This window comes from Cebidichthys violaceus, unplaced genomic scaffold (assembly GCF_023349555.1).
Source record: "Cebidichthys violaceus isolate CVI_PGR_0920_01 unplaced genomic scaffold, fCebVio1.0.p SCAF_25, whole genome shotgun sequence".
NCBI classification, from domain to species: domain Eukaryota; kingdom Metazoa; phylum Chordata; class Actinopteri; order Perciformes; family Stichaeidae; genus Cebidichthys; species Cebidichthys violaceus.
The window spans coordinates 5,319,132-5,389,365 of record NW_027176428.1 but is presented as its reverse complement, the minus strand read 5'-3'; the positions used below and the strand labels follow the sequence as shown (position 1 = coordinate 5,389,365).

The 70,234-nt window shown below is 41.3% G+C and overlaps 6 protein-coding genes and 1 long non-coding RNA gene across 9 annotated transcripts in view; 1 reads left to right on the top strand and 6 right to left on the bottom strand.

The window, feature by feature from the left end:
- The window catches only part of mdm4 (MDM4 regulator of p53), a 7,937-nt gene extending 3,004 nt beyond the window's left edge, over positions 1 to 4,933 (bottom strand). For both annotated transcript variants that reach the window (XM_068720151.1, XM_068720152.1), the window contains exons 1-8: positions 4,758 to 4,933; positions 2,868 to 2,955; positions 2,685 to 2,759; positions 2,390 to 2,523; positions 2,227 to 2,276; positions 1,741 to 1,805; positions 327 to 423; positions 92 to 252 (exon numbers count right to left, since the gene is read on the bottom strand). In XM_068720151.1, the coding sequence (XP_068576252.1) occupies positions 92 to 252; positions 327 to 423; positions 1,741 to 1,805; positions 2,227 to 2,276; positions 2,390 to 2,523; positions 2,685 to 2,759; positions 2,868 to 2,939 (654 nt within the window). In that variant the 5' untranslated portion in view covers positions 2,940 to 2,955; positions 4,758 to 4,933. The remainder of the gene's footprint in view (positions 1 to 91; positions 253 to 326; positions 424 to 1,740; positions 1,806 to 2,226; positions 2,277 to 2,389; positions 2,524 to 2,684; positions 2,760 to 2,867; positions 2,956 to 4,757) is intronic.
- A 623-nt stretch (positions 4,934 to 5,556) lies between these two features.
- LOC137879558 (sortilin-like) lies at positions 5,557 to 22,450 on the bottom strand. Of its 2 annotated transcripts, XM_068720362.1 has the most exons (20): positions 22,147 to 22,450; positions 17,399 to 17,461; positions 17,238 to 17,311; positions 17,042 to 17,144; positions 16,670 to 16,831; positions 16,397 to 16,470; positions 14,240 to 14,289; positions 14,035 to 14,162; positions 12,821 to 12,965; positions 12,374 to 12,529; positions 11,143 to 11,255; positions 10,927 to 11,029; positions 10,681 to 10,849; positions 10,373 to 10,557; positions 10,105 to 10,294; positions 9,826 to 9,942; positions 9,132 to 9,240; positions 8,502 to 8,614; positions 8,266 to 8,392; positions 5,557 to 8,179 (listed from the first exon to the last, which is right to left on the bottom strand). In XM_068720362.1, exons 1-20 carry the CDS (start codon positions 22,381 to 22,383, stop codon positions 8,165 to 8,167), a joined length of 2,433 nt encoding a protein of 810 aa, XP_068576463.1. In that variant the 5' UTR covers positions 22,384 to 22,450; the 3' UTR covers positions 5,557 to 8,164. The 2 variants fall into 2 exon arrangements, with proteins under 2 accessions (XP_068576463.1, XP_068576464.1); XM_068720363.1 differs by lacking the exons at positions 17,399 to 17,461; positions 22,147 to 22,450 and having other exon boundaries at positions 17,042 to 17,139.
- A 193-nt stretch (positions 22,451 to 22,643) lies between these two features.
- On the bottom strand, positions 22,644 to 26,277 carry psma5 (proteasome 20S subunit alpha 5). The gene is made up of 10 exons (XM_068720532.1): positions 26,202 to 26,277; positions 25,854 to 25,904; positions 25,315 to 25,381; positions 25,057 to 25,183; positions 24,497 to 24,564; positions 24,302 to 24,409; positions 24,111 to 24,169; positions 23,905 to 24,007; positions 23,626 to 23,712; positions 22,644 to 23,411 (listed from the first exon to the last, which is right to left on the bottom strand). The coding sequence occupies exons 2-10, from the start codon at positions 25,880 to 25,882 to the stop codon at positions 23,334 to 23,336; spliced, it is 726 nt and encodes a 241-aa protein (XP_068576633.1). The 5' UTR covers positions 25,883 to 25,904; positions 26,202 to 26,277; the 3' UTR covers positions 22,644 to 23,333.
- A 1,335-nt stretch (positions 26,278 to 27,612) lies between these two features.
- Positions 27,613 to 36,987, top strand: LOC137879686 (matrix remodeling-associated protein 8-like). Its single transcript, XM_068720590.1, has 12 exons — positions 27,613 to 27,859; positions 28,473 to 28,499; positions 28,583 to 28,888; positions 29,529 to 29,630; positions 29,713 to 29,846; positions 29,982 to 30,161; positions 31,248 to 31,389; positions 34,748 to 34,906; positions 34,992 to 35,016; positions 35,163 to 35,248; positions 35,324 to 35,395; positions 35,477 to 36,987. The coding sequence occupies exons 1-12, from the start codon at positions 27,808 to 27,810 to the stop codon at positions 35,497 to 35,499; spliced, it is 1,308 nt and encodes a 435-aa protein (XP_068576691.1). The 5' UTR covers positions 27,613 to 27,807; the 3' UTR covers positions 35,500 to 36,987.
- per3 (period circadian clock 3) lies at positions 36,968 to 51,254 on the bottom strand. The gene is made up of 22 exons (XM_068720589.1): positions 51,107 to 51,254; positions 48,012 to 48,425; positions 46,534 to 46,694; positions 46,276 to 46,394; positions 45,968 to 46,166; positions 45,457 to 45,508; positions 44,920 to 45,068; positions 44,688 to 44,766; positions 44,483 to 44,589; positions 44,114 to 44,270; positions 43,789 to 43,897; positions 42,078 to 42,206; positions 41,874 to 41,982; positions 41,663 to 41,774; positions 41,414 to 41,556; positions 41,131 to 41,292; positions 40,771 to 41,022; positions 39,789 to 40,648; positions 39,493 to 39,679; positions 39,085 to 39,271; positions 38,395 to 38,545; positions 36,968 to 38,303 (listed from the first exon to the last, which is right to left on the bottom strand). The coding sequence occupies exons 2-22, from the start codon at positions 48,287 to 48,289 to the stop codon at positions 38,181 to 38,183; spliced, it is 3,825 nt and encodes a 1,274-aa protein (XP_068576690.1). The 5' UTR covers positions 48,290 to 48,425; positions 51,107 to 51,254; the 3' UTR covers positions 36,968 to 38,180.
- Positions 51,255 to 52,181: 927 nt separating this feature from the next.
- Positions 52,182 to 61,676, bottom strand: vamp3 (vesicle-associated membrane protein 3 (cellubrevin)). Its single transcript, XM_068720184.1, has 5 exons — positions 61,580 to 61,676; positions 56,124 to 56,202; positions 55,052 to 55,210; positions 54,858 to 54,909; positions 52,182 to 54,624 (listed from the first exon to the last, which is right to left on the bottom strand). Coding segments are annotated over exons 1-5 (309 nt in total). The 5' UTR covers positions 61,582 to 61,676; the 3' UTR covers positions 52,182 to 54,607.
- A 985-nt stretch (positions 61,677 to 62,661) lies between these two features.
- LOC137879679 (uncharacterized) lies at positions 62,662 to 69,972 on the bottom strand. Its single transcript, XR_011103751.1, has 4 exons — positions 69,848 to 69,972; positions 69,260 to 69,363; positions 66,769 to 67,371; positions 62,662 to 66,406 (listed from the first exon to the last, which is right to left on the bottom strand). It is a non-coding gene; the product is annotated as an uncharacterized lncRNA (long non-coding RNA).
- Positions 69,973 to 70,234: the final 262 nt, after the last annotated feature.

Genomic DNA, 70,234 nt, shown 5'->3' with positions numbered 1-70,234 from the left:
GCAATTTGACAACAAGCAATTACATCTGTTTTTAAGCTTGAAATCTCACAACTTAACCCTGAACAAATGTGATTAGATTAACTTTTCTTACTTGGTTTGTGTGGATGTCGGTGGAGCCATTGCTCCTGCGGCTGTAATTACTACGGAGATTACCCAGAAACCACCAGGGCAGGCCAGAGAGGTCCCACTCGTCCAAAGAAACATCCAGTTTGGGCCGTTTGCAGGCTGACCGTGGCAGGCCTTCAAGGGAGTCTGGAGAGGCGTTGAACCGTTAAATTCATTTTGAGCGAGTCTCGTCCTGGGCACATTTGGAACCGTTTGCTTACCGTCGTCTGGCTCCCGAGGACGTCGCTGGGAGGGGGTCTGCAGGAGAGGCCCATCACTGACGGCCTCCAGTCCTGCTTTGACCACACCTCCACACATCTAGGGGGGAAAACGTGAAGGACAAAAATTAGAACACAGAGCCATAACTAGCTTCTTGGAGGACTCACAGCTCCTTTTCAAGATGGCCTCTCGGTATGTGATCGAGGGAAAAGGGGGCTGGGCAGTTAGGGTACGGACCAGTGGGGAGGGAGGTCATAACAAATTTAGGATAGAATTATTAGGGCACCAAAACCGTGTGGAGGGTAAAAAAAAAAAGATGGATAGAGAAAGATGAGATGGGGAAGCCAGTGTACTAATTAACACAGTGATGAACTAGTGAGTCAAAAATTTTAAAAATCCAGTTCCAGTCCAGTAAAAACTGTTCTAATATGTAGTCTGTGCAAACTAAATCAAAGGATTTTAGTAATTACTTATTTTAAGAGATCCATAGATTCTGTACAAAATACATGGTCTTGTACAGTGTGTGTATGTAATATATATATATATATATATATATATATATATATATATATATATATATATATACACACACATACATACATACATACATACATACATACAGAAAAGAAATTAAGAGGTTTTCAGATTAGAAAGAAAACAAGAAAATTATTAAGATGCATCTCATGTCTAACATTAATAACTATTAATCACAGCTGAGAGGAAATATAGACTTTTGAAAAACATATTGAAGTATGATCAGATCTTAAATCTGAACCTTGAAGTGGATTTAACATGAGATTTAATTAAAAAATATAGTAACTCATTTGATTCATAAAGCCACTGACGAAGGACCAAAATTGGACTGAAGCTCAACAGGGTTAGACAAAGTCTTACACATCAAGGTGGATTTAGGAGGGGTGAAGAAAGGTGAAGGAACATTGGGGGGGGGGGGGGGGGTTATTGCTAGGCCTGCGGCTGGATCAGGAGCTGTGATCCTCCAGTTTCGGAGCAGAGAAGAGAACTCTGAGACAGACAGAGAGGGTGACTCTGCCCCCCACCCACTGGGTGGTGCTGGTGGAGTACCACCAGACCAAACCAAGGATGGGGCTGTACAGAGACGGTGCCACTCTGTACAAATGCACACCAACGAAGACAGCAGTCCTTACCCTCCCTCCTCATTACACACAAGCACACGGCAGTTCGCTTTATAGTCTTAGTGACTAAGCTAAACCAAGGCCTACTGGTCTCAATCCAGCACTGTGGTCAGTGCATGTTATGACAAAAATATATTATTTATTAACAGCTTTGCACTTAGCCTGCCAGCCATGTCCCTTTGTATTCACAAGAGTTGTGTGTAGTGAGGTGAGAAAGGTTGGGGGGGCTCTGTTTCTCCTTAGCACCATGCTTCGGTTTTACCTGACCACGATCCTCCACTCCGCCCTCTACACATTCACGGCCCACAGAAAGATTCTCTGCAGCGTCTGCATTTCAGATGAGACACAGTAACAGAAAAAGGACATCCCCACCCTTTAATTATAGCACAATACACTCTCACACTTAATGCCTTCTTCTGGGGCTTTTGCAGGACAAGCTGCAAAATGGCGTAGTTCTGGTCCCCGCATCCCCCAAGAGATGCAAAAACTATCACAAGCACTCACAAAGTATGCAAAAAGAAAGTTGGATGTAGAATGTATGTATAGGTAACCACCGTATACCCAGGGATATTCACTTCAAAACATGTTAAAGAAGCAAATAACAGATAGAATCCAATCACAAAGTTAAGAGGAAGAAGACACAATTGAATTACAAGTATTCACACATGTACTGAACTACAAAAATTCCCCCTGACAGAATCATTATTTCAAATAAATATATGAAGCAGAAAATCAATGTGTCACTTACCAGAAGAACCAAGCACAACCAAGTATTTCTTGAGCATTTCATACACCGGGCTGTGAAATGAGAATATGAGAATTTAGAATGGCCCTCTGTATTTTAAACGTATATGTTTAGATGTATAGTCGAGCATTACTGAGTGTTGACCATTGTTGACGTGGGTGACTACCTTGGGTTTTTGACGGAGAAGCTCTCCACCTCCAGCAGTTCTCCCAGAGGGTCGTCCTGGCAGTGGACTATGTGCTGCCTCTGTTTGTCGTACAGTTGCTTCCCCATGATGTACTGACCCAAGTAGTGCATGACCTACAAAAAAAAAAAAAAAGAATACTGAATATCAGAAACCACAAGGCACATTTTTACCTATAGTTACCCAGTATAAAAGACTACTGAAACCTGGACTGACCACTTTAGTAAAACAGGCTGCATACTAACAAACATACTTTACATTTCACTGAACAGCTCACCTCTTTGAGCGTGAAGACTTCTTCCTGGGCTCCAGCAACACGAAGAATCTGCAGGAGAGGGGCTTTTGGTTGTACCTGGGGGGTAAGGAAGAGTACCACCGTTAAGGATTTGATAAGAACTAGAAGTGCAATGTTGGATAATTGATAGGCAAAGCAGAAGACATGGTTTATTTCTAAGTGTACCTGATTTCCATCTCCAGGTAGTGTCCTGCATGATATGCTTGATGCCGGAAGCTGGGCTGATAGGGAGCTCATAGTAAACGAACAAAGTCTGAAATACAGAATCACACCATGTCAGATAAATCAATTCCCAATCATCATCATCATCATCATCATCATCATCATCATCAATATTACCACCATCACAAAACACTGGTGTCTTCTCTTAGACTTAACACGTAATACCAATGCCCACGTGGGCAAATTGACCCAACATTGACAAATAACTGTAAGCTTGAAATATTTAACAACGTTACATTTAATGGCAACACCTAAGCAGAGATGGGCAAAAATACATCAAAATGTATTTTGATACAAAATACAAAATACCCGTCAAATAAATGTATTCAAATAAAATACAAAATACTGGTGCCAGAAAATGTAACAAAATACAATACATGTAAAAATTGTGTAAAATATAGGAAATACTTTTTTCTGGATTTTCTGTTTTCTCACAATTTGGTATAGCAGAGCATTCAGGTTTGGGATACAGAATGTCAATGTAACTAAGCAAAGCTATTAAAAGACAACTTGATTGATTATGTATATATATTTGTTTATTAATGAGACTTAACAGCCCATAAACTTTGGCTTTGTATCAACAAGAAAATATTCATCACATATGAATAGCATCACACATTATGCCTATGTATACTATAAAAGCAAAAATATAGAATTAAAATCATAAATGACTGTACTGAGACATGTTGTACACCTGGTCAACTGTAGAATGTATGAAATAATAAAACTAAGAATACTTTCATAATATGCCTTTTAAATAAAATAAATTGGATATTTAATGTTGTTTTTTTTTAAACAAATGGTCATCTACTGTCACAGCCTGGTTAACTGTGAACTATATTATCTGCCAGTAATTGATATGGCATTATGACATTCACATTGAGAAGATACAGCATAACTTGTAATACAGTGCAAGATGAGATGGTCAGACGTCTCTTGATAAGGTTATCATGAACATACAAGCTCCCAATCTCCCTCTTCCTATAGCTAGCTACTCCACTGATAAGTTGACTTGCTAAACACTGGCTATGCACTAGCCTAGACAGTATGCTAGCGTCATTAGCATGTTAGCATCGATCGCTAGCTTGATATTATAACCATCACCATGTATATACAATAGGCTATGTAGCCAGACCCAGACATACATTATACATCAAGCTAGTTGACATCTGTCACACTCAGATCAAATATTTACATTGACAGACAATCCGTTGAACTTGAAGATCTGAAGACTGAACTCGTGAACTGTTTTTTGATTCGTGGAGAAAGTATTTTGAGACAAATTACGTTAGATTTTTTATCGGCCCTATCAAATACAAATTACAAAATACTCAAAAGTAATTGAAATACGTATTTCAAATACAAGTAATAGAAATACTGCCCATTTCTACACCTAAGAGACCAAAACATTTTTAGCAACGTTAAATGCCGTTGGTCTAGTTAATGTGACTGCACCAAAATCCGCTAGCTTGACAGGCAGGATGGTTGAGTTACACCACTCGACCATTACTTTTTCTTTTGCGACAGTTAACCACTGTCTTCAAATTACAAGGCCAAACTTCCCCAAAAACCGAGCTAGCGTAACGTTGAAACAACTGTTGCAATGTTTGCAAAAAAATAAATAAATTGCACACAATTGCAACTATTACAAGCTATTGCCCAGCGGTTACACTGGAACATCTGTGTAACGTTAACGTTGGCAGGTGACAAACCTGCTTTCGTTACTAGCAAACGTGTTAGCTAGCTAATGCTAACGTAACGACAGGGCTGCCGTTAGCTAAGTTAGCTGGCGAGCTAGTTCCTGAACAATACGTTCGTTGAAGATGAACTTACCGTGACGAATTGACATTACTTTACATTGTTCCACACGCACCGCGACCTTAACAACCAGCCGACATCTTGTACGTATACATATAGCTAATAAATCTTGAGGTTTTCAACTTTAGCTCTCTCTAACAAAAAGCAGACAGTTAGCATAGCTTAACTACAGATTCAAAACGATGAATATGGCTAGAACTTCCGGCTGGACAATTACGTAGGCCAGGAGTGTGGCGCCCCCTAGTGTTTGAAAAACGCTACGGCGGCATCATGGGTTTACAAGCATGAACAACTTTTTTAAAAATCAGATTTGATGCTCTTTTAGAATTTAATAGTGACAGTAATCAATGTCAGTGGCACCTCTTTAAAATATTATTAAATTGCAACTAATGGCTTTATGTTTGGTTAATAAATCAATGTTCGAAATATTAGTTATAAGTCAATAATGAGAAACATATTTTGGCTACCAGTTTGTGAAAAATCTAGCTAGTGTTTATTTATATTTGGTAATAATGCAGTTATATATATTTTTACTCCATTTATAAAAGCTAAATAAGTTGTTAAATAGATATCGGTGGTCATATGGTCAAATAAATGAAAACCTATAAAACATAGTAAATGATTATGAACTATAAACAAAACTAGTAGTTACAACTTATATAAACCCTTTATAAACAGTGCCTTATTTTAAGTGGCACCAAAACTTAATCTTAATTATTTGTTAACACTATTAAGTTGAGTTAGCAATAACTCAATATATCTTCAGTTAGCAACTAATGCAAATATTAAAAAATTGCCCATTCTTAATTCATGATTGTTTTATCATTGTTTATTACCTCGGTGTAGCTTCATAGTGTTGTGACTGTAGGAAGGAGTTTCCTCCTCCACCTTCAAGGTTACAATAACACCAGCAGTATATTGAGCAGAAAAGACAATTAAGCTACATCTTCTCAGAGATTGTGTTATTTCATTCAATAAATGCAAACATTGTTATAAAAAATGTGTGCTACAGAATAGTTTAATTCAGAGACACTCATCTCTGATATTCTAGCAAAGTCAAGAACAAGAAAACAAAATGGAATGAAGATCACAACTCATGGCCTGAACACTTTACAAACATTTGATGTACAAGGAAGCACAAATGCAACTTTTCACAGATCTGTAGATACAGTGCAAAAATAAATCGTTAAATCCAGTATGTAGCTGGGTTTGTTCTTACTGACATTTGTGTAATAAAGAAGCATCAAGCATATTAATTTGCTTTGATATCTGACAAAGTCCAGCCAACAGTCCTTGAAAATATACCTCTATATCAGGCCAGCTTATTACAATAGCTTATTCGCTGGGATATTACTCACTCTGCTGGCAAATACAAGCATTGGCCATAAGACCTGCACGTGTCAAAAGTTACAGTTCTTACACTGCAGATAATAGAAATGGTAGCGAGCCAACATCTCAACAGTTCATATAAAACAGTGAAGAGTCTCGTGTCAAAAATATGTAACTCAATTAACTTAATAAAGTTAATGCTCGTTATGGCCACCAGACACGTTAATCTGATGAATTAGTTCTCTTATTGTGGATGTTTTGTAACATCTGTGGGATTATTATATTGGGATGCACCAATATATAAAAGACTAATAGTACCTTTAAAAAAGCAGTTTCAGTATAATCCTGAAAATGTTCATACTGCTAATAATACAGCCGACTGTTTTTCTGCTGTCATATTAGTAACAGGAACAGGTCAGCATGGTCTCTGAAAACACTTGATTATCTTGATGATTACGCCTGAACCTGCATTGAGATTGTTAGACAAATGCATATTGGTATCGATTGATATCGGGAAAATATCAGCCAAATAAAAAATAAAAATAAAAACAAGAACAGCAATATATTGGTGCACCTTGTTAAGCTAAAAAATAAAAATCATAAAGTTCAAGTAAAGGGTTTGTGTGACATTACCATACTTCATATAATGCTGGGCTAAGGTTAGATTTCACCTCTACAATAAAAAAAAAAAACTAATAAAAGTGCTTTGGCAATAATTCAAGTCTTTCATTTTCACCACACATACAGGGGAGAAGATACTGCTTGTATAAAGCTGCACTGTATAAAGCTGCACTGTATAAAAGTGTTTGTTGTTTTGTCTTCACAACAATAGCAGGTCCTTTTAACATTTACTCCAAAAGTCTCAATAGGTACTAAAAATGGACTTCTTTTATTCGTAGTCAACATAGTTCATCTTGCAGCTGATATAGTTACAAGTTCTTCTAAAGTAAGGACTAGGAGTCACTAATTTGGATTTACTATCTAGTAAGTACTTGCACTAATTTCTATGTTCTGATTACAATTACATTTTAGTTTGCTGATCTACAAATTTAAACCAATTAATAATAAATAAAAATGATGACATATGTACGAATAACAACATTTGACTAATAAAATATTAGTCATGATTATATTTTACCTACTTTCAAAAGTGGCATGAAATACAAAAGAACAGTTTCTATTAAAAAGTAATTTCTGTTATATAACAAAAAGCTATAATAGTGTACTGAAAGGTTCATATCTGAAGTTCATCATTTGATAAAAATTCTGGTAAATTTCAACCGCGAAAAAAGTATATAGTGTGTACGGTAAGAACAAAAACACAGCTAGTCGGAAATAGTGACCATTAACATAAAATGAGGCACTGCTGCTCTTAGTAGCCGCTGTGAAAATGAAAAGTGATCACTTCTAAATATCTTGTGACTAACAGGCTAAGAGTGAGTAGCCTCGTCTTTAAAAAAATGTTAGTGCCAAATTTTAGTCACCGGTGAAGCTGACAAAATAAATGTTGAAATGGCCGCCATGCACAACAGGACTGTATCTGGCTAGTTTTGAATTAACTGAGTACAAAAACTACTTAACTGACAGCAGAGATAATATCTGATTTAAAATACTGATTAATATTTTCTGTTCTGTTTCTTGGATGTTTCCCAACTCTTATTATTATTATATAAAACTTTCTGTAAGCGTCTATATATCTAGCCTCTCTATTGTGCTTCTGCAGTTCATCACAATATGAAAGGCCATATCTTCTCAGGTCAGCATGAGAGGAAACATACAGCACACGTATTCAGACTCAGTGGTCTTTACAGGACTCTTTGTGACAGAAACAACAAAAGCTCTCCAGGGACCCCAGAGGCTTTCTTCTGTTCCGTGCTGGGTTTGTCCCCCTCCCCAAACCACCGGTTCGCCTTTTTGTGGGAGTCTCAACTGGTACAAGGAAGCAGTGTGAGTTGCTGTTGAGTCCTCCAGCCACCAGGGGATAGCAAGAAGTGAGAAGCAGATGTTAATCGGCATGTGGGAGCAACAGGAGTCCCCAAGCATCATGAAAGACTGCGATAAATTTAGAGCCTTTGAGAGGACAAATGTCAACCTTATTCTAAGAGGTCCTGTGGAGAGACACAACAACACAGATTAGTAAAAGATAATGACAAAGTTTACCTAAAAATAGTGCCTTTTAAAAAGAATGAGATACCTGATCCGAGTCTTCATTGTACTGTGCTTTTCCTGTCTCCATGTAATGGGCATCAATATCATCAACTCCCTCTATTTTATCAGCCTCAGCATGTTCCCTCATGACAGAGTATCTGTGTACGAGGAACCTGATGACGACATCAGTGCATATTAGACACAAACAGAGATGAAATACGGTATTTACAGCGTTTATTTGTGTGCATAAAGTGCGTGTGGAAAAATGAAACGCATACTGACCGTCCTCCACAGACATATTTCTTAACCAGCCAAACGCCTGCAACAGCACTGGTCAGAAGCATCGTTATGACAACCATCACTATGACAGCGGTGTTCGGTGAACTGTTTTCAGTCTGGTAGAGTTACAAAAAACAGTAATGGCTGAAAATGTGAAGAAATCCCAGTGCAGGAACAAGCTTGAAAACACATCTGACAAAAGACTTTATGCCTCTCAGCTGTAAATGTGCTCACAGTTGACTTGGTAAAGCACAGAGTAACTGAGACTACCCTGCTGAAATCTGACATAGTGTATCAGGACCTGTAACATTGCAGCTGTTCACACAAACTTATGTGCACCAATGGAAGGTGGACAGCCACTGCCTGACCTCAGTGTAAAATATGCTTCACTGGCAATTTATCATCTTTTTGTGAATAACTGGGTGCTACTGTTTGCACAACAGGAATTGTTCAGGAGCCTGAGGATGCCAGGTTGTAAGAAAAAAACCTAAAAACTGATATACTCAGGTCATTTGAGTTTGATCTGTGTTTAAGATTACTAAAGCTCTAACAATAAATGTGTTTCCATCCACTTGTTTTTTTCAATATGCAGTTAACCAGCATAGTCTCATTCTCAGACTGAGCAGAACTTACCAGAGAATTTGGATAAAGGGCGTTGCTGGTGCACATCCTCCTCAGGTCTGTCTCCTTCCTGTCTGGCTGAAAACCTCCTTCACACTGGTCTCCTGGAATCTTCCGGTAGCTTGCATGTTAGAAGAGACAGAGAGACGTGTAAGGAAAAACAAAACTCTCTGAAAAGGACACAGGGCAAGACAAAACAGCTGCTAAACTCAAGATAAGATTCATAATACTAATGGAGGGAGATGTAGAAGCAGAAATGGAAACATACTAACATGTTCTACGAATACAGCTCAAGTTTTCATAATTGGCCTTTGATCTTTATCTTTTACAATATAAGTGACTAAACTAAGGAAGCCTTTAATTGGGCTGTGTTGTGTGCTTTGTATTTCTTTTGTTAATCTTGAACTACATCCTCACAGAACAATGGGTTCACGCAGAAGTCCTACAACATTCGGCACTTAGTCTTAAATTAATAATCTGTAATAGGCTTCTGGAAGTGAGCTGGTAAGGCAACTATTTCTTACAGTGCCTGAATTACTGTTGGCTTGTGTGCTGTTCATAAAACCCATAACCTTTAACCATACAGTGGTAACACTTGAAACAAACATTAACATACTTCTGTATACATTTTCTATATTTTGTATAAGTTTGAGTTTCTTAAAAGTAAAGCCGAGGACAGAGCAAAGATAAAAACAGGCGTCCTCACCCGCTGGTCTGAAGCTGTTCGGTGGTCCCATTTAAGCAGAACTCCAGAGGATGACCCTTCATCTCCTCTTGCTCCATGCACTCTGAGCTGTTCTCTGGCCGGTGATATCCAAAGTCACTAGAAGACAAAACAGAAGCTCATCTGGCATTCTTAAAAATGTACAGAGACAAACTGTGTAAATCTGTTCTCTATATAGTCGCATGGTTGCACTAAATGCATGATGAAAATAAACTATATATATATATATTATATATATTTTTGTATTTCACAAAAACATACCAGTGATAGTCGTCCATTGTACATGTACAGGGGGACAGTTTATTAGTGACGGCATATTCCCTCCCGTTCCAGCAGACAGAGTCTTTCCTCAGGCGTAAGAAGGTCTCTTTATAGCCCAGCACACAGCCATCATTAGATCCACTGGGGTCTGTAGAGTGAGCCAGCCACTGGACATAATCCCCTTCAGTACCTGCACATACATACAAACATATATTAAGTCAAAAGGCGAAACACCGTCTGTTACACCCACATTCTCTGACACACTCACAGTCTCTGGTGAGGAGCTTCCTGACGTCTATGGTGATCACCACCCATTTACTGAAGTCGTTCCTGTAGCCCCACAGGCTAACATTCATGGAGCGAGAGCCGGGCTCGCTGTCCATACCGCTGAAGTGAAGTGGGTCGCTGGTGAAGTTATACGTATGCCAGCACTGCCCCTCGTCTGTTGAAAACCTGACGATGTGGGAGGGAAAAGAAAGGGAAAGGAAAAGTGAACAGTAAAACTAACAAATGATACATACAAATAAAAGCAATCCTACAATAACCATGTCATCTACTATACTTAGTTATATTCACTTGATCTGGTTGACAGGTGAGTTGGTGTGCTCCACAGCCACCAGCAGCCCTCCAGAGTCCAGTATAGCGTAATGGTGGGGGCCCCTGAGAGCCAACTGCCACGAGTAGCCCCCGTCGTCAGACACGTACACGTCAGGAGAGAGAGCTGACTCTGCATCTCCGACGCTGCCTGAAGAAACAGAGGACATTTAACCATGCAGTGAAAGGATTCAGGGTGAAGACATCTTTGTGTTGGTTTTTTTTTACCATGAGCCAGAATGAGGCCCACAGCACTGGGCTGTGAGAGAGGCAGCATAGGGACGTTCATCTTCATGGTGGTGCTGTAGGAGGCGTGGATGTGAAGTCTACACTGTAAAGATACAGTAATTAGGGTAATGTTGGTGCCAGGTCAACACGCTTACTGCATATACATAACAATGTAAATATTCAAATATACTGTGTATAACTCTATGTGCGTCTCACTCTGTTAGGCCTGTTGGTAGAGGTCTCGGTGTCACAGTGGCTGTTCTGTGGTCTGCGCAGCGTCTGCCATTTTGCTCCTTGGTCAAAGGTGATTACTGTCTCCATTGCACCATCTGCAATCAATAACATTCACTTTAAATACTATCAGTATCCATATCAGTAATTTTGCATTTATAGACCGCAGACAACAAAATACAAACTTTTCACTACTCTTTAACATTTTTTCCAAACATTTCCAAAGTTTCAAGACTGCTGTCTAAAAGTTTCTTGAGATAGGTTAAAAATCTAAAAAGCCAAATACGTGTGTATATATATATATATATATATATATATATATATATATACACACACACACACACACACACACACACACACACACACACACACACACACACACACACACATATATATTTCTACTCAGTATATTGTATTCATGCATAAGTCATTTTGCTCTGAACTTTGTTGAACTTCACCGTGTCTCTGTTGTGCAATAGAAGGATTCTCCCTTGCCTGATAACTAACTGTGTTGTATGAGAATGTTCCATGCCAAGGCCTTTGGGCCACTTGTTTTGGTTGCTGGCCGTTTGTTTTTGAATGTTGTTCCTATCAGTCTGAGACCAAAATGTCTGTAACACCGTTGCTCATTCTGTATAAAGAAAGTGTGTTCACTTCCTCACTGAGACTGTACGCATTCTGTTGTGATGCGCAGAGAATAAATACTTAAAAGACAACCTGGTTTTTGGTATTATGTATTTCAGCATTAAAAGACTCACGTAAAGCGGGTATAGGAATATTTTCCACCACAGTAGCAGCTCACTCATGCTTGGATGCTGGAGTTTCCCCACATGTAGTGTACATTAATGAACCAAGAAGGAATAGTTTCTCAATCAGCTCCCTCTTTGCAACTCATTACCATGTATCAATAATAAAGTTCATAAAACATACGTGTGATGAGATATTCAGTGTGATAAATTTGATTCATATTGACACTGATTGAAAACCAAATAAATTAAGAAATAGTACTGCTCTTTTATGCTTCGCTTAACACACAGTATATACAACCATTTTAACATCACATTTAGTGTGACTTTAGGATGAAACGCAGTTTATATGCAATTTCTTTTGTAATTAACTGAAAAGATGATATCATATTTCAAAATGTTCACAAAGAATAGCCAGAAGATTCCTCTTAAATGTGTAAGTACATATATTAGTTAGTGTATTGACCCACCTTCTGTGAGAACGCTGGTCATGTAGACGCCCCTGAGTGACGTAATGGCAGTGAAGTCAGTGTCACTCCCTGTGGTCGTGTAAAGATGGCGCTCCAGAGACTTGGAGAACACGGCTCCTCTGTCATCAGACACATAGATGGTACCAACACCGGAGTCTGGTCAACACAGCGCACACGCACGCACACGCGCACGCACACACACACACACACACACACACACACACACACACACACACACACACACACACACACACACACACACACACGTTTGGATTATACACTGTGTGAGACTTCTGCTTACTGATCCCCACAGAGAAACTTTCTCCAAGGACACCAAATGAGACTGTTTGCATGAAGGTTATTTTTGCATTATCTACATTATTGTTATTGTTAGCATCATCATCATCCACATCAATCATCACTATGAGCATCCTCTCGGGTTCTGACCTCCAGGGTTGTCCACGTGCATGAATATCATGTCCTGATTGGCTGCCAGGATAGAGTAGAACTGCTCGTGGTTGACTGTAGGGAGCTGAGCCATGTTCCACACCTCACCTCCGTCTACTGACACGTGGATCATACGCTCTGTACCCTAACACACACACACAAACACAAAAATGTTGTGAGAGCTGCTCCTTTACAGCTTCATAATTCAGATAGCAATACTGAATGTTAAGCCTTGTTAAAGTGCCAGTGCACCCAAATCAAGACAAAAGAACAAACTAAATGAATTTCAGGAGTTTAAAATGCACAAATGCTGAGCTAATAAAAAATTGTTTCCTATTTACACATGATGTTAACATGTGATCTGTATCTGGTTAAAATATCTGGATGATGGCATATGATGCATCTGGTATGAATAGAGATTTCATCGTCTCAATTTCATACTTGCATTGTAATCAGTTCGCAATATGCAAATGAGTTAGGTGGGTCTGGTGGTAAACACAGCTCGTCCCACAGGGGTCAGTCATTTGTTAACCAGTCACTAGCTTCAGCAACCAAATGGAGCTTCAACGTTGCATCTTCAGCTTGCAGAAAGAGGTGAAGTTAGGTGATATTAGGCAGATATTTTGCTTCAGAATGTGGTCACTCTGTACGGATTAAATTCATAGCTGGATGAGATCTTATCACACTATGAGCCAAACCACCTCCATATGTGGTCTGGTATATTACGTGCATTCCCACCCTGCATTAGCATGTGGTTTTCCTTATCCAGATCACATGGTAACACTAGGTGAAAAAGGGGTCAAGAAAGTCTGGATATCACTTGTGATAAGTGAGAAAATACGTTTTTTTAGGTGAACTGACTGTTTGAGTCTTGTAAAATACAGAGGGAGGAAAACATTTTTCAAAAATATTACCAGGTGTCTAAATATGTATTGGTACCATTTATGCCGATAACGAAACATTATACACACAGGAATGTGTGAAGAAATACAAACAGGTGCATATATAGAGATACTGTATGCATCAGGAAAAACAGTGCAAGGCAGATTCACAGATAAAAAAAAACATTCTGCTCTCAGATTCAGTAAGTAAGAGGCAAAGAACTTGCTCAGACATCAACACACACACACACACACACACACACACACACACACACACACACACACACACACACACACACACACACACACACACACACACACACACACACATACCGTGCCAGTCATGATTGAGGCAAAAACAAAGCGACCTCCCAGCACAAAGGAGTAAACTCTTGTTGCGATGGTCTGAAAACATTGACCGTAGTCTGCCGTCTTCCTTAACTCCAGCATTCCTTTATCACCTAACAGAGAGAAGGTGGAGTCACTAGAAGTATTGCAGAACTTTAAATGTATCGGTGACTTTACAGTCTTCACTTACTGCATGATCCATTGTAGTTTGTTGTAAAGTAGATGCTGTTTTTTGGACCCCTGTATGTGAGAAAAAGAAACAGTGAAGGAAGGATTCTGGAGAAAGGAAAGGTTGTTGTTTTTTTCATTTGAAAGTTGTCTGATTTCAAATGTACATTCACTTTGGAATTTGTAGAGATCACAGGTTATGGTTATGGGCCCAATCCTAAAAGGCCTTAAACCCTGAACCCTCACGGACTTACTGACGTCACCTGGTAAACGGTTGAGTGTGAGAGACTGTAAGGGCTTAAAATGGTGTAAATACAAAGGGGACAGCACTTTGCTGCGACATATCACGATACCATGACAACGTAAACAATATTATGTAGAATTGTGGGTATTTACTTTAACTTTTTACTCCCTGATTTGAACGTCTTCCAGGCTCTTTCCTCACAAGATGAAAGGTCATTTTAAATAATCTATTTATTTGTTTTGGTCAAAACAGCTTCAATGACAAAATTAAATGTTTGATGAATAAATCTGTGTAATAAAATCTCTGCTTGCATGCCTCTGAATTCATGTCTTTTTATGTTCCATCTTTAATCCTTAATGTTTCTGAGTAACTGTGATTTATTTGCCAAGCTGTCCCGTCCTCTTTGTTTACCCTTTTTTACATCTCCATGCTTCCACTGATAACCCCGGTGTTTAACTGTACTGTACTGTCAGTACTTTTAGTTATTTGTAAAGATAAAACCGATGGACATTGTGTTAATTCAAGTCTGTTAAAGAGTCACCAGAAATTGCTTCCTTTGTATTCAATTTGTATATATTTCTGTTTAGATAAAAAAACAGCCTGCCAGCCTCATTTGCCCTGCACCTGTACAATGAATCAGTTAAAGTGGATTTTCCTGGTGTATCATTATGCCTGACTGCACATCCATAGTGTTTGTCAAATAACCTGTTTAATCAGCACACCCTTGTGCAGTCCTGAATGTTGAATGTTCTACAGTTTCTTTTAATTGCTGTGCGAGCAAGGCACACATTGACCCCCCGGGCTGCACTCCAAGCCCTTTCTGGCTTTGTTCGCTGCCAAAGGGGACGAAGGTTTTCACACTGCAAAGATCCTGCCGGCTCAAGGACTGTGGGATGAATAAGAATGCTGCTGCTGACTCATGATTCAGTCTGACAGCAGCCTCAGCTCCCACTCTCTGCAGTCAATTCAGTTTGGGGCCTAAATAACAACTGTGGTCACGCAGAGCTATTACAATGTTCCCACAATGCAGCGCTAACAACCACAACCTCACATGAATTCTGGTGCCCAAATGAAACGAGAGTCAGGAGAGTGATCCAAACTGTGGTGAGCGAAACAGCTGGAATAACAAACAATGGACAAAGAAAACACAAACAAACTCTTGTTATAGCAAAAACAAAGATGCACATGGAGGATGTATGGCAACAAATATGGATAACGCTATATTTTCACACCCTGACAGTGTTTAATGTCCCGCTTTGACCTAATCTTTTTCACTCACAGATGACAGAAAAATAGATGACGATGATAATCTATTAAGGGACTGTATGAAAGCGATTAGTAAGGAAGGTGGGTCGGACAAGGAGAGGGAGAGTATTTTTTCTGTTGCCAACAGGAGGGTAGGCTGATTGTATTTTGGAAGAACAGGATATATAGGCTTTTTATTATTTTCTAGCAAGATTTACTGTTTACCGTTTTACTATAATAATAAATATATAGTTTTCCATATTCAGAGTACATCAATCAAGTCTCTGTATCAGGGCTTTATTTTCTAGCTAATAGGAATAACATGATGTTTTTGGAAGCAGTAGTTAGGGGTTATCTCAATAAAGATTGCACCATGTTTTTTTTACAGGCCAACAGTCGCCTTAACTGTATGCTGCATTTTAAGAGAACACTTAAGAGAAATGCATCATAAAGAATTAACATACGGTGTCATTAGTGTTGTTGAGGGGACAGACAAAACCAAATATTAATAACAAACATATGGTTGAGGCTCCCCCTCCCCACCCAAATAATTTTCTTACACTCCCTAAAGTTTGACTTGGTTATTTTTTATGCCATCTGTTACATATTTAGTACCAAGTACCCACATGTCTTGTGTGGATTTATAATGTAATTATGCAACTGACGGATGATTTAAGGGACATTTCTCACCATCTGACCAAGCAAACACTGTCATGGATCTTCCTCCAGGTGGCACCAAAGTCCTCAGACAGCCACAGGTCCAACTGGAGGGAAAAGGCTTAGTCAGTAAAAAAAAAAGTGTGTATAGACTTTTAGGTATTCATGTATGCCTAATCAAGAATGTAGTAGCCTTGAAACAGAAGTCCAGCATTAAATTAAGAGAGGTAGCTAGGTACAGTTTAGTTTACTTTATCAAAACTAGGATCTGAGGTTTGGTTTGGTCTGAAGAATAAAAGCTGCTACCGTGATACTGAGCGTCAGCAGTACGTTGCAGTCTCCGGGGTTGTACAGCATCTGAATGAGAGGCTCAAATGGCAGGTCAGTTGGATCAAAGGTCACTCCAAAGTCCTGTGAGCGAAACAGTTTAAACCCCCCGATTTCTGACACGTCACCAGTGAGCATCACCTGAGACCAAACACAGAGAGGAGCTGTCAGGAAAGATCATACATTAGCTTGAAAAGTATTTTCTGTGTTATTATGAGGCAAAGGTATGTATTTATATACAAACAACAAAACACAAATCCCTATGTAAGGTACAAGCAGGGGTCTGTACGTGAAAGGTACTGCAACTTCAGGGCATGAAAAAAAACTAAGAATAACACTACTTGGGCTCACCTTGCCAGAGTGGTCGGGACTGATGGCGATGCCAAACTCACTCTGGATGAAGGTGTGGTTGATCAGGTGAGTCACATCTTTGAACGTCTTCCCATAGTCTTCACTGACACAGTGACAAAGTTGCCGTTAGACCCTCAGACCACAGCTATGACAAATAATTTACTGCTCCATTTATCAACCACCAGGCATTTCTCACCTCCTGTAGAGGTTGGACTGGCCGAAACGCATCATGAACAACGGCACCTGAAATGTCGTCAACACCAGCAGCACCTGGGAGAAGAGAGCAGGGATTACGCAACCATCTCTAGAACCTCTGGGTCTTTTTATTATATATATTTTCAATGTAAACAAACTCACCCCAGATCCATCTCCCACCCATGCCAGTGACAATGAACCCATGGTCCTCACTTTGAAAGTGAACTGGAACGGAAGGAAAACATATTTTTGATATTCGTTCGCTTGATATTTTTTGCATAACACTCCGTCAGGAAATCAACCGAGGAGGAACAAACACACACACACACACGCGCGCACGTGCGCACGCGCGCACACAGACACACAGACACACACACACACACACACACACACACAGAGTCCAGAGTTTAGTCTGAAATATAAAAAACACAGAGTTTGTGTGTTTCGGTCACTTGCTGAACGAGAGGACAGAGTGAATTGTTCTTATCATCCAAAGTAACTTGGCCATTTGAATGCACTCTGCGTGTGTGACCTACTTTCCGGCCTAAATGACAAAGCCTGGGCCAGAGAACAAAACAATTACCAATGTCCCAAGCACAGCAAGACACACACTCGCACAGTGTACGGTAAATGTAGACTGAAAGTATTCTATTCTGAGAACAACAGAATACAAAAAACTTACTTTTTTTACACATTAATACATTTGCCAAGCTATACAGGATTTAAATTTGAACTGAAATCTAAAAACAAAACCTCACTGTCACATATTATCAGAGCTAATGAGTAGAAAGAGTTTAGACCATAACATATATTTTACAACAAGTGCACCGACTGCAAACAACATTCCAGTGTATTCATCCAGAGTGTTTGGTCATTTCAGCGACGCATTTAGCCACCGTAGGGTTCTCCCCTCCTCTCTCTTGCTGGCAGGGCAGAGATGTTTACAAGGTGAGTCCAGCCCCGAAGAGTCTGCATAGAGCTCTATAAAGCCACAGGAGACGGCCGGGTCTGGCTGCTGGAAACTCCTTGTAAATAAGGTCCAGTGGAAACTGGCTGACCCCCGGCTGTCCCAAGTGTGTGAACACAACTTTCCATCTCTCCTCCACATAAATCATTTCATCACAGCCTCCCTGCATCCAACTATTCTTTCTTCTCTCAATCAGCTAAGTGCTTTTCAGCTTTCTTGCAGTCACCCATTCGATCTGTCGATCAGTTAAAGGATGAAAAGTATGACGTGTCCCGTCCTCCCAACAGACTCTACCCTTAAACCACAGTGTTGTGGCTTCACAGCTGTTGTGGAACATTAGTACAAGGCAGGTTTCCAACTTCTCCCACATTTCCTGGTCCTCTCCCTTTCTGTCTTTGAAGCAGTAGGCATGATTATAAAATGAAAAAATCTTAAAAAGTAAAGCATTATTTTGGCATGTGGATATGCATTAGTGTCATCGTCACACTTGAGATTTAAGAAGAACTTCGGTCTGGATGCACAATAGGAATATTTCTCTGCCCGCCCAGCTAAACATACAGGTGTAGAGTTACAAAAAAGAAAAAGCACAACCACACAAGATGCTCACCGGTCACTCTCAGGGTGTCTAAGGACCATCTAAGAAACATGGCCTGAAACCTGGTCACAAGGACAGTAACTACCAACGTCATTGCAGGTCCACCACTTTAATTTCTATTGTCTCAGGATCTTTAGAAAATGTTTCTGCCAGTTGCTTGTACACCTGTGTCAAATCTAACCAGCTGTTTTCCACATCTGTCCCTCTGAAAACCCCTCCTGACTGGACGAATGCCGATTGACCTGGCTACAGTTCACTGAGACTGAATGAAACCCAAACAATCAACATTTGCGTTACAAAGCAGGTCGACTTAAGCAAAGTCTGAGAAAGCTGTGTCCAAGTGAAATCCGCTTTTTCATATCACTGGTAGAAGAGTAAAAGGAAGTCATGGGATGTAAAGCTGAATCATCTTTCTGTCCCGTTCTGTGATGGGGAAAACAGAAGCGCAGAGGGAGACGGTGAAGAGAAGAAAAGACACTTATTAGTCAGCGAAAAAAGAATCAAGAGATGTCTGACTCGGCTGGACGTGGCCTCACAAACCAGACATGACCTCATGCTGTATCGTGTTCAATTTAAGGGCTCACGTTCGACTGTCAGAGGTGGACACCAATGATGCACAAGTGCGTTTCACACACGCTGCTGTACGTGAACACACACACACACACACACACACACACACACACACACACACACACACACACACATGTCAATGCAGAACACACACTGTTGGTGGGTGGGAGCACAGTGAAGTCCTCCCTCAGAGGTCAGAGTCTAACACAATGAGCTCCTTGTTCCCTCTGCTCTGGGTTTTAACCTTTCTGCTTCGGCCGTGTTTACACACATAAAACTTCAGAAGAGCGGGTCAAACTCTCTTGGCTTTGATCGAAACACATGAAGCTGTGTCCACCATTCCTCTGATGCTGGGCTAAGCTTTTGCGGGCAGAGACGAAAGCCAGGGCGTAACAATGTCTATTTGATTTCAGTTCAGTCCATGTCTATCTCAAAAAAGTGAAAATATGTCTATCGCAATTTCAGTCTAGTACTTGAATGATGAATTGCTTCATCAATTAGTCGATCAACAGAAAGTTGTTTTGATTTAATTGTTTAGCTTGTTTTTAGCCTTGCTAGCAGCGCAGCTCTAGGGATGGCAAAGACCTTAAAAAGATCACATACTTTCTCTTTTTACTTCTAGTACATACTTCAGCTTCTAAGTACGTACTGTTGCATGCAGCATGGATTCAATAAGTGTTCTTCATAACCTTGCACCTTCAACTTAAGCCCTCTTGCTCATGTATCTGCTGCGTAGAGGATTGTATACAGGACACAGCAGAACATCCTGGTATTTTTGGGAACCTCGCATTTGACGTTTAGCACTGATTCAATGTATGTTGATGCAGAATGGAGAAAAGCAGCAAATCCTCCCGTTTGAGAAGCTGGAACCGGAAAGTTTTTGTCATTTTTCTTGATAAACATTTGACGTTGCAATATTTTTTGCTGATTCATTTTCCTCACGCTAATCGACTGTTAGCACTGGTAGAGTGTGAAATGAATGCAATTAAATACAAACATAGATTAAACACATACTTAATATTTTCTCAACAAGTCTCCCTCTGAATCTACAAGTGCTTCTCTGTTTTTACCAGTTTGTTGATCTCATTGGACGTCTCTCCCTGTACATTAACAAACCCATACTTTGCATAACACACAGTGTCTCTCTCTCTCTCTATGTGGAACATCAACTCTGCTGCTTTTCTTAGTTACGTTCTCACCCTTAAAAACAGAACATGTTTTTTTCTCTACGCTCTCTTGGCCAGAAGGGATCGAGGACGGAGTGAGGAGAGAAAAAAAAAAAGAAAGAGCACGCTAAATTAACCTTGCAAAGACATACAAAAAACTAAAATTAGACAAAGCTTGGACTGGCTGACAAATCACATCCCGTGTAGTCTATCAGGGCCTAAAATAGCATAATAAGAATTGTAGGAGTACGTTAGACTTGTCTGATCTGGCAAATTACACAGCAAAGTAAAAAATACTCACACTACCTTGTTTGATCTAGGCCTGCAGCTCTGATAACAGAAAACCTAAACCTATATTGGCACTCAGATTAAATCCATCAAAAAAAAACGTGGGGAATATTTGTTAGAGAGAAAGGCCCAGAGGAGATGGGAGAGGTCTGCTCTCAGTAGGCACAGCAAATCATTTTCATGCTCCAAAGCTAAGCCCAGGTGTCTGAACCACATAAATGATGTAACTTTGTCCATCACTCACTCACACACTCTCTCACTCTCTCTCACACTCTCTCTCTCTCACTCACTCACTCACACTCACACTCACACTCACACACACACACACACACACACACACACAGTCCTGTGGAGCTCTGAGGCTTTTGGACCAAGCTGTTATTCTTGAACATTCCTCTGGACATCTGGGTTGTTCTTGTGCTCAAGAACATGTGAGTTCATGACTGGAAGAAGAAAGATAAGGCCAAAAAAAAAACATGGATGTGCAATCAATTCTCAACATACAGGTATCAGCCGGCAGATTGGAAGAGCACAACTAAAATCATTTATGTAGTGACATCGTCCTTTAACCATTCATCGTCAGTAGGACTAATGGATCTGACCCGGACTGACGACCTACATTAATTCAGATCATTTTAAAAAGAGTGTAACAGACAGAAACAATAAGTTGGTTGTCAGGAAATAATATTTTGACAATATATTATTTCAGCAAATCTTTAATTAAAACATTTTCCATTTCCACCGTCTCCAATATATTCAATCAATACCAAATACGAGTGTAGGGAGGTGGAGAGACAATTTGTAATCATAACTGTGTATATAAAATGATTTAAGAGGCGCTGGATTATTTACAATGTATTGTCATATGTGTATTAATAACTTTATATCAATATTTCTTCTTCTTTTTATTTAAATATCACAGTTGTCTGTACCAAAATATTGCAACACCCCTATTCCCAGTTTTCAGCTGCAAAGTACCATCACAACGTATTGATATTTTCATTATCAGTTATTCTGCAGTATTTCTCCCCTCATTCACATCCCACAGAGCTGTCAAATCACAACTACAGCACCACTCATTTTGTTGCGCTGGAAAAGCTCGTGTTTAGTCATCTACAAGAACATATGTTTCAGTGAAGTTGTTGACAGTGTGGACATTGTGAGCAGCTCCATGTGCTGCTGAGTGACCACAGACACATGGAGGTAGCCAGTGAGTTAACTTTAACTGTAGTTAGCAAACAACCAGGAACACAAAGACCTGTTTCACATCAGGGAGTTTGATGTTGTAGTGGTGGGTTAACAGAAACCTGAATAAGTCACTTACAGAGTGGGTGTTGTTGTGCAGGGTTGACTCTACTTCGGGCAGAGCTGTGCATGTCTGTTCATTCAGTCCTGCGCTGCGTTTCGAGAGCTCCGACATCTCTAAACTTCGTCGCTCTTCATCACCGCCTAACTCCCGCTGCAGCCTCTTCAGACCTGAGAAGTTTTCTCCCTCGTGGAACTTTGTGCCCAGTGCAGACGAAAACAATCCGAGCGCCAAGATGCAAGATACGGAGATCATGTTTACAAAGACGTCTGCTCAACTTTGGACTCTGCGAAGAGCTTTTCCGTCCCAGCAGTCGGCTCCACATGACACCCCTCCAACCCCCAAATCACCTAATGCATCTTCAATAACGGCCCATCCACCGTGGAAGACGATTGGCCAGCGCCAGAACAACCTGCGCTCTGATTGGATGGCAGGAATCTTCCTCAACTGCGATGTGACGAGTTTTCTGGTGTTATGCTGCCCCCTGGTCTAAAGACGGCGCAAAGGCCAGAAAACGGTTTTATTGGAGAGTTTATTCTTTGAAATTCAATTCCAAGAAAGGAAAGACAAAGTAGAACAGTCTGGCTGATGCTTTTCCAAGAAAAAGATTAGTTTATTATTTATATGAAAAAAATATTTTGCCTTATTTTGGCAGTTAATGATAATGAAGCCCTGAAAGTTACAAAAGGACAAGACAAAATTATATCAACTTTAACATAATAGTTAAGTGATCTAAATATAATTAAATAATCCTATTCTAATGATTGTGAGTATTACTTATTGCACACCTAATACTTATTACTTTATTGTTCATGTTTATATTTTTACTTGATTTTTGTTATTCTTCTAGCAAACAAGAAATAAAAACAGTCAGACCACTTTCTGAATACAACAGTTTAATTGCGGTACTGATTCGTAACAAAAAAATACCCCCCCGCCCTACCCCCCCCACACTGTTTTCCTGCCACTCAGTTGTGAGCGTTGGTCAGACTCCTGCACAGAGTTGTACTGAGACAAGAAGTAAACTAGCACATTAAAAATAGAAACCTCTTATGCAATCCAAAAAAAAATCTGAATGCAGCAAGGAGAATGTGCTGATCTGATGAAAAGATGTGGTTGTATTGTGACATTGAGCTCAGGTGTTCCTCCATGTCCTCTCCTCTCCCGCCCAGAGCTCACAGCAAGACTCCCAGGTCTTTGCTGCTTTAGATATCCTTGATTACGTCCTCCAACTCCTCTTTGGAATACATGTGGAAGGTCTTCCCGGGCTCTACCGTTGCCAGCTACAGAAGAAACATACAGATAAAGAAAACCTAGATGAAACCTGAGGAACTCTGGAAGTAATGTGCAAACTGAGCACTGTTTAGTGTTGTTTTCAAACATAAATATAATTGCACTGGGCATTTTTACTGATGTGTTTCAAGTACACAGTTTCACGGTCAAATTTTCCAGACTAAAATCAAGTATTCAGAAAATGGGTGAAAAAAAATAACGAACCTCAATGTTGGTGGCATTTAGCTTCTCCTCCATCACTTGCTTCAGAATGGTGAGAGACGACTTGATGGCGTCTTTTAATGTCATAGACTGCAAGTTAAACAGGTAGAGGGGGACAAACAGAAAAGATACAACTTTTCAGTCCATCAGTCTCTTTTATTTTAGACTATACCATTTGAAAACAGTTAATTTCCTTAAATCTCACACAGGATAGCAGCTTATTGACATCATCATTTGCTTAGCTGATGTTCCTGTTAAATGTAAATACGCAGTGGTCTGTACCTTGTGGTAGACTTCTTGCAGAGAGCTCTGTGCTCCCTCAGAAGCGGAGCCGATGGCCCGAGCATCACACTGCACAAAGGTTCCTGACGGGTCCATGTGGTACCTGCATTCACAAACAAATAGCAGTAAAATCAGAATTGAAGGTGAACATGCCCCTGTTTGAAATGTAAAGTTTGTAAGGAGCACAGATGGTAATCTTTACGTACAGCTGGGGTCCTTTTTCATCAACTCCCCCGAATAGAAGTGCTACGCCGAACGGTCGACTCTGTAGAAATAACAGCACAGAGGAAAAAAGCAGAGAACAGGATATGGTAGTTTACTCCAGCACCATCAAACATTATGTCTTTGAAAAAAGAACATTGGCTTGAGGTTTGAATAGATGAGCCAAGTGTCTGACCATGGCACCAGGATCAGCGTCCTCCTCTCCAAACTGCAGCGCCAGGTTGGACACCGCCTGAGTCACACTCTCCACGGTCATCGTCTCATTGTACGTGAACCAGTGGTTCTGAGGAAGTACATACAGATTATACACAGGTATAACACCAGGCGGTTAGGGTACTGCATTGTATTACTATTTGCTCAGCATTCATACCTGGGTTTCCACTCTCGCTTTGTCAATTAGAGTCTTGGCATCAGCTATCAAGCCACTCATGGCGCAACCTTTGAGGCAGAAAAAGAAAATGAAACATGCAGTAGCGTAAAGCAACAACCAGCATGGTCAGACTGGGAGAAATGTGATGTCATTCACTGTTATCAGAGTGAACATTATCATGCAAAATATATAATATGTATATATATATACACATATGTAAGGCATATGACTGAGGCAGCATCTTGCTAATACTAATATTTCATTTTAGAATTACATACATTTTTGCCCACTCAAATTTTATTCTACTTTTCACCTGTTTTTCACTCAGTGTGTGGCATGCAGGCATTTTTAATGTACAGAACAAATAGTTAAATTGGACAACTGATTGTTTACCCAACCGGACTGGTTAATCTATATAAAATTACAGAGGCTGGCAGACGTCATTCTCAAGTTAACAGACAGTATTGTATACACTCAAGCACTCGTCCTGTCAGCACCCAGGTTTGAGGTTCAGTAAATCTGTGTCCGACAGCTGAAAATCAGCTCATCCTGCTACTCACCGATGTGAGTGTCAATCTCCACGATCTTTTCAATGCTGTTGGGCTCCATGAGCGGAGAGGTGATCCTCTTCTCCACAGCCAGACACACCCCCTCTGATGTCTGGATACCGATGGCTGTGGAGCCCAACTGGGAAGGCAAAGCCAGACCAAAGAAAGATTGTGAGCATCGAGGTGAACATTTCATCTATTTTTGGAATTTAGTACACAATAACAACACAAAAGACTTATTAGTCAAGTGATTCAGTGCACAATACTCACTTTTATGGCCTCGATGGCATATTCAACCTGGAACAATCTCCCTTCAGGAGAGAATGTGTTCACACCTCTGGAAGATAGACGTGAAAAAGAAAGATTATTAATAATAGGTATCAATTTGACATCAGTGTAAAACAACTTGTGCAGCAAATAAACAAATAAATGTGTTTAGCATTATGTTGTGTTTACAGCTACCGCTTAAAAGCTGTATTTTAGCTGACTATCTTGAGTGGAACATTTTAATTAAAATTAGGTTTTCCTGTTTAAATAAAGTAGGTTTTTTTAAAAGACACCGAAAGTGAAAGCAGGCTAACTGATTGCGAAGTGACGAGCTAGCTGCTAGCTAACTACATGCAACAAACAGAAACTAAGTTACCACAAAGGATGGAAACAAAGGGAACTGTCAGAATTCCTTGAGAAAGTCAAAACCAATAAATGTTTAATGTTCAAACCACTTCGTAACATAATTGTGCTCTCTTAATCCTTCTCGTTCCCACTGAGAAGCGCTCAATAAATGACAAAGCAGTTTGTGTTGCACTCACCTGTCATATTCCGATCTTGTCAAAAACATCTTTAAACGTTTAACCCAGGACCTACAAAAGAGAGGAATGGTTATGTTAGACTGTTGCACAATTGAAAAAAAAAGTTAATGCAATTAGAAAAGCAAGGGCAATGCATTGCTTCCGAGTTTGCCGTGACACCAGGAGATTAGCTAGCTAAAGTTAGCAGCATGCTATAGCTAACTGACGCAGACAATCACTGAAACGGAACAGAAAACGCTCACAGAAGTCTATCGTCGATACTCGGACATTATTATAACATTTAAAAGAACATTTATCAACAATTCCGCGATGGTCTTTGAATTAATTGTACTTGTTAGACTAAATTACCTCCAGCCACAAACACTTCAATGAGTTCGCTTGTTTGAGGGGAAGCGTTCTGAGGTGTAACATCCAAACCCGCCGGTTGTCAAAAACAATCGGAAACGAAGGTTCCGGGTGTGCAGCGCTGTCGTTGAGCGTTCATGGAATCCTAAAATTTGAAATCTAAGATTGTTAGCAACGAGGACACGTTGTACTGTCTGCTATCAAATAACTTTAACACCTATATATACTGTATGTAGACCACACAACACTAACAACACTGTTATTCCGTCTGTATATATAATATTGCAACACAACAATTATAACAATTATTTGATATTCATTTTGATATTCATTTTGATATAAATATTTGAGTTATTGTGGAGAGTTATTTAATATTCTTTACTGTTTTACTCATTTATAATACTTGTTTTTTTTCTATCTTGTTTGCACTATCCACTATGCTGCTGTAATCCTGTAAACTTCCCTACTGCGGGACTAATAAAGGATTATTTTATTTTATATGAAATCAAATGTGATGAATTTTCACATTTAACATTATTGGGCAGGCTATTGTAATAATGAGTTAAATACAAGAACTCAGATTAATAATTCAGCGCTGGGAAAGGTAAATCCTGTATCCAAGATGTATTCAGAAATACATCTTGCAATATTGTTACAGCTGAGCTTTGAAGATTGTGCTGTAAATGTGCATGTCATGACACATAATCAGCCACTAAGGGTCGTCCTGGAGCTGAATAAAAAACATCTGGAGCAGTGGAATCACGTGGATACTGAACTACTTTATCGGATAAATAGGCTAAATATTGCAATATCCAGTAAATGTCATACAGTGCACTTCAAATGGCTTATTTATTATTACATGTGTGGTGGATTAATTTAATAATGACGATCAATGACAAATTATAGCTTCATGTAGGCCTCCTGATTAAATGTTGGATATTCCTTTTATTAAAAAAATTCAATCTTTTTTCACTTCCCGTTAGTTTAAGCAAGCAATGTAATTGTTGTCAAGCAATGAAAATGGTTATTGCGTTATTATTATTATTATTATTATTATTATTATTATTATTATTATTATTATTATTATTATTATTATTATTAATGCTCTGTTCAAGCAGCATTTTAATCTTCTGGCTGCTTAAGGTTGAGACAATTTTATTAAACTATTGGGTAGAGTAATCGATTACAATGCATGTAGAATTATATTTTGATTGAAACTGTTGATCTAAAAAGTAACTAGTAAACATAGCTATTACACAAATTAAGTTGTGTTAAGTGCATTTTGAAATGCAGTGAAGTGGAGAACATATATATTCTGGCAATATTTCTACTGTTTAGGTTTTGTGAGGAGGGGGATGTACATGCAGGTCGGTGGTGTCGGGTTTCATTTTCCGGGTGGGATCAGTTCAGTTCGGTCCTGTTTTGGTTCAGTGTTGAAGCCCCGGCGTGGCGTTGCCTGTTACTTACTCAGACTTTGAGAAATCTGACCAAATCCAGTCCTGCTGCCGCTGCGGATGGATCTAGATATATATTGAGTGTTTTCTTACCTGCAGGACCGTCTGCCTGGTGCACAGCCTTGACAAGTCGCAGTATCGTTACAATAGTAAACATGAAGCTCGAGAGGGAGGGCATCGTTTTTCAGGCTCTTCTCTTGATCCATAGTAAGTAGGCTGGAGTTTGGTATGTGTATCATTGTTTCACATAAAGGTGCATGTAGAGTACGCAAAGATAATAACTTATCATTATTGTTTTAGAACTGTAGCCCATTAAGGCCAAACATCTGCATCATTAAAATGTATAGTTTTTCATTATTTTTATTATTTCCTCTTTTTCTTTGAAGAGATTTAGCTTCATATTTTAAGACTTTGAAATTACTACGCTTGTTTAAACTGTTTAGTGTAAACATGTCAGTTAATTTGCTGACAGCTAGAGACAGATATGATCTATTTAAATATTTTCAGTCTAATATTAAAGCCAGACCTGATGCTTCCCTCCTGTCCACCTCATGCTTCCAACACAGACACACACATTCCTGTCAGATGAGTTTTACTGACTCAGTGTCAAAAGCATCAAGATTCACCCCACTGCACATCATGAATAGCAGTCAAAGAGTAGAATTTACGCTATTGATTTCAATTAGAGATATTTATTTTTTTCAAAACAGATGCAGTAAATTGTTTGTTGGTGATTTTATTTACATAACATGGAGTGGCTGTCTGAAGGTCTGTTTTAGTGATTATCCTGTTAACTTTCCCTCCTGTTTCTCTATTTCAGTCCCTGTGGTCTGCCTCTTCACTGCAGGTATGTTTCTCTTTGTGTGTGTGCAGTTATAATTCATTCTGAATGTCTCAGCGTGTAAACTCAACACCCTCTCTGCCCTTCAGTGTCTGGTCAGTCTGACAGCAGCAGCAGTGTGGTGGTGGCAGGGTATAATGTGAGCGCCACCGCTGGGTCGAGGGTGGTGCTGCAGTGTGTGAGCGGCCGCATGGTGTGGACCAGGGACAGATTGAGGGACAGGCAGAGGGTGGTCCACTGGGACATGTACCGGGCCCATCCAGACTACGCCATGGAGAGGGTGCTGGACATGTTTTCCGCAGGAGACCAGAGGATCTACAACTCTTACAACCTGGGCAGGGTTGGCCTCAGCCCAAGAGCCTTCAGGGACGGAAACTTCTCTCTGGTCATCAAAGGTCACACTCATTGTTTTTGACTTGTTGGTCAATTTGTCTCATTATTTGAGACAAATTGACTGTCAGATCCATTTTTTTTATTCATCCACCAGTTTTGGTTCATGTCAGTATGGAATCAAAGTAAAAATGTGAAAGAATTTTTCTTGAGATAGGTTATCCATCCGTTACTTTAAAATTGCTTTAATTCATTCATTTGTTTGTCTGTTTGAATTGCATTTTGCCACAGTAATACAGCTGAAAAGGGAATTTTTCAGTATACATGGTAAACCAGATCTTAATGCATCCCATCTCAGCCTACACAACAGTCATCTCTTTATCTATTATTTCACAAAAATGTATTAATTTTAATGTGGTTAACAGAAGTGGTCTTTGTTTCAGGCGAGGCAGCCCACCTCTTTCGTAAAACTTGTGGGAAACTCCCAACACCCACACAATAACACAATTCAAAGTTGACTCCAAAGCAAAATATTTTGATTCCAGAATGAATAAAAGGAATAAATGTGACGTTAACATGATTTATAACTCATAAACCACAGCAAAGTGGTGTTGTTTTTTTGAAGTCTTTTAGGAGAGATAACATTGATTTTACCCGACATTATCAGCAGGTCTGCATATTCTGTGTTTCTACTCGTGATTATAGACGTGACGATGAATGACAGAGGTCTGTACTCCTGTAACCTCCACCATCTTTACTGCAACCTGTACGAGACAGTCAGAGTACAGCTCAACGTCACTAAGTCACGTACGTATCACACTACACAGACTATCAGCATCTTCAACGCATAGCAACTTTAAAGCTGACTCCATTTGTCTTTTCATTAAAGGTCGTAAAGAGCAGCGCTTCTGGGATGGACACAAGGCGGTGTACGTGGTGCTGCTTGGTAGTACTGTGGTGCTGCCGTGCATCAACCGCCGTAACGTGTGGACAGACTGGAGCAACGAGGAGGAGGACCAGCAGGTGCGTGGAGTGCATGAGCTTCTTTGGAGGTTTTCCTCAGACATTAGGTCTCAGTCTAGATTTACTTTTAATTTAAAGGGATTATGTGATATTTACTGAAAAGTGTAACTCCTTCCCTAACTTGGCGGCCTCCAGGTGGTCCACTGGGACCGTCAGTCCCCAGGAGTCCGCCACGACCGCGCTGACCGGCTGGTGGACCTGTACGCTTCTGGGGAGCAGCGAAGCTACGGACCGCTGTTCCTCCAGAGGAAGATGAACATCAGCAGTCAAGCCTTCTCAGAGGGAGACTTTTCTCTTTCCATATCTGATCTGCAGGTTTGTGTGTGTAAAAGAAGAGTAATTTAACAGAAAACGCCTCAAGAGCCTGATAGCTTCAGTACTCATAGTAAAAATATACTTCCATATGAGGTACACTGCCCACACTGGATACCCCCTAACTGTGTGTGTACATGTATACAGTGTTTCCAGAACACATGGAACCTTCATTAGTAATGCAGCTCTTTATCACTCTGTTGGGAAAAAGAGGTTGGCAGTCAAAGTAAGTTGTGCAGTAACATAAAAAACTGTGTAATATCTATCTAAAAGGACTTCCTACCAGTCCCCTTGCTGCCATTTAGTGATAGCAAGCAGAGAACGTTTACAGTCACAGTTTAGGAATGTCAAGGTCCCCGGTGTTTTTTTGATAGAGCTCATAAATCATAACATTTAGGTTAAACACAGGCTCAGCGGGCTTAACGACAACACTGTGGCACATGTCCAGGATTCCTGTCAGCTACAGGCAACACTCATTCTACTGTCAGACCACTTCTGTTCATGTTTTGTGTTTCAAAATTTAAAAGAAGAATCAATGAGCTCTAATGTAACACAAAATCTAGAACGATTTTTGCTCAATCAGAAGTATTAAGCGTTCTCAAATGATCCCATTTGCTTAAATGAGCATTGATTCTACACAAGAGCAGGCTATGTTTTGCAAAGTGCATGCAAAGGGCATTTCTCTACCTTCAAAACTGCTCGGATGTCAGACATTCTTGACATTTTTATGTCTATTTTTGTTGTAAGGGTAACCATCAAAAATAGTCATTTTATTTTGAAATGAGGAAGAGCACTTTCAATAGGGGTTTACGGTTTAAATTAATGTAAAGAGATCTTTAACAACATCAGAAACCTTTATTAGTATGGATTTAATTGGTGTCTTGTGTTTGTGTGTACATTCAAATTAATTCATTCAGTTGTTCTTGAATTCTAGCTTCTTTTTTGTTGTTGGTGTTGTTTACATTTTGATCACAGATGGTTTCATATGGAGGCACATACAGTGGCATTTAATGTGTGTGTGTGTGTGTGTGTGTGTGTGTGTGTGTGTGTGTGTGTGTGTGTATTTGTCTGTCTACATTTAACACACAGTACAGAGACCAGGGGATGTATTCCTGCCACCTCCACCACCATTACTGTGGTCTACATGAGAGGAGAGAGTTTCAGGTCACAGTGGAAGCACCAGTGATTCAGACCACACTGCCAGCCAAAGCACTGCCCAGTGAAGACAAAGGTAACACACACACACACACACACACACACACACACACACACACACACACACACACACACACACACACACACACTCCTCCTGCTCTAGTTATAGTGAGTCAGTGTAAGTGCCTTAGCAGAGAGAATGTTTTATGGCTTAGTGGATTTAAGCTATCATGAGAACAATTAGGATAAACAAAACACACATCTGTTCTTTCCTTCACTCCTCCCCTCTGTGCCTTCTTGTTTTGTCCTCAAGCCATGGTTCGTCTCTGCCTCGGACTCTCCACAGGTTCAAAGTAACAGTATAGATGGAGAGAAGAGGAAGAGGGGAAGAAAAGCTCTTATTTCTGAACTTTTATGTTTTGTTTCATGAGAGATTTCTTTCTTCCACTGTCAGCTTGTCTGACGCCAGACCCCTGAAACCACACACACTCCCTCACAGCCCAGTCCTCCAAACCTCACCCTCATCACCCTCACCTTTCTTCTCACCCTCCACTCTTTTGTCATTATGCCACTACTCGACAGACTTTCGTGTTATTGCTTTGTCTTGTTTGCGGGGTCTGCTTTTGTCTTTAGTACATCATTCAACTGTCTTTTCGCCATGCTCCTCCCCGTTTCTCCTCTCTCAATTGTTTAGTTCACATTTCTAAGTGCTTTGACCTGCCTGAGAAATTCTTTCCCTGAGTGCAAATTAGAAAGAGAAGACAGAAAAGAGAGGAAGAGAGAGCATTGGCTCGATGGCATGCCAGTTGCCTTCCTCAAATTCCTGTAGAATGAGAACGTCTTTTTGGTGCGTGTGTCTGTGTTTCCAGAAGGTAACTGAAACAAAGCCCATAATGGCAGATGTATCAATGTGTGGAACTCATTGAGAGAGGTTTGGAAATGAAAAAGGCCTGTGGTCAAGTCAGTCTGTGTGAGTATACGTGTGCGTTTCTCTGTGTGTGTGTGTGTGTGTGTGTGTGTCAAAGAGCATGCCAAGTCCGATCTCATTTCGGAGGAATCTCTCGGATACAGTCTTTGGACACAATTAATCCCTCACTTCCGGAGCTGTAATAATACAGTAGGATTGCACCATGGGAATTTTACTGGTTAGAAACAAGATGCATAAATGATAAATCTTCCAGCACAGGAGTGAGTTTGTACAGTTTCTTCCTCTGTGCTCTTAAACAGTAGAGTCTGTAGTATTTTATCATCTTATCTGCTCCTGTTTTGCCCTCTCTGACTGTCTGCTGCCCTGTTGACTTTGGCTCTCTCCTGACATTCTGAAGACGTTTCACTCTTCCGTTTGTCCAGCCTTCTCTCTGATTTCCCCCCATAAAGGATCCCACATGCTCAGGTTTGTTTTTCATCTTTGCTCCTGTCGCTCTTTTCCATCGCATTCCTCACTTTCTTTTTGCCTTCCTTTATGAAGCAAGATAACTGTTTTTGGTGGTTCATGGACAAGAGCAGGAAATTTGCTTATTCTGCGTGGCAGCAGCACAGCAAGCTGGCAACACAGACAGACTAGCCCAGAGATGGATGAGGTTTTTGAGAGTCTGTTGATGAAATAGCAGAGAACAGATCTAGGTCACCCCTCCCTCACTCCCATCAGAGTTATTTCTCAGTGCAGTTTGAGCAGGAAGAGGACGGGGCAACCAGTCTAAACACACACACATACAGTATGTTCCCATCTGGGCACGAGTCAGCAGAAAATGGCTTTAAACTAAATAAAAGGATCAGAGGATTTGTAACGTTAATGAACATGTTGTTTTCATGTACTCTGCAGCTGTGTATGCGCTATAAGTTTGTGTTTGGGATCAAGGTCTTTTCTAGCTTCATTTTGAGAGACAAACCTCTGGAGAAACATCTCACTGTCCCCTTCCTCTCCCTTGGCTCTCCTCTTCTGTTCCACCCCACTCTGTCCTTCCTTCACTCCTCCTTCTCTCCTCACTTCTCTGTGTTTTACTGCCAGGAAAAGTAAATCACGGCATGACTTTCTGTCTGGATCTCATTTTGGCTCAAATGTGTTGAGTCTGAGGTCCACAGCTGCTTCTTGCCTTGCACTTTTTAAACGAGGCAAAATGAAACCAGGCTTTCCCTCACCCCTCTGTTTCTCAACACTCTGTTCTCAACAGAACCGCACATATCACCTGATGCTTAATTATTCTTCACTGCCCTGGAAATGTGTTAAGCATTTCTTTACAGCCAGAAAATGTCATTACATGTAAAATGAAACACTTTGCAAGGTGTCAGAGTTTATATCACACACACTCACACACGTGCAACAACAAATGTACACGCATATGCAGCCACACGCACAGACTGAAAATGATTTTTGTTGGGCATGGACTCTCCGAGCTTTAGATCTAGTACGCTGCTACAAACACACATAAGACACAAATCAGTGGATGAAAGACTGGATTAGTTTGATCCAGACTTTTTGTGTGTTTTGTGTCCCAAACAAATTGGTAACAAAAATTAAATTCTATTAAACAAAGTGACAGTGTGTCAAAATCAGAATTATTATTTATACATGAAAAAAGAGATTATTTTCCTTCTTTAAATTATTTCCTTGTTCATTGACGAAATAAGGATTTTGTACAGTAGTAACTGGTCACTATATAACAAAAATGTACATATTTGCATCCATACTAGCATCTATACATGGCTGTTCATGAGCATGCTTACATGCTCACAATGACTTTGATACACTAAGCTAATGGTAAGACGGCATTATTTACATGTTTTTGACTTATCTCAGCATGGTAGCATGCTTACATTCGCTAGTTAGCACTAAATACAAAGTTGCTGAGGTTGGTGGAAATATCGATAGTCATATATTGAAATTTATGACAACAAAAAGTTTAACCTAATGAGTGCGCTAGATTAAGGGATAACCAAAGTTAGAACTATTCTAACGAAGGGGATACTAATATTTCCAAAATTTTATGACAATCCTTCAAAAGGTTGAGACATTTCACTAAAACCTACAAATGGCAACCTCATGGGGGCGACTGAGGGAAAAAGATAGTAAGAAAATGTAAAATCAGGGAATCATGAAGGTCTGCCAATCCAAAAACGAGATGTTGCAATGTTTCACAGGATAATTGAAAAAGAAACAAGGCCTGCTGATGGTGCTGGAGGAAAAGTCAAAGTATCACCAAAGGAAGATTCCGATAGTTGTCAAGATATTTCAATCTGGACCATAGCAGTGGATGGACTGACCAGCACTAATAAAGTTCAATGGATTTCTGGGTTACTCATGACTTATGTAATGTCTGTTCAATGCAAGGTCTGGTCTTGTTATTACATTTGTAAAAACTCACAATGATTCATTAGTCTGTTTGTAAAGGAAAAGAAAAAAGGAAGCTCTTAATGCTGACTGTTGTGATTCTCAGATACCAGTAAGGCTGAATCACCGCGAGTCATCAATGTTATTCTGCCCGACCAGAGGCACCACTTTCTCATGCCGCTGGGCTATGTCCTCACCTCCTTCCTGCTCCTGGCATTCATTATCCTCATCATCATCCTCATCACACGCAGACGAACAACCAAAGGTCTGACCTGCAGTACCTCAGTCTGACTGTAGATTTACACTGAATCTATATTTCTGAATCTCATCTAATTTTCCTGTGTTTTCAGAGTTTTACCCGCAGTCATCCATGAGGTGAGAACACACAAACACACTCACATAACCAGTCTTTCCCCTTTAACACACACACACACACACACACACACACACACACACACACACACACACACACACACACACACACACACACACACACACACGTGTCTTTCTTACTGTGATAGGTCCAGCAGAAGTCCCAGCAGCTCGGAAGAGTATGAGATGGACGTTGCTGAAGTGAGCGCATGCAGTCGGGAGGAGAGAAGATTTGGTGAGTCAGATGAAAGAGAGAAAAAGTGACTTTTGTCTTGACTGCGTGTTTTGACTTTCTCCTGTGTGATTTTAGACTACAAGAACAACCTGCGTAAAGAGAAGGTCCACATGAACACTCAGCCTAAAGTCATTGATCTTGACAAAGGTAACACACACACACAAGTCAGCCATCATTAATTGTTTTCTCATTTTCCTTCATCTTAATATTGGCTTGGCTTCTTTGCAGAGATGCAGAAATTTTCTAAGTGAGGAAAAGTGAAACTGGAGTCACTGGCTGGTCCAGAGGCTGCACATACTCAACACTTCCACACTGCCTTGTGTCCAGACAGGAGAGGCAGCAAGAGATAAAAAAAAATGTTGTGAAATTCAGAAAACCAGTAAATACAGCTCACACTGAGGCATTGTGTTTTCAAATTGTCCGTATTAGTAACAAAGAAAAGCTGATTTTGTATTAATTGTACTTGATCAAACAAAGAAAACTGGACTTGGTCCACTGTGCACAGCAAAATAGCGCCACCCAGAGGAGAATCTAAACCCGAGCCTTGACTGTTGATGAAAGAGCAAGTGTGCATACATTGAATTAAGTTGTGATTGAGTGAATATGAATTATGGGTTATTACAGCTTTGGTCATTATTCCTTAAGTTTAAACAAATATTTTCATTTCTTTCTTACTCACAAATCCATCTTGGCTTAACTGACTGGAATGAGGCACCACTGAGAGGCTACTATCAGTGTGTACTACTTTCTGTAGGCTTTGATTAACTGTATGCTAACTGGCCAATGAAGCAGTGTGTAAAAATGTATCATTTTGATGTGCTAAAATTCAATGTTTGACGCTGATGTTTAGTTGAAGTTGGTTATTCATGATTTGTTTGAGGAGATAACGTTGTCTATTTGTATTCAAATGAATGAAATAGTATTAAGTGAGTGTGGACAAAAGAAATGTTTGGAAATAGGATAGAAGCACAGATGAAGCAGCCAAATGAATTCAGTTGATTTTACCATTTTTATACTTGTGCTTTTCCTACCATGCCAAAAGTAGGCCAATATCAACATAGTGGTTCCCAATCTGTTAAGTTAAAGTTAAGCTTCATGTTTTGGATTTTTTATATTTCTTTATCTTTCCCAAATGGGCCAGATTCATAGATCTTTTCCACAACAGGTAACATTTTCACTTCGCAGGACAAGCAAAGGTGGAACAAAAAAGTTTTTTTTTGTTCCAGCAATTTAGCATGTTATTAACTGCACCTGTGTTTGTTGAGTCGGACCATCTGTTTTGCATTTATTTTAATTCAGGTGGAAAAAATACAAAATGCATTTGAATTTATGTAATGATGTTTGTTGTTTCGCCACCCCAATTTAGATAAAGATAAACAGGATATAAAATCTTAAAATGTCACCATGTGATTTTGTAGGAAGTTAACTTCTCTGGGCATGACCTCTGTGTCCTCATTGGTAATTACAGCCCTGGTTGTGGTGTCAAGTACACACTTATGTACACACTTTGCTGCTGACATCTGCGCTTTTTGAATGTTTTGTGTCGAGTCTGCACCTACTGGTCGCACTGATGAGTGTATAAATAAATTAAAATAGGTATCAGCATAGCTATTTCTTAATTTGAATGTATTCATCTTAACAGTCACACCTAAGTACATATACGTACATAGTTCATTTATTCATTCCTTTGTGTCACAAACAAACAGTTCCTGAATTCAAGATAAACGGCTTTTTATACACTTTGTGAAGTTTTTTTTGTGTCCCTTTTCTAAAAAATAAATGGTACTGTAATATACTTTCAATTTAAAAGTGGTAGAAAGCCCTGGTCTGTCTAGCACTGCTGGACAACTGTATCAAAGGAAGCACGCGCACATGCACTCTCTCTCTCTCTCTCTCTCTCTCTCGCTCTCTCTCTCTCACAAACTCAAACTCAAACTCAAACTCACTCACTCACTCACTCAACTGCAATCTGAAGCCAGTAAAAGAGTTCCAACATTCACAGAGCTACAATGGGTTAGTTAATCCCCCTCTGTCTCTCTTAGTCAAATAGACACAGAGTAAGAGGAAATTCATACATTAAGTAAACCTAGGATCACAGGACATGTTGGGCCACCCTGTATGTTTACAATTTAAGGACGTTTTGGACATTGGGGTGGACTCGTTATGTAGCACTAAATTCAGTTTGAAATGATCAACATGTTTGCTGTTCGAAAGTCAAGAGTAAAATAAAAGTTGATGTTCTACACAAGAGGAAACGGACCTATGGAATAAGATAATACACTCCAATAACAATGAACAAGACTAGAATCTGAACATTACAAACAGAGAGCTGCAAATGTGTCTTTGTCTTCATGTCCTTTAAAAGAAATCTCCATGTGTCAACCACGGTAAATCACTATGCAGTTGAAGGAGTTGCTGTGGTACACGTACTGTACAACCTGCGTTCCGTGTCTCTGGAGGAGAGTCTGGCGTGTGTTTTGAAACTCAAAATGTGCCAGCGCCATCTTTGTCTCCGTCAGCCAATCACACTGATCCGACAGAGCGAGTGTGCGTACACAGTTTTCATGTTCAAGGGCAGCAACCATGGGACCGTCTTCCTATATTGAGTGTCAAGTGGTCCATGGTGCCATTTACTGGTCAGTCTTAAATACAAACTAAACCCCTACAGGGCTCTATGAACACAACAAGAAGAGAGGTATAATATTCATGGTCCGATAAAGGCAGTCTCAGTAGGCTGACTGTCTCTTTTACCTCCTCTGTTCCTCAGAGCATGGCCCAGCCTTCCGATACCTTTACAAAACATGTAAAACGTCAAACTAAAGCATAGGGACCCACTCCTCCAGAGTTGTCAGAAGAAATGCATGGTGGGAATTGGCAGGGCTGGTTCGCTGTGAGCTGGGTGGGTGGCTGTTTGTTTTGAGGTCCAGGTCTCTCAGGTGTCCACCACAGGTCTCACGTAGCCCTGCTGGGAGATCTCCAGAGGGGACGGGTTATCAAGGGCAGTAGGCTGAGGCGAGTGGGCTACCCCTGGGCTCGAGTTACAACTCACACAACCCTGTGAGACACAAAGACACATTAAACATGTGTTCAGGTGAGGAAAAAGATGAATATGTTTGTGGTGAGTGCACGTGATCGGAGAGCTCCACCTGCGTGTCTATCTCCTCTGGCATAGTGTGCTGATGGATCCAGGGATGGACCTCAGCCAGCTCCTCTCTCTGCTGCTGGCAAAACCAGGGCTGGAGGGGCTGAAGCACCCGAAGCTTCTCCCTGTCCTCTGCCAACACCTCACCCTGGTCCCTAGAGGAGAGAAAAGACAAGATACAGGACGAAGGGCTAAATGACAACTTACACATAAAAGACAATACATTTTTTGACTTACATACAAGGAATGGACCATGTCATTAAAAAAATCAGCTAAGCAGCTACCCTCACTAGAGGACAACTGCATTAAAGACACACAGTGATTGTCCAGAAAAATAAGATCATGGGAATTACAGAGGCATTAAACAACTGTCGAGCTGTCAAGTTTTATAGAATGTCATTAGAATGATGGCAAACACAAAAATACTTGAATCTCTTTGAGAGATTGTAAAAGATGCTAAATAGGTTGCATTTGTCAAGCTTGGGTTGGTTCAAAGTTTAATGCCATCTTATAATATGTATAATCTAAATATAATATAATATGAGTATTGCTTTTACGGTATATTCCCCGCCACCAAACGATGGTGATTTCAAATGTAAATCACATTGATACTTTGCTCGTCTCGGGTTGAACTGTTGTATTTTTGTTCATCATGAGTGGAATGGAAACAGCAAGAGTGGTGTTGTGGGTGTACCTGGTGTGGATCTGGTACGTCATCATGACACGCTCGGGCATGTGCTGGATCATGCCCCAAAGTGAGTTCTCTGCCCGAGTGTCTAAGCCGAGCTGGTGCTCTGCCGATGCCTCCTGGCTCTTACGGGCTTTGCGTGATGTGTCCGATGAGTCATTGCTGGCAAAGTATTTGCTGCTGTTGCTGCTGCCTGTAAGCCAGGGAATGCTCTACATCAGTCACTTCACCCTACTAGTAAGTCAAACTGTTGCTGTCCTGTCTCGCACTGTCCTCTACTATATATATATTTTTTTAAATGTATCTAAATACATTTTATGCAGATTGTTTTGACTATGAATTGGTTTTACAAATATTGTGAAGGGGACTGTTTGTTTGCGTGTGTATTGTATGCATGTGTGTTTTCCCTCTTACCAGTGTGTGAGGTGGAGGTTCCATTCGAGCCAAATCCAGATCCCAGGGATCCTCCAGACTCCGCTGACCCAGACCCTGAGGTGTTGGAGCCGGTCCCTGACCTGGCATCCTCCTGCAGCAGCATGTCAAGCAGCTCACTGGATGTAGACTGGGCATTATGGTTCCCAGACTCACCGGGGTTATCACCCTGATAACGGAAAAGGTTTAACAGAACTCATCCAAGTGCTTATGCTGTGAATAATATTGGAGAGCCATGTGCTGTAGCAACATATACTGGGTATGTGTGACAGACTGACCTGGTTGGCATGTTGTTCGTGGAGGCTCTCTGCGTGGTTGTGCCAGGTGCTGCTAAGCCCTTCACTCGGCTTTGGAAGCTCCTCCTGCAGCAAGTTCAGCTGCAGCGGAGAACTCGAGCGAGAGCTGGAGAATAAAGCCTGAGGCTCAGCGGCCTCCTCCTCTTCCCCGTCAGAGGAGCTGGCTCTAGGTGAGCAAATCAGGGGGCCCATGCAGGAATGAGTGCTGGGGCCAGGCTGGGCTTGGACCTGGGGCTGAGAGAAGGGGACACTGCCAGGAGAAAAACCCGTCAGGGTGATGGGTGCCTGGGGCAGCATGGAAGGAGCGGATGGTGGGTAGATGGACGGGTAACCTGGAGTAAATGTTGGGTAGCTGGGCAGGATGACTGTCATGACCGGAGTCATGTAAGGGTTGATGCTCTGGGCGGGAACGATGGGCTGCAGGTTATGAAAGTTCTGGATATTCTGAAAGGGCTCCATTTGGAATGGTTGCATGCCCTGCAAGCTCTGAGCAGACTGCATGATGTTAAAGTTATAGCTCAGCTGGGTTTGGTCAGGAGACTGCAGCACCATGGGGGTTGCTCCAGGCAGCTGTTGTGGTCTGGGCGGTTGCTCCGGACCAGGCTGGTTTGCCATCATGGGGAAGAATGACGCCTGGAGTGGGGATGTTTGGCTGTAGGGTGCCCCCATCTGGGGCTGGGAGGACTCTGAGGAGGGCCAGGAGGAGTCTGGGACACGGCGAGGAGGGCCAGCTGGGGAAGTGTAACTGTCAAAGGAACCCTGGGGTTTGGGGCGCTTGTGTCTGGGCTTTCCTCTCCGAGAGCAGTTCAACCCACTGGTGCTCACTGGACGTCGGTAGTTGCCTGTGTAGGGATGGACACAGGCTGCAGAATAAGTTTGTGTGACGGTGCGAACATGTAAAAATGATACTCAGTAGTCATTAAATCCACACATGTTGCTGCTCCCATTTAAAAGTATTTCATACCTGGGTGGTGGGAGTGAGCCATAGAGCTGTTGTCCAGCTGCAGATAGGAGCTGTAGGGGCTTTGGAGGATGCGATGGCAGAAACGATCCACATACTCTTGCTCCTCCTTCTGGGTGTGAGCTGACAACACCTCCTTGGTGAGACCTATAAACCTTCGTTCTTCTGCGGCGGGGCTTGGGGCAGGACGGACGGAGGTCGGAGCAGCATCAGCAGGCTCACTGCCCATTGGGGCGTCCTCTAATGCCATGGCCTCTGCAGGAGAACATTGAGGAAAAAAGAGCTATAGAACAGTTGCAAAAGAGCAATACCCAAAAGTGACCCCCATGATCTGAAACACAGATGTAAGATATGTTAACGTACCTGATTCAGGTTGTGGAACATGGACGATGGTGCTGCTGTACGAACACTGGCTGGTGACAGAGACTACACTCATGGCTTTAGTGGACATTGTGATATCTGTCAGAGGCGCTCCAACAACTGCCGCCGCCGTCGGGGCCACTGATGCCGCACTGTCCAACACCACTGGGAAGTGAGAAGAAACAAGTATAACAGTTAATGTGGCTTTTGGAAGGAGAATTACAAAATATTCCCCAAATGATCAGCGGTTGTAGTAAATTGTGTGGTGTAAGTGGCGTGTTTATACCATCTGAGCTGGCCTGAGCCGTGTCGGTGGCTCCAGCAGGCTTGTCGTCTTCTGAGGATGAGGACGAAGGGGAGGAGGAGGTGGCCAGGGAGTGAGAGTCACTCTTCCGTTTGAGGGCTGGGCCTGTACAACTCTCCAAATATCTTGAAGACAAATGCACACAATTAATGTGTGACAGGATTTATGTGCTTCAGCACGTAATGAACTGAAACGATCCAAGAGTGGTATGATGATGCTCCCACCACACACCTGATGATGTTGTCCACACTGTTGATCTGCTGATAGGAGGGAATATGCGTTTGCTTCCTGCCCTCTTCATGATCTAGGACCTTAGAGTTGGAGACTGCAGGGGGCAGACGTGCTGGGGGAATAAAGGATCATTTTACCCAATATTGAAATATTTACACACTTAAATACTGTATTTGTGTACGTTTTGCATTTGTGCTTGGGGCTACATTACCTGTGACTGGTTTGCCAAGCAGAGCAACTTTGTGGTTGGAGCCCAGATAAGCCTGCTGGCCCCAACTCTTGACTCGATTCACATCAGCACAGATCTGCTGCAAAGTCACCTGCAATAACACAAACACAATGCATCAGCATGATGAACCTTGGCAGCAGCGTTACCACTGGCTTCCTGGCTTGTGATCTCACTGTGACTTCTCACCGGTTTGCGGTGTGAGTCCTCCCACAGGTTGCCATTGCTGTCACTTGAAGAAGCCACACTAATGTAGTGCTCATGAGAGCCGTTACTCCCCAAACTGCCATACCCACTGGAACCATTGTTATGGATCGGCTGTGGAGGAGAGACACAAAGGAGTGAAGGCACTGGAGAAACGCTGACACACAAACAGAAAGAAAAAGATAAAGCAAGAGATCAGTGTGTGTGTGTGTGTGTGTGTGTGTGTGTGTGTGTGTGTGTGTGTGTGTGTGTGTGTGTGTGTTCAATAGAGAGGCCTACTTGTATTTGTTTAAAGTTGTGCTTAATACCTCTCATGCTCATGAAATTCAAAGTTTGTACAGCGATTGTGTGTATGTTTTAGTATGTCGTTATGACCCCCTCCCTTCCACTAGGGGTCTGTGTCCTATTTGCTGTCTCTCTTCTGTCTTTCAGGATGTTGATTGTCAGCTAATGAGCCACACCTGAGCCTGCTGTGGTTCCAGCTTTAAAGGCCCAATCCCAATGTCCCCCCTAAGGCCTTAAACCCTGAACCCGAAGGGACTTGCAGAGACTGCAAGGGCTTAAAATGGTGTAAATACAAATGGGACAGCACTTTGCTGCAACATATCACGTTACCATGAAAATGTCAAAAATGATGATGTACAATTGTGGGTATATATTTTAACTTTTCACTCCCTGATTTGAATGTCTTCCAGGCTCTTTCCTCACAGGATGAGCGGTAATGTCAAATAATATATTTACTTGTTTTTGTCAAAACAGCTTCAATGACAAAATGAAATATTTGATGAATGAATAAATAAATAAATATCCTCTGAGTTCATGTGTTTTTTTTGTTCCATATTATTCCAACCTGTAATATTTCTGTGTAAATTTAATATGAAAGGCTGAGCACACGCTTCTACTGGTTACCCTGTGTTTAATGTCACATTGCAAGGAATTGTGGTTAATTCCCTTGGGCAAAGTCTGCATCTAATGCTGACTTACGGAAAGTGATAGTAAAAGGCTTAAAATGTCTGCGATTGGGCCAACGTCTCTCTTATTTGGGCTGGTGTGAAAGCGGTCACTCGAACCATGGTTTGGACCAAACAACTGACTGGTTTGTTTGTGGTGGGACAGCAAACAAACTAACCACAGGATTTCCTGACATCAGATATGTCATTTTTAGTGTTTTCCATCTGCTGACTGTGAAATCGGTTCAGGAAGCAATCTTATAATTGATCTGTATTTAAGGACATGTATATAAGCACATCAATCAGCGCAGCTATTTTCCCTTATTAATAGGTCAAACACCGTAAAAAGTGGGTGACAGTTATAATACGCCTTATGCACATGTCCGTTCGCTCCCTGGCATTAATACCATGCAAATTAGTCACAACATGTCACATTTGTTATAATTCAAAGAACATAAATATACACAGAAGCATCAAATTGCATAAACTCCTGTCACTGGAATTTGATTTCTCCATGTGGGTGCTGATGATGCAGGAGAACAATCAAAGGGTTACCTGTCTGTATGAGGTATTTACCCCTTTGGTTCAGTTGTAAAAAGTCAGTGTGAACAGGAACTGGACCAGAACTACAATTTAACATTGTATAATGTTTGACCTTGGTTCAGACCAAATAGGCCAAACTACAGGTGTGAAAAAAATCCATAGATAATGATAAATATTTGAATGAACTGCACTGAAATACCAACCTGCAGGAAGAGCTTATAGATCTTGGCTTGCAGAGCTTTTATTTCCTCATGGGCGACTGTGACGTCCTCCTTTGTCGGTGCAGCAAACACATCCTCATTCATTGGACTCCTGGTCACAAAAGACGACAGCACGGTGATGTCATCCTTACTATGATGCTATTTCATTTAATATTACTCTTAGCAACAACAGCACTGCTACTGCACTTTCCCATAAAACAGGTGGATTACAGGACAGACCAAAACCCCCAGAGCTGAACACATTGAGATTTTTTTTGTTGTGAATATAACACTTTAAACTGTTTAATTCTGCGCTGTTGCTACTTACGTCCTGACTTTGTGCCGTCCAATGATGAAGGCCACCTTGCGGCTCCAAGGGTTAATGAAGCTGGACCAGCTAGTGTCCAAGGTGATGTGGTCTCCATTCTGACAGCGCAGACGCACCGGAGAGTGCTCGAACGGAGACTGGCCTGCATACTTCAACACTACATGAGGCATCGAGAGTTTGAAGAGAGGAGAGCGGTGAAGATGTAGTAGACTATGTCACTGATTAGTCATTATAAACTGTGTGAAACCTTGAGTGGATCCCAATTGGGGGAACAACTAAGTATTTTTGTTATTGATTGATATACTTATTCTTTTCCCATAAATCAATTAATTGTCTAGTATATTCATTGTCAAAATAAATAATACTTACCTTTGCGGTGCATAGATAGCATGAGGAGGCGGTCATCTGGGTGAATCCAAGTCAACAACGACGTGCCAATCAGATCCTGGGGAAGGTATCCCAGCAGCGGCACAGCCCTGTGGATCACAAGCATCAAATCAGCTTCACCAACACACCAACATTTTTAAAAAGCTCAATGTAAACTCTGTGCACATGTTGGTGTGTGTGTACTGACCTGTCATCCACTTCCAGGAACACACAGCCGGGTGAGTGCGTGGTGGTGAAGATGCGCTTGTCCATGGAGATCCGAGGTGCTGCATGAGCGAATGAGATCAATGTCAGGAATATGTTAAAGGGATCTTGTCATATTAAAAAGGTATGTGTCCAAACACAAGTCAAACAAAGAAGTAAATAAACAACTTCTTGTTAACTATTCAATGCGCAGTTTGGCGTGTCAATAATTGTACCCTCATATCCAGAGATGATGCGTTCAGCCAGCGCCAGACAGCATGGCTCCTCCTCTTCCCCACTACTTCCTGTTCCCTGCACTGTCAGCAGGTAGGGTGTCATCCGGAACGGGTTGTAGCGCATCTCACCCTCACGGTCCTTCCCGCCCCTAAAACATGAATTCAAATGTTTATTTCTACTGTGATTTATGATGTTTACAAAAGCCGTTTTAGTCAACTAATATTAAACACCAACAAAATTAAGACTACTGCCATACCTACATCTTTCTTCTGCTAAATAAACAATACAACAATATATGCCTATTTGCTCGATCTTTAGCTCTATGAAGTCCTATGGGGTTGGCAGGATGTATGAGGAGCTTTAAAAAGTGATTCGCTGCGGTGCTTTACTGAAATCTTTTGGTAAAAATTGGTGATTGTGGGAAATTTGAGATAATGTTCTTCTGTGGGATTCATGTTCCCTGAACACATTCGATTTCCCCAGAGAGTTACCATTGTTCTGTAATTACAAATCCCAAACAGAATGAAGATACTGACCGGATTCTGCAGAAGAAAGACTTGACTTGGGCACAGTCAAACAGAACCCCCGCTGCAGAGACAAACAGAAACAAGTTAGTTATCTACCAGCTCTTTAGGTTACTTCAGTTATGTGCAATGATTCACAGTTATGTACAGAAACAAAACTCAGATTAAGACAGAAAATACCTACAACAAACACTGTGGTAAAGTATATAAATATACAGTTAATTTAAATATAACCTGGAAAAAATAACTTTAATATATCTTGAAACATAACTAACTTATGTTGTTTAGTTGTAAATCTGATTTGTTTTGTGTTGTCAGTATTTATTCATTTATTCAATAATTCTTCATGATGTCACAGCTGCTGAATCTCAAAGCACATTTTACAAGTTATCCTGTAAAAATACCGTACCAAGGGAAACAATACAATAAAACTATAACTGAAAACTCATTTACTGCTTTCATAAACTAAACAAGAAATAATGAAAAGCCTATGCAAAATATAATAAATGTGGTCCAAACACACCTGTATGTGAGTTGCTCCAGGGTGGCAGATGTGGCTGAGCTGTGTGCGAGTAGAAGACATTAACATCTTGGTGGAACAGCAGCTCCACAAACTTGGCCGACTCCAGGAACCTCCTCTTGCAGCAAAGGATGCTGGGAGTCTGCTCTGACGCGTACAGCACGCTGCCGCTCGACAGGGAGAAAACCACCATGAAGGAGTCCTACACACGGACAGAAACAGACACACAAACAAAAGCAGTAAACACACATACACTCAGACACACGTATGTGCACATATGTATGCAAGTGTAAATGTGAGTGTGTTTGTACCGTGTTTTTAAGGGTGTGTTCAGATGTGACTCTCTCCAACTCTTCCAGGGTGCAAACTGTGGCCTCTCTCCTCTCATCCTGGCCATTTCGCATCAGCAGTTTGTAGTAGTTGCTGTTGGCTACAGAGAACAACACAGACACACATGCTGCTTTGAAATGAGACCAAATGATATCAGGCTTGTTGGAGGAAAAAAAAGACTACTCTGATTTCAAAGATAAAAAAACAGCTTCTAAGTGTAACAAAAGTTTCTGGTTTACCTTGCACTTGTTTGACACAGCGGAGTGCGTAATGTAAGGCCTCCACAGTGCTGGCTTTGCTGCGACTGCTTTTGTCTGATGGAATCCTCTTCTTCATCTCAGCCACGGTGACCATCACCTCTCTGTGGGCCTGCCCTCTGCTACCATCTGTATTCTCACTGCTACTCACACATTCAGAGAGTGTAATAAGATGCAGCGGCAAACATAGAGTTTTTAAGCCCTGATTTAAAAAGAACTGAAAGTTGGAGCAGACGTTTTCTGACGTGTTGGTGCATAAAAACGGAATGCTGCTTCTCCGTTAGGGCCGGGCGATATGGATAAAATCAACTGTCATGATATTTTTGATCAAATACCTTCATCTCAATATTCTGATAATAGTGTAGGGCTGACAATTGCTGCTTCCACAAAATATTTACACAGTGACATTTTTGATATATTTGTGATATGCATTTTATTGTGCATATAACAACTAAAAGGGTAAAAGGCAAATAATTGAACAGCTAAAACCGGCAGGTGAGTTCAGCAAATTACATCACTTTCCTGTAATGCAGCCATTAAAACCAGGGAAATGCAACATATTACGATATCCTAAATCCAAGACTCATATCATGAAATTGATTTAATATCAATATATTACCCAACCCTATTCTCCATTATAGTTTTGACTCTGGGGACAATCAGAGGACCCGTGGAAGGTTCATAACAGAGCAGCAAGCTTTGTAAACTAACAGTGGTATTTTAAATAAAGTTGTTTGACAAAAGGGCAAATCATAAATTCACAACCAAAACTGTTGGTTGTAAATATTCATCACAGTCACACTTTAACCTTTTCTTCGTGCTGTAGCCAATGTTTTATAATGGTTTCCCTGTGGACTAATCGGTGGTTTTGGTCTTAGTCGACTAAGATTTCTTTTGACGATAAGTCGTTTTTTATGTTTTTTTCATGCTGAATGACTTATTGACCAAGAAACTTAAGAACACATCTCTATAAGATATAAAGTGGTACTTATGTTTGATTTTTTTATGCAGAAACTCTTCAACTTTTATAGACCTGTCCATCAAATAAACTTATCGATTAGTCAAAAAAATCTTATGAGTGGCAACTAATAATTTCTTTGGTTGGTGGACGGCCCTAATAATTAGCAACATTATGATTGCACTGACTTTTGTTGTTACCTCCAAAATAAATGGTGAGTAATCTGGCAAAACTGTTAGCTTGTTTTCAACCTGTATGATCATCTTACTGGTCATGTGTCTTGGCACATTACGAGTTCTGAGCCTATTACTAGGTTAGTACACCAAAGTAAGAGCTGGATAAAACTAAAGGACAGAGCTACAAAAATACAAACCCAAGTCGGGGTACACTGTGCTTTTTAAAACTTGTTCTGAGTTCTGAGTAAAGAAAGTGGCAACAACTTGGGTCACTGTGGTATAAGGCATAAGACAAAAAGTCAAGGCACAAGAAAACAGGCAAATACCTCTTGGTTGAAGCTGATACACTTCCAGGGCTGTGATTGGCCGAGGATGAGAGGTTGTGCGACCCGCTAGTCAGTTCCTCGTCTTCCTGCCCCACTTCTCCACCTGAAGCTCTGCTCTCCTCCCACCTGAGGGGTTCTGACTGAGCCCCTCCGTCCTGTTGCTCTAGCGACAACCTCCCCTCCTCTCCGAGGCCTCCTGTGGGCGACGGTAACGCAGACTCCTCACCATCTGAACCGCTGTCACCTCCGGGCATCTCCATGCTTTGGTCACACATCATTAGTAGTTTGTCCAGTTAAGGTGGTCAGTAGGGTTCTTCATATGTTCAACAAGGGGAATGGGTTCCATGTGGTGACAATAAATAAGTATTCATTCAATCAGTGCTGAATGTAGAATGTGAGGGTCTGCCGTGAGCACTGTAAGATAAAAAGGAAGTAATGAGAGATGATAAGAAACAGGATCAGCACTGAGTGTGCAGGACTGAATTCACAACATGGAAGAAATAGATAATTTCTTAGGGAATGTCTTAGCTGTGGGATTGAGCCCTGAAAAAATAACAAACAAATCTGAGCGTGCGTATTGAAACTTAATTTTTACAGTGTGAACACATTGAATAGTCTAATCCTCTTAGAATCAGTGTGGCGTACACTGGGACACAGCTATGATATGGACGCAGGCGATCATTTCTATAGCAGGAACAGAACTGGTGTAATTAATAACATTCTATTCAGGTTTGCTAGTTCCAGGCATCGCTTTAACTAGGAATATTGAATGAAACAGAGCTATCATTAATGTAATTAGTTACCAGTGCTGTGCTTTTCATAGTACTGGAAACCCCCTAAATTCAAATGCCAAAAACTTGTGCCAAGTCTGATGCGGCAAAAGCTCCAAATGTAAAAAACAAAACAAAAAATACATATAACCAAATGCAAACTAATTTTTTGTGCAACAAGACCATGTTTTTAATTTCTCAAATATCAACAAACACAATCAACCTTGTTATCTAATGCTATCTGACTATCAAACTGGCTCTTTGCTTTCTGACTCATTCCCATCATCCACGATTCACACATATGGGCACATTTCAACCATCAATACTGTCAACACCAACTCTGCTAAATGCCAACCTTTACACACCACCAGCAACACAATAATAATGTGATACTCTCCAGCATAATAGCTGAGAAATGTTCCTCATCTTTCCTTCCAATCAAATGCAGCTAAAATGCATTTGCCTTCACCATTCAAGTGCCTTTTAACAGCTTTTTACAGCCATCATAATCAGCTGCTAAACAAAACAAAAATTATCAAAAACTGCAGCTACCACCGCATACAGAAATACTGTCTCAAGTCATAGGAGAATGGCTTATGCACTCCGAATTGAGCAAGCTGGTTATGTAATCCTGCAGTGACGACCTGGTCAACGACGCAGGACATTTCCACAGGCTCCTGTTTTTACCTCTCAGTGTGTCTCCCTCCTTATCTGTGTCTCGCTTGTCTTGTCTCAGTGCTTTGTGTATGTGGTGCAGAGTTGTAATGTTGTACCGCTGTATTAAAAATGACAGTTATAATACCGTGTACATTAGCTTGTCTACGGCATTGCAAAAAAAAGAAACAGACAGGAGCAGTGTGGCTGCAATGTGTAAAGTAAAAGCGTGATATTTTCTTAAATGGTTATCATACCATACATTTTTTGTACTTTCCTCCACCACTTCTCAGACGGGAAACGTGTAAGTACATTGTGATACAGAAAAATTGGTGATTGGCACTTTCAGTACTGTTTGTAGACACACAAGTGATATTCATAATTACGGCCAAATGGGGATTTTCTACACCAAAGAAAAGCCATGAGCCATGCAGTGTAGTGCTCAAGTCAACGGAATTGTGTCTCCTGTATGTTTCTAAAATGATTGTTTGATAGCTTGATATGTCCTCTTTTGAGTGTATTTGGATGCCACAATATAGATTTTAAAAAAGCAATTAAGGAGCCAATCTTGTTTCTCAAACACACTCAAATCTCATGATATGAACCATCTCTGGTGGAATGAAAGCTTGCTGAGCCATACTTGCATGCACATGTACACACAACACCAACACCAACACACACACACACACACACACACACACACACACACACACACACACACACACACACACACAACATTCCTGCAAATACGGAAGTAAAAGCTGGATATTCATCCCCAGGGCACCATTTGGTTATGAAATCACATTATTACCTTATATTATTAAAAATGTATGAGTTGAGCTATATGCAGCCGGAAGTAGTATAGAGAGCCTGTAAGGGCATCTATAAAAAGCGCACATCACACACACAAGGTGTTTACTACAATTGTGTCAACACACACGAATATGAAGGAGGATTTAAAGTTAACATTGATAGCCTATCTGCTTTAAATGCTTTCGTCCACTACCAGAAGAAACGTTTCAACAACAACCCACGACCTGTTCCCACTCAAAACAAACACTCACTACCCCTCCTCACGCGAACCCAGTAACCTCAAGAAACCCAGTAACCTCACCACCAGTAACGTGACATCATTCAGGCAGTCACTACTCCACCGAAGACTAAAGCACAACATTATGACGTTATTAATATTACATTATTGTGTATACTGCCATACACCTGGCGAGCTGCAAATTACATTGTATGACCTATTAACATTGTAGTGTAAATATATAATGTGAACATTAGTAAATCCTGGTACTAGTTAGACTGTAAGTAAGCTAACGTTTTTAATTATTATCGTATAAAGTCATCTGCTAGTACAGACCCTAATATGATAACTGAACTTGTTATTCACGCAATGCAAAGCGTGGCAGAGCAACATTAGCTAACGTTACAGTTTGTTATTAACTTGCAAAAGCCCCTGACTTATGGCAGAGATGTCAACGTTATTTAGTTCAAACATTAGCGAAGTCGTACTGTACTGTTTGGAGATGTTGGAGTATCCCACACAAGAGTATTCTGGTACTAAAGACAACGATTAAATATAGTTTGTTTACATCCTCTGTGGTTGGTTCCGTGGGCCAGGTGGCTAGCTGAGCTCGTTAACGACACTTCTGGTGTCACTTTTACCTTTACGACTCCACGTGTGTCTCCGCTTCAATATCCGAGAGATAAAACTCGCCGGGCCGCATTATAGGTGTTTTTAAAATTATGTTCTAGTCATGTATGTTAGCAAAATCGACATCTATTCCGAAGCGCTTGGCACATTTGTGCAACGTGAGACAGGCGCATTATAACTCCGCCCACTGCATGATGATTGGACAGACGAAAATTGCATCTCTCGTGTGATTGGACATCCCACATAACAGTAGGTGTGGTTAATACAGCATGCTCTCATGGCTTGGTGGTTCACGTGGATCTCAATGTTACGCAACAGAGGGACAACAAGCCGTTTATCCACCTCTACTACCACATGAATGAACAGCTATATATGGTCCAACTGATGCACTTCACTTGATGTCTCCGACAAGAAATCTTTTAATTGTTTTTTTCTTTTTACTCATTAAATAATTGTAAGTTAGCTGACATATTAACAATATGAGGACATTTGTTGAGTCAAATGTCAAGAATCACAAGGAGATGGACACAATTAATCATTGTTTTTGATTGTGATCATGTGCAAATGTTTGCTAGTTAGCCATGGCCTGATATAGTTAATATCTTTGGAGATTTTGGAGCATTGATCATTAAAAAAACTAATTGTTAATATTTTCAGACAAACATAGCTGCTTGATTGCTTTAAAAGCAATAATTAATTTCAGCCCTAATTTGGTTCTCTTAAGTTTTACAATCTGGTCATGAAGGAAACTTCTTCTTGGTATCACAAAGAAACTTAAATTGGAAGTTGAAAACAATTTGATACAGTGATGTATGTAATATCTTTTGCATACATGGCAATAGAGCAAGACTGGATCACCAACTGGGCAAAGCCAGCCATTGCCCCAGACCCTCAGGGGGCCCAATAGATCCATCATCATGTGATAGATGTGGGTTATAATAGACCACAACCCTTTTTAATATGGAAAGCAATGACATCACATTAGTTGACAATTGTATTTTGTACAATCTTTCTGGTATCAAGCCCCTTTGAAAAGAGTAAATTCTGACATTTATTCGGTCATGGATCATAAACAGAAAACAGATGAAGCTTTGTGATTTGAATCACATCTGTTTTATTCAAGCAAAAGGCATTTAGGGCCAAAGAGTAGAATTGCACTTATTTCCAAATGCGTGCTCAGTGGTTAGACATGAGCAAGGGTTGGAAGTTACTGGATTTCACATTGCTGGAGTAGATGATGGAGACAATGATGACAATTCCACACAGCTGTGATATAACATTTGGTCTGCAAAAGCATTTTCAGTGGCCTATATACCTGTACTCTAAACATGTCAAAAGAGCCCGTCTTAATGTATAATGCTCATTGTAATTACCAGTTTCACACATACACTGAAGGCCAAACTAAAGACAACTGAAAAATGCAAAAACAGTTGTAATTTCAGCAATGAAATTCCAGGCAAAGTGAAATGAATGTACAAATTAATTCCAAACAGTTGTATTTCCTTAAAACACATTTATTTCAATAGGATGGAGGCCACAGCAGGGAATGCAATCATCCAGTGTTGGTATAAAACACTGTCATTGCCCAACAAAGTCTTTCTCTACAATCAAAACATATGATGCTCAGCAGCAGTGAGACAAAAATACTACAAAAAAAGCTTTTGTTAGAGGAATATTAAAATGTCACACGTGAGAAGTACATCGTTTTGATCAGCTGGGATGGATGCCAGTGTGACTAAACAGAAGACTTTAATACATGTTAATAAGCTCAGCGGAATAAGACAGAAGCACAGTAATTGTTTTGACAGTTCAGAAGGCACTACTCTTTTATTGGCTGGTTTATATGATAAATAAAGCGTGGCTGTGTTTTGGCGGTTCTCCATTGGAGATACCCATTAAGGCATCTGTCTAACACTATATTTTCTTACTTTTAAGGCTTGAATATATCACAAAGGCAAACTTTCTGGCACATCATTGAGAGAGCACCTGATTGAGACAAGTTGCCAATTTTAACCCAGTGTAGCACTTTTTAACTTCATGGCAGCTTGTCTAGCTTCACCTAGCTGTGAGGCTGTAGGTCTTACCGTATAGGCACTTATCTAAACACAGACTCAAACTATTTCTTAATGAAGTCCTACCTGGAAGGTAGACGGACAGGGACAGGTATGATCAGGCGGTTCAACAGTGTGTTACTGGGTTAGCTTATTTGTTGTGAGGTGACCAATGAAATTCGTCTTTATTCAATCCAAAATCAAACCTTTTTTACAGCACTAAACCAAGTGTATAAATAAAATAATGCATCAGATCCCACCATTAACCAGTCCACTGTAACCATCTAATTAAAATAGGAGTTTCTGTCAGTACGTATGCAAGTATGTCATTCGACTTCCTCGACAACTGTTCATTTGATCGACTTCACACTTGGCTGGTTGAGGACCCAAGGAAGCCGTGTCGATGCATTCTCAGTGGGTTAAGTACACAATGTGTAGTGTATTGAGACAAATCCCTATTACCTGTTAAACTGCCGAATGGCATGCTGGGTACAGCTCACTCTCAAGTCTATGGTTGAGTGAGATTTTGCACCCAAATGTTGCGCATACTCAAGCATTCCTTGGGAATGCAACTTTGTCATGGCAGGTGTACTGCTAAGGACCCAAGAAAGTCCAGCGCCAAGAGTGAAATTGTTTGGATGAGTGGTTCTCAAGAAAGGTGAAATACCAGAGGCCAAGCAAACAGGTCTGTTTGGAACTACACTAGTTCATAAAACAACAGCATTTCTTTTTTTAAAAATGAGGACAAATATCTAAATATTGGCGTCTGAGAAGTACAAATGTGTATGTATTAGAAAAGGGCATCTCTTCAATGATATGAAGGAAGACTATTACAATCTAAACTAACACAGAACAGCATATCCTCAAAAGGCACTTATCATAGCCTGGCACACAAAATCAATGGCTATTAATAAAACATAGAAAGTAAATATAAGTTGAGGAGAGTTAACAACATTCTTCACTTCTAGTCCTGAGGTTGGAGAAAGTGTGTATGTGTGTGTAATTTGTCATACAGTCAAAGATAATTCAGTTCATGTTTTTTTTATAGGTTTTAGTTAAGTTTAATTATCAAATTGTTTCTGAATGTATGTTTCTGTTTTCTTTGGCAAGTGGCAGGGAACTCTAATTTAAGTTTAAAGGTGTCTGGTGTAGATGCAGGGTAAAACTATTATGACAATCCTTTACTCAGGCGCGCGCGCGCACACACACACACACACACACACACACACACACACACACACACACACACACACACACACACACACACACACACACACACACACACACACACACACACACACACACACACAGACAAGGAATGAAGACCCCCTGCTAGGAGAAAATTTGTTGTGGAGCTCAGTAGCCGGTTATCACTTGACGTCATCTTCTGAGACTTGAATTATGTGCGTTGCTCTTCTCTTCTTCATTGTTTCCTCCACTCCTCCGCCCGTAGTTGCAGTTTTAGGAGTAACTCCAAACTGTGAATAAAGGAGTTGGAAAGTTTTAGACGAAAATATATTTTTTCTTGGTAAATAAACTTTACCAAGAATATAAACATGAAACCGTTCTAAAGTAAATATAACTCTTTTTATTAAGGGCTATGAGCAGTAACTTATTGAAAATCATATTGATTCTTATGATCATCTGAAGTAACACAAACTGCAAGAACCGTTGATGAAAAGGGTTTTCCAACCACCGGCCTGACACTCACTAATGATGATGATGATGATGATCACGATGACAGCTATCAGGATGGCCCACATCTGCAAGAGGTAATGGTACAGAACATTCAGTGACACACATAAGTGGTATGAATATATAATGTATGTTGTGTAGGCAAACCAAACTATTCATTGAGTGAACATGGCAAGCCAAGGGGTGAGATTTTTTTTTTTTTTTTGGCACCTTGCAGTTTTTCCACCAGTATTTCCTTTTCAGCTTTGCTGCGCTGGTCTCGAACTGGGAGGCTCCAGCCTGCAGTGCATCTGCTCTGTCATCCAGTTCAGAAAGCTTCTGGTCACGTTCCAGCACTTTGTCCACATTGACTCGCATAATATCCACCACCTACACACACACACACACACACACACACACACACACACACACACACACACACACACACACACACACACACACACACACACACACACACACACACACACACACACACACACACACACTTAAATTACTGTACCTTGGTGTACTGGATTTGAATGTTGGGTAATTCTGACTAGACATCATTGGAGAACAAACATTGCCTTGATTAGTTATTTTACAGTTAACAAAAACAATTGGAAATGCACTGATACACCATGCAGAATGCTGACATCAATGCTTAAGTGCTGAGTAACCTCTAACACTTACAGCTTTATGGACAAGGGTTCACCTAAAATCAGTCATGAATGTGCACACACAGAGTATTGCAGACTACACATAACCCATATGTTCCGCTGCTCCACAAACCTCGCAATTGCCCCTCCTCTTAGACAGAGCAGCAGGGTGGAGAGAAGTGTGCAGGGCCATGCAGGTCTTACATAACCATGGAGGAAGTGATTATATAAGCCTCAAGCAGCCAATTGGAGGCTTTGTGTGACATGCTACGGTTAAAGTTCTGTGTAGGAGGGGCCAACATCAACAGGGCCATAATTAAGAAAGAGAGCAGTAAAGACGATTAACAACATAACCACAGGGAGTGTGAGATTTAGCAGCCATTGTATTTCTTGTGGCCTCACCGGCTTGTTTTTGAATATCGTTTTTCTTTGGCATGTAAGCCGACATGTGGAGGTAGAGCATTAGAGAGCAACTGATTCCACGTGGCGGTGATTCATGACACTGCTGCCAAGCGTTACGCAAGTCTCTGCTCCAGAAAGACATTAAAGAGGAGGGGGGGTGGTCAATAATAAGAGTGACACAGGTGAGAGAAATGACGCACATTGTAATTGGACCTCGTAAGCCAGTAATGGCAGACACATCATACCTCATCCACCTGGGCCTGGGTCTGCTGCAAGCGCTTGTTTCCTGGCGCTGCGCCAGAACCTTCTGGACTGGCTGCTGACCTGGCGAAATGATGACAATTGTAGATATTAGCCTTCTGTGGGATTTCACAAAAAAATATTTTGCATAACATGAAACTCAATCTGCACCTCAACTGTTAAGACGCATCGGACTAACAACCGTTTGTGATGGGTAGAAACAAACACCCTCACCACAATGGCAAAAGTCTTATCACACTCATCTTTCGGACTATCCCATAGCTATACAATTCCTGAATCACAGTTAAAGCCATTATAAAAAAAAATGGTAAAATTGTAAATAACTGAACTGATTGGGAATACGCCCATCCGGTCTACATGTGTTTTGTGGACCTGAAGAAGGCGTATGACCGGGTCCCCCGGGAGATACTGTGGGAGGTGCTGCGGGAGTATGGGGTGAGGGGGCCACTTCTAGGGGCCATCCAATCCCTGTACGCCCAAAGCGAGAGCTGTGTCCGGGTCCTCTGCAGTAAGTCGGACTTGTTTCCGGTGAGGGTTGGCCTCCGCCAGGGCTGCGCTTTGTCACCAATCCTGTTTGTGGTATTGATGGACAGGATATCGAGGCGTAGTCGTGGGGAGGAGTGTTTACAGTTCGGTGGGCTGAGGATTGCATCGCTGCTTTTTGCAGATGATGTGGTCCTGATGTCTTCATCGGGCTGTGACCTCCAGCACTCACTGGATTGGTTCGCAGCCGAGTGTGAAGCGGTTGGGAGGAGGATCAGCACCTCTAAATCTGAGGCCATGGTTCTCAGCAGGAAACCGGTGGATTGCCCACTCCGGATAGGGAATGAGTCCTTACCCCAAGTGAAGGAGTTCAAGTACCTCGGGGTCTTGTTCGCGAGTGAGGGAACAATGGAACGTGAGATTGGCCGGAGAATCGGAGCAGCTGGGGCGGTATTGCAGTCGCTCTACCGCACCGTTGTGATGAAAAGAGAGCTGAGCTGCAAGGCAAAGGTCTCTATCTACCGGGCAATCTTCGTTCCTACCCTCACCTATGGTCATGTGGACTGGGTCATGACCGAAAGAATTAGATCGCGGGTACAAGCGGCCAAAATGGGTTTCCTCAGGAGGGTGGCGGGCATCTCCCTTAGAGATAGGGTGAGAAGTTCGGTCATCCGTGAGGGACTCGGAGTAGAGTCGCTGCTCCTTTGAGTGGAAAGGAGCCAGTTGAGGTGGTTCGGGCATCTGGTGAGGATGCCACCTGGGCGCCTCCCTAGGGAGGTGTTCCAGGCACGACCAGCTGGGAGGAGACCCCGAGGGAGGCCCAGGACCAGGTGGAGGGACTATATCTCCAAACTGGCCTGGGAGCGCCTCGGGATCCCCCAGTCAGAGCTGGCTATGTGGCCCGGGAAAGGGAAGTTTGTAGTCCCCTGCTGGAGCTGTTGCCCCCGCGACCCGATCCCAGATAAGCGGTTGAAGATGAGATGAGATGATTTTACACTGATGCTCCATTTTGTCCCTCTGCCAATAACAGCAATCATTAAGCACACCTTCCTTAACATGTAACAACAAGAGTCGGTGCAGGTCTAATGCTTCATATAAGTTAAATAATTGACAACAGATATGCCGCTGAATGAAACACATAATAAAAAACGAACATCTGTGCAATTTGTATTTGAGTTTGTGCACCCAGCCCATCTTTATCTGCAACTCACATTGGTGCCAAGCTGGTACTATTCTACATGTATTTGATTGTAATATAGCATCTTTGTAATTAATAACTAATCATCCAGAAAACTCTTAATGATATTTAATAACATTTAGGAGGGCTAACGTCAGGTGGTGGCATTGATCGTCATATTTATTAAGCTTCTATAAATTTGGACCTTGATACCAGTATGTTATTTTGTCAGCAATATGTCTGTTAGAAGTACCTACATTATTTTGGAAATAAAACTTTAACATTAGTAAGAAATAATCCTTGTGAAGGTGTAAAAGAAAGAAGACAGGGAGCTGCAAGGCATTGAAGCATATGACCAAGTCTGAGTAAAGGATATTTACCAAGCTCTGACGGGCCCTACCATGAGTCCGGCCTGCCAGTTATAATCAGAGCCATTCATAAATTAATCTGGTAATACATTCCAGTCGGGTCAGCGATAATAATTTGGTCATGTGTCATGATGTACCTTTCTTGGACCAAACAGTACATAAAAAAATAAAAAACATGATGTAATGTGTTTATAGTTGTATTTTGTTGAAGCATTTTCTAGTCGAAGGTTAAACAGATATTAAGTGAGACTCGCCATGCCCGCCCATTAACTTTAATAGAAGTGGCAAAAAAGTCTGGCACTAAAGCAAAATCAGAATGCTGTCACATGGCGTAATGTGCCTTCCTTCTTTTAGGGTTAGTCAGTCAGTGGTTAGCTACTGCCACCCTCTGACATGAGACAGCATTGCTCTGCAATGACCAAACTTTCCTTAAAAAAAGACAATAGATAGCGTGGCAGTTTACGCCACATGCTCAGACTCGGTCCACATTAAAAGACAGCTGTAGATGGATCACTCCTTTACCTTTACATACAAAACAGTTATTGCTCTCAGCAAGCAGGCACACCCATGCATACTAGAATTCAAACACAAAACATTTACTATAATGTAAATATCTCAATCCTTATAGCAAAACAGGTTTTATTGTGCCTTTTTGATAAACATAGGCTAATCAAAATAAAATATCAGCTTTATATTAAATCAGGGTATGAAACAAAAGTGACAAATCACAAATGGCTAAAGAAACCGATGGTGAGCAGTAAAAATAAATACATTAACATTTAAATGCAGGTTAGATCAGCTTTGCACCAAATCTCACGAGGCCGACAAACCAAATCATCTCCACCTAAACTGACAAACCCAAACCAGCCCCTGGTTTTATTTCTCCAGGTATTACAGAAAGAGGACCTTTCTTAGTTTCAAGATTAAATCTGGTTATGGTTATGAGGAAGCAGAGTAGGGCAGCAGTAACAGAGGATGTATTTCCATAGATTCTAGACAACTACTTATTCCACTCTCTCCAAACTACCAGTGAATTCGCAAACCTAAGCATTACTTGGGCTAGAGCAAGCATACCATCGGTGTGTTAGCTTAGTATCAATATGTGAACAGTCCTGAAGTACACTAAAATCAGAAAACAAAACCTATTTGTCAAACAGCCAGTGATCCTACAACCTGGCTGTTATGCGAGTGGCTGAGAGTGTAAAAACAATACAGATCAGTGAGAGTGCATTAACCATTTGTGAGCATTTCAGAGGTAACTGCAGCTGGTGCCTCCTTTAACTATAGCATAAGTGTAGGAGTGAGGCTCAACAGCTCACTTACATTCCAACTGTCTAGGTTTGAACAACACAGGAACACATCACAGTATAGTTAATGGAAATTGCACCGACTATGCTAGTAAGTCTGACCTATTTAATTTCCTGCAGAAAAACAATCCATGACGTAACACAACAAACACCAAAGTCAACAATGGAGAATAGGTGGGCTGAATCTAATGTTCCCCCGTGAGACATCCAGGACTCCACTAAGGCAGTACAAGTTTAGTGCAGCACAGGTTGGACTGGAGCTGCACTATTCATATGACATTACAATGCTGCAGATTCAAAACAAACAACCCAACAGCCTGTTTCTCTATCACCGCAGACATTCAGACTTGTCATACCATAAATAGCACAGGTGTATGTAACATGAATGATGACTATTCCATTTAAGATGAGCCAGCTTACACAATAACAAGTCCCTGAAACGGGCTAACATAACATTATTTATTACATTACACCCGAGCCTTGTCAAAATGTATGCCATGTAAAAGGCCTATTCACTGCCACTTTGGTTCCAGTAATTATTGTTAGCAGATTCTTGCGACTACCTCCTATCGCTGATAACCCTACAGTTGTAAGATGTGTTCAAAGTAGTACAACTGTCCAAAGTCAGGGCAATTTCATGAAAAATTGTATTATAGGGCTTAGTTTCACTTTGATGTTTCACTGTTTATTTGTTCATGAAAATGCACAGGAAATGGGTTTAAATGGCTTTATGTTTACTCCCAAATTCTACTACTACTTTATTCCCCTTCATTATTAGAATATAATACGAAATGTGTTAAGTGTCCCAAGTTGTACACTGTTTCACAAAAACACAAAACGCAACATGAAAACAAACAAAACCTTACTTTGAACTTACATCATATTAGGCTTTATGAAAAGTAGATGCAGTGCAACAATGTAATCGCTACGTTTTCTGTGTGATGGCAAAAGCTGATATTCTTTTGATGTAAAGATGAGAGGTCTGATATAATATTACCTTCCAGAGACAACATTATTTTAGTATACACACTTTGAAAACGTAACTCAAGTGTTTGACCGCAATCTTTAAGCAGATCTTCCTGTATCAATTACTACTTATTCATATCCAAATATTGAGATATGTGAATTTCTCTACTGCATTGTAGAAGTGAAAAAAGATTGTAAAGCAATCAAATTAGGTGCTTAAGATCATATGTCATATATCTGTGTAGTGAGATATATGACTGCATTTTATTTAGGCAGAGTCTCCTGTGTAGGGTGGTAGGCTAATTAAAAGTAGGATGGGAATAGACGAGGGGGAAGTTAATGGAAATAGGGTTGAAGGATAATGTTAATGATAAAATAATTAGATATATGGGATACACGGGAATTTGCTTTGGCTTGCGCTGTATTGCTATTGTAACATGACCACTGATCGATAAACAGTGAATGATAAGAATAAAGCAACACTCTGTCCTAACTAGTTAACTTACACCACTTTAGTTAACGTTACCCTCTCTTCCAATTATTGCCTAACGTTTTTAACAAAAGGTTAACTTAAGCATCAATACATTTCCTGTTTTTAATTGACATGTTAACGCTAACGTTAGCGTTACTTTGCTCAAGCCATAAGTGATTCCCAATTACAGCTGAAATACTTAAAAGTTAAACGAAGAACTGTTTTAACGTTAGGGTTAACTGAATGTACGTAGGCTACGTAGGTAGTGGGCAACGTTAGGTCAACCAAAAAGAAAGGCTAAGCTAGCATAAAGCTCATTGTCCTAAATTATAGTTCATGTTAAGCAGATGTGGACGTTATAAAAGCCTGCCATCATTTCCTTAACGTTTCTTCTTAACTAGTAACGTTAAATGGTCGTCGACATGGTTTGTGTTGGGTAAAGCAATCAGGCTCTAATGAAGCAGTAGTTAGCTTAGCCAAATCGCCAAAACTAACGACACCATCCTAGCACTTGTTGCGTGCTAACGTTATTTGCAAAGTTTAGGGCGTTGCTCTTTTTCTGTGATCCTGTTTCACCAAACTACCCGGACGGCCCGTGTGTTAGGCAGGTTTCACAAAGTCGCATTTGGTTTTCTAAAAACGTTTGGTAGAAACATGACAGACTTACATTGTGAAATTAGATTTCTTTGAACGACACCGACGCTGTTTCTGGTATCCGAGCTAAAGCTAAAGTGTCGAGTTGTAACAGTTACTGTCGACGCTCGTTATGTAGTCTTAGAGTGTTGTCGGAAATGGGAGAACAAATATGTATGGCAACGACAGATAATCACTGTACTAAAAAAACAGTAAGGTTGGAATTTTCACTTTGATTCGCTGTACCAAAATGTAATGACAGTTGATATTAAAATATTACTGTCCATAGAATAACTTTTAGCATAGTTAATATATGAAACCTACAATTGTAAAGGCAATTTCTCTATTTGAAGTATTCCTTATTCACGCTGTAATCATGCACAAAGTAATTTTGTGGTACTTGATTACCGAAATAAAATATCATCCAATAACTGGCTCATATTATCTGGCACATATTGTTCATACAGATCAGATAAGGCATTAGTATTTACTACTACAAAGATAAATTGTGATCTTACGAGGAGAACCTGAAGGCAGCATTAAAGAGGCAGTAGCCTGTCACCCTCTGTGCACAGCTACCATTATTGCCGCATAAAATTGGATTATAACATTAAAGCGAACTTGAAAATATGGCAAGATGGAATATAAGTTATAGAAGAGAAACGCCTTAAATCTGTATATTTCCACCCTCCATTCATTATATTAGTTAATTGTTCAGTAGATATGGGGGGAGAAGGCGACCATCAACGCTCGTGATCAGCATGTGACACATGGGAACTAAACTTAACATTGTATGTCTGATGTTGGGAGTATCCCTCGACACAACTTCAAAAAGGAAAAAAACGTTATGCCAAGTAGTCCACATGGACAAACATTTCTTTAGATTTAGTTCTTTAAATGTGAAATATTTGGATCAAGAAACAAAACTACTGGGCCATTTTTGTTGATTGTGTGCATTCCATTGACTTCTAAATAGAAACTCAAGAGAGGACTGTTCTTTGTTCCCAATATGAATTAAAGGCTACAGGTCAGGACACAATGTGCTATTTTTCCTTGCAGTGAGTGCGTTGGTAAAGTATATTAATCTGTGGGTTGAGGATAACTCCCTGGATTTTATTAACCAGTAGATGGACTAATAATACCAACACTACAACAATAACAAAGCATACAACACACAGGTCCAAATAGCAGAGGATAGGACTATACACAGCTTAGTTCACAACCCTCTGAATAAAATGTGAAAGTCCCAAGAACTAATGATACATTTTTTTACACTCCCTGTGACAGCATTTACAGGTCTTCACAGAGCTTTAATAAGGGTGATAAGAGGTGGCTCATTGTGGCCCAACATCTTATTTAGACCCTCAATGTTAAAGTCCTGTAATTAACCCATGAGGAAACAAAATGAGCAAATATGCATACAATATACATTTATTAAATTGTTCATATAAAGCTATTGAGAATGATTAGATGGCACTTAATGTGCTCTTAAGCTTGATGGTAGGTCAAATGTATTTTGAACTATAATTATACACAACAAAATTAATCTAATATTGATGTTCCTTTTAAACTCATGGAAATGATATTGTATGTATTGAAACAGTGTTTACAAGATATTCCTAACTCAATTTTCTGAAAACCTACTTTTTTTCTATTTCTTATGGATTAAGTCACAATTACATTACAGTCATTTAGCAGACGCTTTTATCCAAAGCGACTTACAATAAGTGCATTCAACATTGGTAATCAAAAGAACTACTAGTCACCAGAAGTCATAAGTACATTTCCTTTTCCAAACAAGCATCTAAGAGCATGAAGCAGAGCATAACTCAGAGCCAAAGTACAGGGCAGAAACAAGAAAAACAGTTAGTGCTATAAGTAGTACGAATACAATAAGTGCAACAAGCTAGTATGAAAACAATAAGTGCTAAGTGGAAGGCTCAGGGTAGCACTTCCTGAAGAGGTGGGTTTTCAGCCTGCGCCGAAAGATGGGCAGCGACTCCGCTGTCCTGACGTCAGTGGGAAGTTCATTCCACCACTGTGGGGCCAGGACAGAAAACAGCCGTGACCGGGTCGATCGGCCGCCAGGACCTCTGAGCGACGGGGCAACCAATCACCCCGAGGCAGCAGAGCGAAGTGGTCGGGTGGGGGTGTAAGGCTTGACCATGGCCTAAATCCCTTGTTACTGAACAGTATTGTACAGTACTGCAAGTAACAGTATCAAGTATGAAACTGATAACAAATAAATGTTCTTTATTACCGTTCTTAATATTTGAATAGCTTTATTCATACACTTTGTGTGCAATATGCTTTTTATTTATGAAAAAAAAACATATTGAAGTCAAGATTCAAAACCAAACTACAACATGGTGTATTTCTTTCTGAGCAGCAGCTCCATTATACAGCATGCTGGAACTCTCCTCCTAGAAATAAGTTATATTTATTCCATACAAGAATAGCAGGCTGTGGTTGCGATAGTATCATGAGGTCTCTCTTAAAAACATTTCAAAAATGGTTTATTGCTTGACTTTATGTAAAACAAAGAAACATGTATATAAATGTACATGACAGAAATCCTACTTGATCACATTTCACCTCTCTGCTGACTTTCATAATTGTCACCTGATATCTGTAGCAGGTGACCTATAACAAAGCCAATGTTAATGGCCTGCTTTTACTCTGTCTTCTCATTGCAAGCCTGGTATGTAGGAACACATTAATGGTAAATGCCTCAGTGACTAGCTTGATTGAGTTACACTTTATTTGCCTGTCAAACAGAGGAGTGCTTCTCAAGCCTTGAATCAAGATTCTGGACATGGTCTTTATTCCTACTTCCATGTGGATAGAATATCCCTCTGTACAGAGAGTGATGGCCCACTTTTAATTGAAACCATCCTGTTGACATCGTCTATATGATAACCTTATCAAGAGACGTCTGACCATCTAATCTTGCACTGTATTACAAGTTATGTTGTAGCTTCTCAATGTGAATGTCATAATACCATATCAACTACTGGCAGATAATATAGTTCAGTTAGCCAGGCTACAACAGTAGATGTCCATTTGTTCATAAAAACAAAAAATATCCAATTTATTTTATTTAAAAAGGCATATTATGAAAGTATTCTTAGTTTTATTATTTATTTACCTATGTACAAATGGTTTCAATTCTATATTTTGCTTTTATAGTATACGTAGGCCTAATGTGTGATGAATATTTTACAGGCACGGACGTTGTCTTTTAATAGCTTTGCTTAGTTACACTGACATGCTGTGACTGTTCTTCCTTTTTGTGGGGTTCACCAGAGCTTTGTGTACATTATATAGCCTAAACCTGCTCTGCTATACCAAATTGTGAGAAAACGGAAAATCCAGAAAAAAAGTATTTCCTATATTTTAAATACAAGTATTGTATTTTGTTACATTTTCTGGCACCAGTATTTTATTTTAATACATTTATTTGAGGGGTATTTTGTATCAAAATACATTTTGATGTATTTTTGCCCATCTCTGCTCACGGGTAGACTTTCTTACCACCTCGGGACAGGGGACTGGACAGGAACTTTCACCAGTAGAGGCCCCAGGCGGAGCTGTCGTAGGCACTGCAGAGTGAAGCACTGGGTCCACTTCAGGTGGGACTTTTACTCTGACAGGACAGGGGTCCTTTGGTCCAGTCGCCCTTCCAACCGCCACCCACAGGTCACACTCCCGTGTCAGGCCTTGTTGTAGCTGGGTCAGGTCCAGCTACAGGAATAGGGTGACCACCAGGAACAGATACAAGTTTGATCATAGAACAATGCACGTGACGTACCTCTGTCAGCCTCTGTTGTGGGGCAACAGCATACACTGCACCTCCTTGCTCGGGTGGTCTCACCACCTGGAAAACTTCAGGGGTCCAGATACACTGGATTTTATTCCTTCCTCTATGGGAGTGGTCCTGAAGATAGATGGGTGTAACACTTCCTCCTGCGCCCGTTTGTCTGCTCTCTTTCCGCTGGGCCGCAGCCTGCCTCATTCTTTCTGGGCATTCTCCACTGCCAACTGCAGTCTTCGCTGGTGCTCCCGGACCCAGTTGCAGACTTCACCTGCAGTTGGCTCTTCCACACGGCCTAGCAGGAAATCTACGGGTAGCTGAAGTTCACGGCCAAACATCAAGAAGAAGGGGGACTGACCTGTAGTTTGGTGGGGCGTGGTGTTGTAGCTAAACAAAACCTGTTGAAGGTACTCCGGCCATCTGTGCTTCTGTTCAGCTGACAGGGTGCGAAGGAGGTCATGGAGGGTCCTGTTAAAGCGCTCACACTGGCCATTACCCTGAGGGTGATAGGGGGTGGTTCTAGACTTCTTGATGCCATACAACTCACACAATTGCTGAACAATTGTGCTTTTGAAACTGCGCCCCTGGTCAGAGTGCAGTCGAGCTGGGACCCCAAATTTATAGAACCACTCCTTAGTTAGCACGTCCGCCACTATAGAGGCTCGCTGATCTCTGGTTGGGACAACCTGGGTAAACTTGGAGAAAACATCAGTCAACACTAACACTTGTTCCCTCCCATCTCTAGCAGACTCCAGCAATGAGAAATCAATGGCCAGGATTTCATTAGGTCTGGAGGCCAGCAAATGGCCCATAGGAGCTTGAACCTGTGGTTGCGTATTTTTTGCAACACTGCATCTCCCACATATTTGGCACCAGTCTTTGATCGGTTTCCCCATGCACCAGCTGGTAGACACACTCTCCACTATCAGGCCATTGGAACATCATGTACAGAAGTCCTTTTCTCATGGTGAAGCGATCCCACTGGCGCGGCAATCCTAGTGTTGCAGGATGGAGTCTGTGTCCTTCACGGCCTAGCATCCGCTGTTGCTGACAAAAAAAACAGAACCGCACTAATGGCTTAGTCAGCTCCTTGGTTGATCGCTCTGAAACAGCAGAGATAGCACGTTGGCCAATTTTCCCTATAGTCACAACAGTTCTTTGTACAGTCTCTGGCACAGAAGTCCCGGGGCGAGCCGGAATGGCTACTGCATCGCCGTGAGACAGATGTTTCCTAGACAGGGCATCTGCATTCTGGTTACTACGTCCCGGGCGGTACCGCACGGTGTAATCAAAGACTGCCAGCTCAGCCACCCAGCACTGTTCTGTAGTCCCCAATTTAGCTGTGCTTAAATGACTGAGGGGTTTGTCATCAGTCCATACTGTGCACTTGTGGCCCAGCAAATACTCACAGAACTTGTGTGTCATCACCCACTTCATGGCCAGGAACTCAAGTTTCATGGAGCTGTAGTTTTTCTCTGCAGGGTGAAGGCTCCAGCTGGCATAGGCAATGGGTCTAACCCTGCCATCCTGCTCTTGGGAAAGTATCGCCCCCAGACAGTCATCCACCTCTAAAACGAAAGGAAGGTTGAAGTTAGCATAAGCTAATACAGGTGAAGACACCATCTTTGCCTTGAGTTCTCTGAAGCTGTGTTCACACTGGGGGGGTCCAGGCATCCCTCAGGGCCACCCCTTAGCCTCGGTGTTTTTTCTTCCCCGTCAGATCAGCAACCACTTTGTGGAGGGGGCAGCCAGCTTGGCAAACCCCTCGACAAAACGTCTATAGTAGCTGGCAAAGCCCAGGAATGACCTCAGTTTGGAGACAGTACCTGGGGTCGCCCAGTCGGCAACAGCAGCAATCTTTCTGGGGTCTGTAGAGACACCGGCGGCAGAAACTACATGCCCCAAGTATTGTACCTCTTGTTGGAAGAAATGGCACTTCTCAAGCTTAGCCTTTAATCCCTCCCTCTGTAATCGGCCCAAGACTAGGTCCAGGCGACTGAGGTGCTCATCCACTGTGGAGGAAAACACAACAACGTCATCAAGATAAAGCAGCAGGGAATGGCAATGTTGGTCACCAAACATCCGCTCCATCAGTCGCTGAAACGTACTGGGGGCATTGCATAAGCCAAACAGCATCCTTTGAAACTCAAAGAGGCCAAAGGGGGTGCAGAAAGACGTTTTCATCTTGCTCTGTGACCTGATGGTAACCACTAGCCAAGTCAATGGTGGAGAACCACTGAGCTTCTGACAGGGCGTCCAAGGACTCCTTAATCCCTGGTAGGGGAAAGGCATCCTTCCGTGTTTTACCATTTAGCAGTCTGTAGTCCACGCAGAGTCTTAGGCTACCATCCTTCTTCCTCACTAGGGCAATAGGAGAGGCATAGGGGCTACAGCTTTCCCATATAACCTGGCTGTCTAACAATTGACGTATGTGGGCCTTGACTTCGTCATAGTCAGAGGGGGGAAGTCGCCTGTACCTCTGCCTAATAGGAACACTGTCAAGTAAGGGGATGTCATGTGTCACAAGGTTAGTGCAACCAAGGTCCAAGTCAGAAGCTGCAAACACTGTCTCACGGTCAAGTAGCATGGATCTAACCTTTCTCTGGTCTAGCTCAGAAAGTGCAGATAAATCCATAGCCTCAAGTTGCTCTCTGACTGGGCTTACCTGAACTTCTTGAGTTGAAAGTGTAGATGTAACCCCACTTGACTCATGCTCTACAGTAGAGACCTCCTCTGGCAAACTTACGATCTGAGCCTGACTCAAAAGCCCTATGGGGCGGCGCGGATGTAGAATGACATCTGTCCCACCTACATTTACCACCGGCACGTACACTGTACCTTTAGTCACCGTGACCATTGCTGGGGAGATCAGCACACACTCAGGGAGGGACCGACCATCGTCAAGAGGCTCAATCAATGCAGCACCTGCGGACTCACTAAAGTGAGACGAACATGTAGCAGTAACCCACTTAACTGTACCCCCAGGTATAGTAATGGGACGCCTACCTCTCACCTGGGCCAATCCTGTCTTGGCTTGAGTTGCATGAGACTGAGCATGGTGGCAATGTTGTAGTGCCTGCTGCCACAAAAGGAGGGGCCTGCTGCACTATGGGGAGGTCAAAGAGGTCAGGGCCATGTTGACTGAACTGGCGATAGCACTCCCTAATTACATTCATGCCTAAGACACCGGGAGTGCCTGAGGGGGCATTTTGGCCTTGAGGGTCCTTGATGACCAGAATACGTGGTATGACCTTGCCGAAAACAGTAACATCCCGCTCTAAATATCCCACATAGGGAATTTCTAGCCCGTTGGCAGCACACAACTGAAGCCAGCGGCAGGACTTAAGATCAGTCTGGAAATGCTGAAGGAAGAAACTTTCAACAATAGTTGTAACCATAGAACCTGTATCTAGCAGGAGGTTAACAGGTACATCTCCTAGACTAACAGTTACCTTAGGGCAAGGGGCTACCAAATTGGGGGAAATGGTCTGAGGCACTGGTCCCTGTACCTCTGAGCCAGTGTCCTCCCTTCCTGATGTTTGACTCTTCACATCAGGGGAAAGAAGTTTCCCGAATCCTGAGCAGCAGAGGTTGCTGCTGTGGGATGGGAGGCCCTGGACTGCTGAACCTGGTAGTCAACAAGTTCATTTTTGCACTCTCTGGCACAGTGCTCTGGTTTTTGACAACGCCTACATATAACAGTGTTTGGGCGTGTTGGTTGAGCAGGGGGCCTGGAGGCTGCCTGTAACGCCAATAGACCCTGTGTCAATTGATCAAGCTGCTCTTGCAGTTTCTGCAACATGTGCCTTAACTCCGCCATTTCTGTGCTACCAAAATGAGTGGGTGCCTTACCCTCAGAACACTACATGGCGCTAAAGGAGGGGACTGAATAACTCTTACCCCTAGGCTCATCAGGTCGTCCCTCCCGCTCCCAGCGAATGGCCTCTGCTCTTATATCCAGGAGAGTGTAATCAGGATGTTGCCTTACTGCTCGTTTTAACTCCCTGCGAAGATCAGAGTCAAGAACATGTTCAACAAACTGATCTTTAAGGAGGGTGGGGGCGCTGTTCATTAGCACAACATTCAACCTTTTCCATGAGACAGTACAAAGAATGTGAAAATTCTTGCAATAATTCTCCTTCCTGCTGTTTCCTAGCAAAGAAACTCTGCTGCAAAGAAACATAAGATTTGGCACAATCATTCAAAACTTGGAGAATAGTAAAAATTTTCTCTAGGTCTTCCCCGTCTGCTCTAGGGCGGTACCTAATCTCATCCTTGGCTTCCCCTTCCAGATAATCATATATAAAATAAGCTTGATCAGCGGGTCTCAGCTGCTTGGTTCTCAGAGTGGGTTCTCATCTCTTCGACCCAATCCTCCACTGGGATCCCAGATGTTCCCCTAAAGGTTGGACATTTTCGTTCCCTAGGGATATAAAGCAAACATTCAAAAGGGAAAGGATCATTGGGGACAGGGTGTTGTGAACCAACCGGGCTATCAGGATCTGAATCCGACTGGGGTGAATGGGCTACTGCTCGCACCTGCAGCAGCTGCTCCTTTTCAGCCTGCAGCTGCTGGACCAAGTCAATTCCTGTAGCTCACTGGCCATGGCTGAAATGAGGAGGGGTCAGTAAAAGGCACAGTCAATGGAAGCACTTCAACTTAGTCAGAAGAACCCAAGGAAAGGCAGTACCGCTGCCTCAGCCGGTCCCTCGATGTGCACACTGCTGTTTTGTTTAAACCACACAACAACAACAACAAAACACCTCTGGACTAAATATGAAAACAAATCCTTGTCTCGTAAGCCCACCCATACCACCACTGTACCCTGCCAACAACGCCAGAATGTGACCACGGGCCACGGCAAGGCCCGGATT

Bases quoted from the DNA above. Each gene is read 5' to 3' on its own strand.
- LOC137879558 (XM_068720362.1), bottom strand. From the start codon at position 22,383: ATGATCTCCGTATCTTGCATCTTGGCGCTCGGATTGTTTTCGTCTGCA. The intron at 17,312-17,398 runs GTGAGTTTGTTT...CTCTTCTCCCAG, and splicing joins GGGTGGGAGATGGATCTGGG to GTGCTGCTGGTGTTGACGAC. The intron at 14,163-14,239 runs GTAAGTGAAGAC...TCTCTCTGTTAG, and splicing joins AAACTACAATGGATCATGCA to GTGATAAAGGAATGCTGGAG.
- per3 (XM_068720589.1), bottom strand. From the start codon at position 48,289: ATGATGTGTGACCAAAGCATGGAGATGCCCGGAGGTGACAGCGGTTCA. The intron at 41,023-41,130 runs GTACGTTAACAT...GTTCTCCTGCAG, and splicing joins TGTTCCACAACCTGAATCAG to AGGCCATGGCATTAGAGGAC. The intron at 39,680-39,788 runs GTCAGTCTGTCA...TTCCGTTATCAG, and splicing joins ACGAACAACATGCCAACCAG to GGTGATAACCCCGGTGAGTC.
- vamp3 (XM_068720184.1), bottom strand. The intron at 55,211-56,123 runs GTATGATGTGTC...GTGTGTGTGTAG, and splicing joins CCCAGGCCCAGGTGGATGAG to GTGGTGGATATTATGCGAGT. The intron at 54,910-55,051 runs GTGCCAAAAAAA...TACCTCTTGCAG, and splicing joins ACTGGTGGAAAAACTGCAAG to ATGTGGGCCATCCTGATAGC.
- LOC137879686 (XM_068720590.1), top strand. From the start codon at position 27,808: ATGAAGCTCGAGAGGGAGGGCATCGTTTTTCAGGCTCTTCTCTTGATC. The intron at 29,631-29,712 runs GTACGTATCACA...TTTTCATTAAAG, and splicing joins GCTCAACGTCACTAAGTCAC to GTCGTAAAGAGCAGCGCTTC. The intron at 30,162-31,247 runs GTTTGTGTGTGT...TTTAACACACAG, and splicing joins TTTCCATATCTGATCTGCAG to TACAGAGACCAGGGGATGTA.
- psma5 (XM_068720532.1), bottom strand. From the start codon at position 25,882: ATGTTTTTGACAAGATCGGAATATGACAG. The intron at 25,382-25,853 runs GTGAGTGCAACA...TCTATCTTCCAG, and splicing joins ACAAGATCGGAATATGACAG to AGGTGTGAACACATTCTCTC. The intron at 23,412-23,625 runs GTTCGTTATTTT...TTTCTTCTGTAG, and splicing joins TAAATGCCACCAACATTGAG to CTGGCAACGGTAGAGCCCGG.